The 72,089-nt window shown below is 45.5% G+C and overlaps 1 protein-coding gene across 1 annotated transcript; it reads right to left on the bottom strand.

Moving 5' to 3' along the window:
* Positions 1-29,384: 29,384 nt before the first annotated feature.
* LOC142767795 (putative 4-coumarate--CoA ligase 2) lies at positions 29,385-49,204 on the bottom strand. The gene is made up of 5 exons (XM_075870039.1): positions 49,048-49,204; positions 39,404-39,555; positions 37,398-37,673; positions 34,538-34,682; positions 29,385-29,488 (listed from the first exon to the last, which is right to left on the bottom strand). The coding sequence occupies exons 1-5, from the start codon at positions 49,202-49,204 to the stop codon at positions 29,385-29,387; spliced, it is 834 nt and encodes a 277-aa protein (XP_075726154.1).
* Between the last annotated feature and the right edge of the window lie 22,885 nt (positions 49,205-72,089).

The following is a 72,089-nucleotide window of genomic DNA, read 5'->3' as shown; positions in this document are numbered from 1 at the left end:
CGTCTTGCTGGCGCTTGCGGCAAAAGCGTGCAATGTGACCACGATAGCCGCAATAATAGCACGTAGGCCGAGTCGATCGATGATGAGGGTAGTAGCTTGCGCTTACTGCACCAGGAGAGAGAGAAGTCAGAGGGACAGGTGACGGCTCACGCGGTGGTGATGAAAAGCTCGTGGGAAAGCTTGTGGGAGGTGCGGCAGCAACCGACGCGTACGTTCGTGGCGGGGACGTTGAGCTGACGGTGCCTGGTGGTGCGGCGGCGGTGTGCGGGAACGATGGTAGAGTACGAGAGACAATGGGCTGCAGGTTGGTCATGTGGGTCATAGACGTGAGCTCTTCCTTGATGACATCCCGCAATGACGTTGAAGAGGACTGAACGGGACACACTGAAGGTAGTGTGAATCCCATTGATTCCAATTCTTCACGTATAATCGCCCTTATCGTATCCCGCAGGTTTGGATCAGTCGTAATACGGGCCGCGTCACTGTCTGATTGTAGGCGCATAGACTCAAGTTCTTCGAGGCGCTGACAGGTTGTCGCAACGTCAGCAACGGTAGCCGGAATCTGGATCGCTAGGGCATTGAATGCGATGGGTGCAATCCCCTTAAGAAGCTGGCGCACCTTGTCTGATTCTGTCATTGGTGTGTCAACCCGGCGGCAAAGTGAAAGAACATCCTCGATGTAGGATGTGTACGATTCCCCGATGTGCTGTTTCCGAGTCGCGAGAGCTTTCTTTACGAGAGCCGAACGAACAGCCGGTGTGCCAAAGACATGACAAAGCTGATCTTTGAAGGCTGACCAGTCGGGTATGTCGATGAAGTGGTTGAGGAACCACGTCTTCGCGACACCCGTGAGGTAGAATGACACGTGAGCGAGTTTGTAGGCGTTATCCCAACGGTTAGCATCGCCGACACGTTCGAAATCGTCCAGCCATTCTTCCACATCTTCCCCGCGCATACCAGCGAAGGGATGGGGCTCACGCTGGAGGCTGTTGATGACGTGAGAAGGCGCGGCACGCGGTGGTTGAGTGGGAACGGCTGCAGCACCGGCCTCATCTTGGTGCGACATATTTCCGGACACCTGGGCCAAGCGGCGACCTGAACGTAGCTCCAGGGGGTAGAGTGGTCGAGAGGATGACGAGGGATCTAACAGCACTCTCTACCACGTATGAAGTCTTGGTTTGGATTACCTTTTATTAGGCCCGAGGAACCGGCAGCCGACAGCTACGATGAATGAGCCAAGATGATGATGCTACGCGACAACGATGGGTATGCATGAGCCACACATGATAATGATGATAATGTACTGGTGAAGAGGATGCGTATACTAAATGCCCACAATATATATTAAACGGAAAAAGTGAAGCACTTCTTTTATGAACTTGACCGGAGTGCAAAAGGAGATGCTGTTGTCGCAGCAGAGCATTATAGCAAGTGGACGAAAAGAAGGACACTTGGATTGCTTTAGACGAAAACAGGCGATGCATAAAACACCAATGGCCGCTGTGTTACGCTTATTTACAACTACCTAAAGGGGATTATAGCATGACGATAGTTATAGCGCGAGAACAATACGACAACACAGTGGCAAGGACACGAAAGACACGAGTGCTCTCTGTGTCGTCGTATTGTTCTCGCGCTATAACTATCGTCATGCCATACTAACTAGCCCAAGCTGACACACTTCTAAGGAATTATAGCGGCACAGATGAAGAAGGCCTTCGCAAAATAGAACCGTCAAAGGAGCGCTCACTTTTTTGTGAGCTCACATTAGTTTTGTACAAAAAAATGTACTTAGTACCACCTTTCTCGTCGCTTACCGACACTGAAAAGTGAATGTGCGCTACAAAACTATCTTCATTTGTTTAACCATGGCTCTCGAGCGAAGAAGCCTCCCATCGTTGAGAAGTTGGTCATTCGCTACTTACAACAGAAAAGCTACACCATAAAAACAAGATTTATTACTGTTACGAGTAAAACGTAAGTACTTGTCTACACTGTCGCAGTTGTCGGCAAATAATGCAAGTAGCGTCGAAGATATATTACCGTCACGATGCAAGTTGTAGAATGAGAATTGTAACTACCTGTCGTTGTAGCTTAGCAGAGTCAGGTGTAGCGCTACCAAGCGTGATGCCATTCTCTTGATTTCAAACCACAGCGGCTGAATTTGAACCTGGGCAAAATTCAGCCTCCTCTACATCCACGGCGGATAAAAAGAACTCAGAAGAAGCCCAGGCGTGACTCTCTGTGAAGCCGTGGTGAATCTAGAAGGCGGTCAAGTTGAATGGCAAATTCTCCTCTCTTGGTTACATTCGAACAGGGCAGTAAAAAGCGCGTTGCTCTCTCCGGCTCGTGAACTACGTGAGAGCACGAGATAGCGCTGTCGACTGCAAAGAGTTTCCCAAAATTAACTAGTGGGCACTTTGGCTCTGCTATCGTTCAGCGACCATGGGAATGATGGGTAGTACACAATTTGCTTAGTCTTCGTACTTGTGGGCAGCGAATCGTACTTGCGGCTTCGTTAATTGCTGTGTTTCAGTTTTGTTTTGAAAGAAAAAACGAACCCTTTTGAACCTAGTGACTTGATTCGAAATGGTAAGCCTAAAATATTAAGGTTGTGAAGCGCAAACGGTGAAGATTTGCTAATTTATGTTTTTGTGAAAACACAGATCCAAGCCATACGAACACACACGGAGCCAGAAGCAGGCCAGAAGTACAAAAATGAGACAAATGTGTGTACTACCCATCATTCCCATGCTCGCTGAAGCGCCGTGTGTTGCAGCTCCCATAAACACTAGCGCCACAGTTCCCTCTAGTGTATATTAAGAAACTCTATGGTCCAGTGGACACACTGACTACGACATGCGCGGTGTCAGCGTTTTCAAGTGTGTACAGAAAACAAGATTGGCCGTGTGCCGCTTGTTACTGTCAGGCGGCGCCCGGTCGCCATGCTCTTGTTCCATGTGAAAGCACAGTGGCGTCACCTCTTTGGAACCGATGATCTTCTGCCTCGCCAGGTGTGCAAACGACGTTAAAATGCATGTGCTATCTGTAGACCCACGCCAAGCAGTGGAAATCTTAAGTAAAGCAGAAGTGTTTGAATAGGCACGAGCAAGTTTTTACACTATACTGAACACGAAGCTTTATATGGTGTCCTCATCTGGCCTCGCAAGACACGTGTGTTTCGTCCGCTTGTCACAAGCAAACCCTGCCCAACAGTCGCATTCTTGCAAGGAGTTGATTGTGCCCACTGGTCGCATTCTCTCGCGATGTCTCAGCATGATTTCGCTGGCTGAGCACATAGAATCTTTAATATGCTTTGTGCGCTGCACGATGCATGAGTGGGCGCTCGTTTCACGCACTGTTCACACTACATGGCTACCAGCAGGCATAGTTCGGCAAAAACTTTCGAGCTTACTTAAGCTCACTCGGGAATTATATTTTGCACTTATGACTCACTCGGACTCATGCTCACTAAAATTTTCTGCAACAGGACTCATTTGGACTAAAGATCAAAATATTGCTCACTCGGACTCATTCAGACTCAGACTCGATTCCGATTTGAGCGAGTCGGGGTGAGTCGAGTCATAGGTGCGTTTATCTAGAATGAGATCTTTCTGCCATGGTGTCAACGCTTTTTTACACGGATATCTAACATAATCGACACTGTTCTTGGCGCCTTTTATTATGGTTTACCTTCTAATATGAGTTATGAGTGGTTGCTCATTAGAGAGGACATTTGTTTTAAAGCTTACTTATTATGGTATATTTATCAAGAACTTCCCAGGAAGAGACAGCTGGCAGAGTGATGGGGCAGAGCTCAAAAGACTCCCCTTTTATTTCACATCTCTGATCAATATATAATCAAATGTTGTATGAAAGATACCGCTTTGCATTTTCTGCGAGTAGACGTGAGTGTACACGGGAATCCAGACAACGCTCAATGGAGTGCTGAAGATGTGTTGATAGGATCATCGGTCCGCAAAAAAAGTGGCACTTAGTAAAGCTCACTCAAAAAATATATCTTCCGCTTTCGACTCACTCAGACTCACACAAAAATTTTTTTCGAAGGGACACACTAGAACTCACACTCGCCAAGTCACTACTCATCTGGACTCACTAGCTTTCAGACTCACTGCTTGATCTGAATCTGAGTGAGTTGACTCATAGGTGAGTCCGCCGACCTATGCCTGCAGGTTTTAAAAATGTTACCTGTTACCGGGTGCAGTTACAGCCAGAAGAACACTGCGGGGCTAACAGCGATGCAGAATAATGAATGCTGTCCGCCGTTTCTCGGTACGAGACTGAGATGTAAGCGCACATGCCGCCGCTGCGGCCATCTTCACAAAACGGCGTGCGATGTATGCATAAAGACGAATTCCATCCAACATACTTCATGAAAGTGCGGTGGCGCTTTCGTCGACAGTTTAGCTTGGCGTGGTAGGCAAAAGCCACCATGCCTACCGCAGTTGATACTGTGTTTTTCATGCTGTGTGTGCTTTCTTTAGAGTGAAAAGAAGAATAAAATAAGGTACCGACAAGCTGTTACGATTATTTATGCGGGAAGGCACAAGGAAAATGCCCTAGTTTTTTTTTCAGTTTTCTGCTTAGAAGAACCTTCGCAAAACGAGCCGAGCGAGACCTTGCCTTGCTCGAACGGTTCTGTTTTGGAGCGACTTACCAAGCAAAAATGATTACTTCTGTCAAGCGGTTGTCTTTGTAATGCGACGCGCCACAATTTTTTATAAATAAGCTTTATTATGAGACATAGCGAGCATGTTTACCTCAAAGCACGTTAATGTTGTGAATAGGATTGACATATGTGAAGATATGCGAATATTTTTTTACAGTAGCTATTGTTATCAATATGGAGAAGCCTTACGTGTGTCAAAATGATTTCGTTATACTCGGGCATGTGTTTATTTCCGCGTAGAAATGGTTCAATAAAGCAGCAGCTAATGATGACTTACTAGGCTTTTCCTGAATGACATGCGACTGTGATGACACACCTGACACAAGTGTATCGGGCAAGACTGTTCTGACCGCGCTGCATTTTCACGCCTGTGAGAATTCACCGATACGCAGCACTCGAAAAACTTGTTCAGTATGTTTACGACCTGTATGTATTTAGCGGCCTAAGTTTGAGCGCACACACGAATTGATCCGCAGATATGACTGGTAGGTCATCGCGTTGTCCATAGAATCTCGCTGAAGCATTATCGCTAGCGTATTGAGGATGAGTGCCGTCGAGATTGTCCTGGTCGCTTGCATCAAAGAGTTCTACTGCACATTTCTTACTTGGGAAGATTCACCGCAAAAATTGGTGGCTATGTATTTTTACACCACACATTCCCATATCGCACCCTACACTCTAAGGTAAAAAGGTGTTAAATCGGTGTGTGGTTCGTCCTTTTGGGGACTATTGGGGCTACCACAACCTTTAATTCCTTTGGGAATAATGGCTTCGGGTCTAACAGTTAGTCCCCACAGACGAGCTCAAGGGACTAACATTTAGTCCTCACATATACACCTTAGTGAGTAACCGTTAGTCTCACAATTCACCTCGAAAGACTAACATTTAGTCCTCACGTTTGCACCTTATAGCGTGAATGTTGATTCCCACATATACACCTTACCGGGCAACCGTTAGTCCTCACAGTTGCACCTCGCCGGACGAACGATTGATTTACTCAAATAGTCCAATTGGATGAACTTTTTATCCCCAGTTCAAACATTGCTTTTGCTCATTTTCCGCCAGGTCTAGTACTTTTTTCGCCTGTTTTTCTGCGCAGTGAGCAACAAATAGCGCAGAAAAAAAACACGCGAAAAAGTAGTTAGCCACCTATGCGTAACCACTTTCGCAGTCACGGCAACAACAAAAGACAAAAGTGGGACATCAAAATTTTTATATTTTTAGATACACGCGAAGTTTCTCCATTCTTTTAAGTCAATTCATGGTGAAGTGTACAAGTCCAGTCTCGTTGTCACATCTTGTTCACTTCTTGGGGAGCTCCTCCGACAGAAGTGATAGATGACAGGCGTCGGAAGTGCACGCAGCCTGTCATCTGTGTGTTATAGTTAGACACAAAAATAGTTAGACACACTTGACAGAAGATGAATATGCACGCATATGAGAAGTACGTGCAAGATAAATTTTAAAAATGCGTTTAAATAATGACACATAAATAAAGTTAACTTCACATCTGGCACAGTTCTTCTGGAGCTGCTCTGACGAAAGAGATGGATGACATGCACCGCCGACGCCAGCGCACACAGCCTTCAGCACGGCGTGTGCCCCCGGCTGCACAATAAGTATGTAAAATAGTGAGTCACACGTGACAGAGGATTAATACGAATGCATATTAGAAATACGTTCAAGGTGAAATAAAAACATACGTGAGATATGTCATGCTAATAATTTCACCGTAATGCCACACAACGTCAAACTCATTTTGATCCCCGTAGCGCAACATATTACGAGCGGCGGCCGCCGCCACAACTCCGCGAACCACCGTGCCGCTAACTACTCGGTGAGTCCTAAGTGAGCTACGTCGTTCAGCTCGAGCAAGCAAACGCGAGACCAAACACGGCGCTGCACGCAGAGTGTCTGCCGCCAGCGAACATCGAACAGGAGAGCGAGCGTACGCTTGGCCGCCGCCACGAACAGCACCGAGCTAATTTGGAGCTAGCGCCAAAGAAACTGACGGTAACGTGGCCCTGTCCCATAAACTCGAGCGAGTGCAGCGCGCAAACGCATGTCCGCCGCCGCGGCCAACGGACGGCGCCGAGCTGCTAGCGACCAACTGACGGGGAAGCCAATTGTAATCGCGACCAATTTTCACTGAGTTCCGACGCTAAGAGCCCCGCCAGCCCGTGCTGGTGCACTTACAGCGCGCGACATACTACAACCAAGCTCGTAACGAGAACCCGCAACGTGTTTTCGACGACTCCCAACACAGCGACGAGGTCTCAGCCCAATATCGTCAGCCCGGAGCTCATCGCGGTGGCGAAGACAGGCGAGCACTCGATGGGCGAGCATACGGGAGGCCGGCGGCAGTGGCGGCCAATTTTCAGGGGGTCGCAAAGCACAGGCGAACTGCAGATGCCCAAGCTGATCTTCGCGGTGCATTACGTGCGTGCGATGTACAACACGACCGAGCCCATTGCCGGCAAGCGCGATCCGTATCGCACATGCGATAAGTAGAGTAGAATATAGAATGATAACCTACTTGCGAAAGAATCCAGCGCTGATTTTTGCCCCGAGTCAGACAGAAGCATAAATCCGATAGGCCTGCCGTCTTCTCGGCCGCCATGTTGGCCTTCCCAACTGTAGCTGTCGTGCGTTGGTCGTGACTGTCTCGGAGCCAGAGATATACAGTGCGGCGTGGTGACGTATCGAGACTTCCTCCAGACTTCACGGGTGCAGCGAAACGTAACAACAGTAGCCGACGCTGATCCAAGTGTACACACATGCACTACGTCATAATTTCTAGATCATCGAATCCAGGTGGCCGTGATCGAGCCCTCTGAGCGCGACGCAACGCGAACCGTCGCAAGCAAAATACGGGGAAAGACTGAGCCAGGAGAGGAGGAGGACGGCTAGTGACTTAGGCAACGCTTTGCGCGCTGCCTGCAATCCCCTGGCAGTTCATCCCTTTGGAGCGTGTTTTGAGACTAAGTCATTTGCACGTGGCACGCTTTTCTCTGTGGTTCCTCCTGAATGGTCTATCCGTTCATCGCTCGCGCCTATTGGGCTCCGTTACTCTTTTTTCGGGTAATTTTGCCTTAGAGTGTAAAGTTTCCTAATGAAATGGGTCTGTTGTTCTTCTATTGGCTAACAGATTAAATGTACACGTGGGTCATTCACTACTGATTTGGCGATGACATATTGCAAGCTTACGAAATTTATATGTAGGTACGCGTGTGACGTCGACTGCTGCAACAGCAATAATTTTTTCAAATGCCACCACCGTTAAAATACCTCACGTTTTTGTCAGGCTTAAAGCTAGAGCAACACGTCAACGAGGCTCATATGTTCGCTGCAACTCCTTCTGCTGCAGCCGCCGCTTGTAGAGATGCGGAAGGCGTCCAGACGCGCCATGCTCGAAGGCAGCTTTTAAAAACAGCTTTGGCCCCTGCTGCGCTTGTTCTCACATGATCATATCATGAAGGGTGGTAGCGTAGTTTTGGCTGACACGGGTGGGTGGAGCTTACGCGCCGGGCGTCGCTACAACAAACCAACATATATCGACGCCACCTACCATTGCTTACTAACATGGGATATGTTTACACGGTTACGTGGCACGCTGTGTTGCGATATGCAGTACAGGCACAATGGCGGCGTTACTATGGCAACGCCGCCATTGCACTCTTTGTATATGGCCGCTGAGACGTCATTTGGTCCATGCTTTCCTCGCAGTGTGCTGGCAGTGCAGGGCCTCTTTTTTATTTTCCTTCCTGCGCGTGTGCTCCGAATCAAATGATATATATCAAGTTGCGATATGGTAAAGATTCTTCGGTGATAATGCAGTACGGCGTGCTTCTACAAACAGTGGTTTTGGTGCATGAACTCCCTGAAATGCAATGAGGAATATTATATTGACATTTGAGTAGATTGGTGTTTTGCGTGTTTGAGTCATGTGGAGCAGACTGACACACAATGTCATGGAGAGCGTGAATGAAATTATTGCGTACCTGAAACGATGGACACAAAAAGGAAACCTGATGCTGTTTCGACGGCATTCAGGTGAGAAGGCTAGCGACAGTTACCAGTAAACGTTTTTAGAATCACTCTGTCCCTTAAATTACGACGCACGCCTGGACCTGGCCCCGCCGTGGTGGTCTAGTGGCTAAGGTACTCGGCTGCTGACCCGCAGGTCGTGGGATCGATTCCCGGCTGCGGCGGCTGCATTTCCGATGGAGGCGGAAATGTTGGAGGTCCTTGTGCTCAGATTTGGGTGCACGTTAAAGAACCCCAGGTGGTCGAAATTTCCGGAGCCCTCCACTATGGCGTCTCTCATAATGAAATGGTGGTTTTGGGACGTTAAATCCCACAAATAAATCAATCAATCAATCACGCATGGACCTGCCATATCGTTACAGCATGGTGACGACGTCCTAAAGACCATATAGTTACAGTCAGTACAATGGCCAATAGATGAAAATACAGCACCATACCTCAGTGTTATGTTTGCCCAAGGAGGAAGCAGTGCCTAATCACCCAAACACGAATCTCATGACTCAGACGAACGTAATGTGACATGCAGACAAACCTGATGATGAGGACAATGACGAGGATAACGACTACCAGGTTGCCGTGGAGCGACACATCTCCGGCCAGGATTCAACCGATTCTACTACCGACGGTCTTGCTGAAGACGCCGACTCTGGCATTGACACATACAGGTAACCATGTGACTTAATTTGTCCGAGAGTATTCGCAAGTTGTCACTGATATGCGGGAACAAATCTTGATGAGTTTCATATCGACGCTCCTTCCTTTCCATAACTCGTTAACTTTGGTGCCCCGAACAATATGTTTGCCCGCGTACATGTAGCACTGGTTAGCACTAACTGCTATCTGTCACTCACTACTGGCTAAGATTTACTTACTTGAACTTCGCGCAGACCAAGTGGGGCATAAAAAGCGGGATAATTGCACAAAAGTACAAAGTACAAAAGAGTACAAAAGTACTCTGTACAACGAATGAAACCACTTCAATAAAAAATATTCTGAACACTACTTAGCAATAATAATCCACGCAGCTTTATGAATTCGAGAATAAAGCAATAATGCTGTCATACTTAGTGCTAACAGTCGTCCTGTGAGCCAGTTTCTAACTTTAAACGCCAAGATCGACTTTGTATTAGACATGCACACACCGTACCTCTCCATCGCCGCTAAAAAGAATGCAAGAAAAAGACACTGCGAACCACTGCGTCATCAAGCGGTCGCAACAGCCAGAAGTTCGTTTTCGAGTTATGGCTAGTGTCGGCTACACATGGCTGATGGGCGGAAAGTACTGAATAACTCGAAAACAGGCTATCCGCTTTCATAAATGCAACGTCATTATTTATCATCAATGAAAAGATGCGCCTGAATATGGAATCTTGAAAGATATGTTTAGGCCAGACTTTTATGCAAAATATCTAGAATGTTTGTGTACAGACATATACGCCTTCAGTAGCACTTTTTCTAAATTGGCAGCAATTGTAACTTTTGTAGTTTATGTATGAGGCTGTGAATTCGCGCTATCAACAGGTGCAAACAGTAAAGAAAAAAAACTAAATCCATATAAGACAATCATAGCTTGTGACTGACACTGATTTCTTCAAATATATACAAAACAAAATAAAGCAAAAGAGGTGATTTTATTACTCACGGTTAAACGAAGCTATAGTGTATATATGTGGCGCCAACGGGCACGTAAAGGCCTAACCACAAGCAGCGTTCTTGGCGGTGTTTTCTGGCTTCGTGTCTATTAATGTGATGATACAAATGATAGAGTGTTTAGAAATATACTGGCTAGTGTGCTGAGCGCTGGCTAGGAGCTGGCCTCGCAGCTGATGACTGCCGGCGGCGTCCGCATGGTGCACTGCTGTGCGAGTGGGTGCATTTGCGTTCAAACCTTTCAATGCGCTCCGCAAGCACTGCGAAGCTTTCAGGAGGCCGAGCTGCGCGAGGTCAACTTTTATTAAAGACGATAGTCTTTCTTGGGGACCTCCAACGCAACAAAAAATTTTGGTCTGTCTGTCTGTACATTTGCCTGTTTGTCCGCCCTTAACGGCATTCTAAACGGCACCAAAGTGGCCAAACGATACTCCAAACGGCCGACCCGATCCGCAGCGTCCGTGAATATTGCTCAATATTCAGCGCTATTACTTGTGCAATTGTCAATTAAAAAGCAAAAATTGCGCATGTCTGAGGAACCATAACAACACGTCAATATTCTGTATGTGTGGCTCTTACTAGAAAAGTCACAGATCAGTAATTTTATGGACCGTAGCGTTTATTACGTTGCACTGACTATGTAACGCTTGCACGAAAAGGTGAGTGTTTCCAACGCTTTGCTAAGGCGACACGGTGGTGGCACCTACCCATCGCCTTGCGTTCTACACTTGGTCACCTCCGAGATGGGCGCGCACAGCACGCGCACTTCGTTTTTTTAAGATAACTGCCAGATAGCACTCATGTCTCACGTGGGACGTGACTTGATGCACTCGTTCACCTCGCCTGCACGTTCGAGGCACTCTAATACAGCGCGTTCAGAATACCGTTCACCAGTTTTCTTGCGCAGAACATCAAATAAACGTTTTGTTCATTTTCTAGAGACGTCTTTCGACGACATTTGCAGTGTAACATGCAGATACGGGGCCAATTCTTTTCTTTATTCTCGGAGTCATTCTGTTACAAAATGCTTTATTGTATTAGAACTACTCGATTGCTTTCACAGTAATGGCACTTTGCAATATCGAATGAAGATCATTTCGTGACATACATTTCACCATTCGCTACTGTCCACACACAAAAAAAAACAGATCCCACGTAACTTGGGAATCAACGCTGTGCAAAGCATGCGGGTGGAAGGTGACTGTTGTATTTTTTTATTTCGTGAAAAATTTGTAGAGCCGCTAAATATATGCAAGAAATTGGATAGCCAACACTTAAACCAGAATTGGCATTTCACGAACATTACGCTCTTCTTGCAAAGTATTTCGGAGACCTAGCGTGGCTCTGAGGTGGAATACTTGATTTCCACGCCGAATGCTTGGCTTCTATTCCTCTGCTGGGACACAAACGTTTTTTTATTTGCATTCGTAGGGACAACGTTGCCAATGTCAGTTTTTTCTTACCGCTCACGCATTAAAAAAATAAGGTGTGTTGAGAAGGGTTTCACTGTACACATGACGGGATTGTGACATTATTCATGTCAGGATTAGCGAGTCATATTCATCAAACCATCTTACCCCACCCACACTAATTTTGGTTTACCCTAGGTTAAGTGGGTGACCATGGGAGCACCCAGAAGTAGGTGATTTGATAGACATACATACATACATACATACATACATACATACATACATACATACATACATACATACATACATACAGATAGACAGACTGACAGACAGACAGACATACAAACAGATAGACAGACAGACAGGCAGACAGACAAATAGACAGATAGATAGATAGATAGTGTTACGAAAGACGGCGACGCCAACATGGTCCCGAAGGCGCCACTGCTCCGATCTCCGCCGACACGGTCACCAGCTGTTTGGTAGCGTAGGTTTCTCAGCTCGCGACCGCTTCTGCGCAGAGCTGATAGACGAGCGGACGAGACGACGGTGATTTAAACAAGGTTTATGTACAGCATATATATACAGAGGCGTTACAAATTCGGCACTGGAGTCGACAGCTTAGAGACCCGAAGAGCGGAGCTCTCCTCTCTAACACATAGGTCTGCTGCTCGCGACACGCCGCAGGGCTTTTTTTTATATGCACCGGGTGGATTCTTTGAACAACCAAATGTCCAATCAGAAGCGCCGCTGGTCGTGAGGTTAGAATCCTCTAATGGGGTCGCCGCTGGGCCGCGTCATTCTCATCGAATCTGGAGCCGCTGCGCTGCAGGTGGCTGCACCCAAGGACGAGCGACGTCGCCACGCAATGCGTCAGACTCGCCAGACAGGAAGGCGCCGGTTGCTTGCTGGACGGGCTCGCTGGCTGAGGTGACTCACTGTGCGTGCGCGGCAGAGAGGCACCGCCGCGTGTTGACGTCGTTGAGTTGTTCGCGTCAGGCGGGCTCACGGGCTGGCCTTGACACAGGTTGCTTTTTTCAGAGGCATGGACGTTCGCTGTGGACTCGCAGGCATACAATAGATAGATAGATAGATAGATAGATAGATAGATAGATAGAAAGATAGACCGACAGACAGACAGACAGACAGACAGATAGTTAGTTAGTTAGTTAGTTAGTTAGATAGTTAGTTAGTTAGTTAGTTAGTTAGTTAGATAGATAGATAGATAGATAGATAGATAGATAGATAGATAGATAGATAGATAGATAGATAGATAGATAGATAGGTGCTCAATGTGACTGCAGTACGCAAATAAATTATTTTAAAGACCATTGACAGTATAACCACCAGTTATTTTAAAAATGTGCTTTGTTCTTGAGAGCAAAAATTTTCACAGAAGACCGAAAAATCTTTACCTCTTAGCCTGCTTTCCAGTAGGATCGAGTGAAAATAAATGATAACATGCCAACGAACAATCTGACACCTGTCGCATATGACATTCAATACATTTTTGCAAAGGGAGTCCGACGTTGAAATAGGGACAAAAAGGGTGTGACTGAAATTCGAAGTGGTCTTTTCAATTTCTTTAAAGATTGATATTTGAAGTTTTGCCTAAACGTTGATTTCGTTCGCAACAACGTTCACCCCAATCAGAAAAGACAGTTCGATGTAGTCCTTCTGATAATGCCTTTCGCACACGACAGCCTCCAGCGTCAGCCTTCTGTCTGCCCTCTTGATCCTACTTTTTTATTCAGGAAACCATGCTAGATCAGTTGGTTCAGCGAGCTAGACACCTTTTTCTTGTTTGACCGATAACTGCTTCATCACAGTGACACAAAACACGTCCTTTCTTTGCAGTGCTGCTTAAATATTAACATCTCAGGATGTTTCAGCCTACGTCTGGCGTCGTCGAACTTCACAGAAAACAGATGATAGCTCTCATACATTAATTTTGCACCTGGCGAGGCTTCGGCACCAACAGAACGAGAGAAATTTCGCGCGTTCGTGCACCCACTCGACACGTAGCGTCGCTTGTGGCATCTGCGTGCACTCATCACATGCGGGGCCACCCTCTCTCGTACGGAATGCGCGCTTAGCACACTAGCCGGTAACATTTCTGGACACTATACAAATGGCGCCAAAGAAGGTGACCTACCACATAGAAACGCTGAGACCAGCGCCGGCCCAGCGTCACACAATATGACCAAAGGAAATGAACTTGAATCCTCACAAAGCCTGCAGTGTCAGCGTCCATCAACGGACCAACAAGAAATGTTTCTTTTATAGTTTTTACGTCTAATTTTTCATTCTTGAGTAAAGAAAACAAGTCAAAGTGCCATCGAAAGGTCATTTTTTCTATTTTTACTTTTAGCGCCACCTATCTCGAAAGGAATAACCACAAACTTTTACATGTAGCCTCTGAGCTCAGAAGTTGTCTCAAACTTTTGAGGCCATGTGGCCTACTAAGACTACTGATAAACTTAAGGATAACGCTCAGAAACAGTTCGAAGAAATTCCGATAGTTTGCTGTCCAATTTTCTGAGAAACAAGCTAAGTCAAATGCAAGCATATTTTGAGAACTTGTGGGTCACACAGACCACAGTGACGACGTACTAGATCTGGGACGGGCGGCCACATACAGCAGCGACGATGCTTTTGGGTAGCGGGAGTCGCTGCCGGCCACGCGCTGATTGGTGCTCCGTTCATCAAACCGCTTTTGGCGTCGTCTCCGACGCTGCATATAACTGAGTCGTCCTGAAATGCATGTTTTGGCTATCATTATCGGTAGCGCTGATGCCGACAGAGATCATCCTATACGAAACACCAAAAAAACACCAGCAGAAATGCCGCATAGTTTTGCCCTAATGCATGCCATGGCGGCGTCTCGTGCAGCAAACAGTGAGACGCTGTCAAAACTTTTCTTCTTATTTACGGCAAGGTTGTTTCGTGACATGAGCCCAGGTCTTGCTGACTGCAGAAGTAGTATCTTCAGAAAAACACAGACACTACGCATGTGCATTGCTATGACGGCGCACCTGTGAGCACAAGGAATAGAATTTAGGCGTCGGCTGAGCTTCGGCTTCAAATGCATAGGCGAATTCGCTTTCTACGTTTCTACCAGAAGAAAGAGAGCTGTCACTATAATAATTGCGTAAACGTCAATACATGCTACGTATGTATAGGCATATGCTAGGGTATGGGCTAAGCTTTTCCCTCCGGGTGTTAAACTTGCGGTACCTCTTGTTTCACAATCACACATACCACACGCACTATTCCAGTGCTCGGTTGTTCATTGTGAACTTCTACTAAGAACCACTGACATACCTTGTGACTGCTTCTGAGCTCAATGGACTTCGCAATGTGTCTTTCTAAATCAGGCAGCACTACACTTAGTTGCACTACACGATTAGAGAAAGCAGCTTAATAATGAAGACAAGAAAAAATAAGCTCTCGCACTGAACGCTGAACTCCCTACATCAAGGTAAAAGTCAAGGCTTTTGAAAATAAGTTCACACAATCTCCCTTAACAGAAAATATGTTTGCTAATCGAGGCTGATGCCATCAGACACTGTTGTTTATCTATGCTCTAAAATGATTCAGTTGTTACTGATTGCATTATATATATGAATAATAAATTACACGAACTGTATATGTATATTATCTGCCGAAGTAAAATGAAGGGCACTAAAACTGATAAGAAATGCAATACCTCCTCACCATACCTAGGCGCACTCACTTTTGAGTCCACTCTCTAAGGCTCAGATGAAACCTTGAGTTGGAATGCGAGTGTGTCCGGCTGAGTAACGTTTTGCTGAGTTTGATTCCGAATGAATTTGGTGGAAGATGAAACGAATGAGTCCAGTGGTGAAACATTTTCGTCAGAGTGAGTCCAAGTGAGCCCAGCTCAGAAAAAGTTTGCTGAATCTGATACTCATTGTGTCAAAAGTGCAGAGTATATCTCTTAATTGAGTCTGACTGAGTTCCACCCTTTTTAGTTCATCTATGATCCCATAAACTCACCTTGAGCATTATTATCTGCCTTACACATATTCACGTTTACAATCATGTATACGCTCATATGTTACAATTCAGTATCGTTTGTACATTATTTTATGTTCATTGATCAGAAGCGTAAATTACGTGAGGGAGTATACATTGACTTACCCGCCAACTGTTCCAAGGATGCTCTTGATAAATACAATTGTCATTGTTTTCAAAAAAATGACCTTACTCGTTTGCAATCACTCATCACTCGTATTCCCAGGTACTATAAAAATGAGCTTCAAGAAGATCGCCGACTACACAAGATATTTGTTCAAAAAAGCATTGACACCTAGATCGAACATTCGAATTCTGGACTGACCGGCTCTTGAGTCGACTCACTCGTACTCTTTCAGACGCCGATTGAGCCATGAGTATAAGCCTGAGTGAGTACGAATGAAACATACTTCCTATGAGTATGATTCCGGGTGAGTCCAGTCGAAGAACATTTTAGGAGTGAAGCTCCTAAAGGCGTGCGTTTGTCTATAAATTGTATGTATGTACGTAAACGCCTATACTTCCACCTTTACCGATTACTTACTACTTCGTCCTCGCCAAAATTTCACCACGCCCATTACCGATCCGCCACTTCACCAACCATGAAACACTGTTTAGAAGCAGCCAATATGCACGCAAAATTGTCGTGTAATTGTATGTAGGTGCGCGTTAAAGTACCATAAATTGTCTCACTGTGTCCATCCCTTGTTTGTACGTGACCACCTATAGTTCCACCTTTGGAAACTACACTACTTCCTCCTTGCAAACATCTCACTTCGCCCCATCACCATTTCACCTCTTGACCGACCATAAAGTCGTTTTAATGAAGGGGAAACTTAAGCGAAGTGTAGCTACCTCTTACCAATAATAATTGTTTTTATAAATAGATACAGTGTTTGTCACGTCTTTCATGGTGTAGTGGGCGATATTCGCGGGTAGTTACGGTTTAGCGATAAAACCCTCCTATGCTTCGCCTCAGTCATAATCATTCACTCCGTGAATATGCTGTAATTTTTTTGTGTGAGAGTAAGTCCTCGTGAGTCCGGCTCGCGAAAATGTTGGTGAGTGTGCGTGAGCTCCACTTCTTTTTGCCTATATACGCTCGTCACAAACTCGGTTAGAAATTAGTGAGGACACATTCCCTGCCCACGAGATATGCTGTGACTTAGTGGCTGTAGCATCAGCAGTCTTCTGAACAACTTCAAATTTCGGCTCAGCCGTAGAGGCGCCTTCGAGACTGAGAGGTGCGTGGTGACTTGGTGAGTTTTCCATTTTCGGAGGCAATTCGTCTTCCTAATAAAAGAACAGAAATCTTACAGTTTGTTCTCGAATCAAGTAGAAATGCAGCAATATATCTCAAGCGTACCATTTGAGTTAACCAGACATACTTTGGCATGCTTTCCCCTTTTAGAAAGCACGCTGTACACGTTGTGATGGTGTTTTTTCTATTTTCCTTCGCAGTACCGGAAAAACCATCGAGGGGGAAGAAGGCGCCGGGACGACCGATTACGAACCGTAGAATGGGTGTCAAGTTCACCACATTCGCAATCCCAAGATACGTTCACCTATCCACGATGCATACCATGACAACCATTACATGTCGACCATTTTCGGTTTCTTCTTAATGTGATTACATACATATTTCACTGAAGTATCCCTTCGCAACCATTTGCAGCGGTACTTCAGTCACAACATGAAGTGTGCTCATGCATTTACATGTGTCTCAAGGCTCAGAGGACGAACGAAAGCTCCTGACACATCTCATTTTGTTGAAAAGGAATAACAGATGACCTTAATCTCTACGGCGTGTCTGGACGCTGTGAACAAAACGCCACCAATAGCGTTCGTGTAAATCACATCAGGTGTTTTCTGTCACGCATGATTGGCTATCAAACAGCCTTGCTTATTGAAATCCGCAAACTGTTGTGTGAGTTTTATTGACGCAAAAAATTGTCAATTGTTCCCGAGTTTGTTCCGAAAAGCACAGATATTACTCAGTCATAACGCCGGCTTAGGGGGGGGGGCGCAAATTCATGAATCTCCTCGAAGTGACTTATAATGAGTGGGCGAAGCTAGGTCCTAAGGTCCATAATAGAGAATTTAGGTTTACTGTACGCAAGGTTGTACTTCTTCAATCTGCTTTGAGCTCTGTACGATATGTTTAAGTCTGCCTCCTACAGCATTAGTTTGCCGTGCGCAACACCCAAAACGTATACTACGCCTGTGCTTCAACAGGCTTGCCTTTTAGTGTTGCTTCGCGCAATCTCGTTAAAAAGGAAGAAACTAAATAAACACGATATAAGTCAACGCAACGCAAGAGTCGAGGCATATGAGACAAATCGATGTTTTCTGAAAATGAGTGGTGGTTTGGTGTGTTGAGGCCAGGTAAACTAACAGCGCACGAGTCATAAATGGCGAAGACGATCGCTTACTGCCAATATACATATATTAGATGCCTCAGAACTTTTCAAAACGGCGAGAGAAAAAAATAAAGTATCGAGCTGGTATAGCTAAACGCTAAATACAAGAATAGCCTCAGTGACAGCGACGTCTTCCCGCGCCAGCCTTCACGTGCCGTCAAAGCTGCTTTCATAATGTTGAGGGCACCATGTGCATTAAAAATCATCCAAGCTTCTTGAGACAAAAACGTGCATCCACACGCACGCTAAATGCACGACTAAAACTGACCTTTACTTTCTAACAGTTGGAACGCTTTTGCAGGCGATCATTATGACATCTTGTGATAAGGCACATGCAGCAACCACCACAGCCCCGCGGCGGTGGTCTAGTGGCTAAGACACTTGGCTGCTGATCCGCAGGTCGCGGGATCGAATCCCGGCTGCAGCGGCTGCATTTCCGATGGAGGCGGAAATGTTGTAGGCCCATGTGCTCAGATTTGGGTGCACGTTAAAGAATCCCAGGTGGTCGAACTTTTCGGAGCCCTCCACTCTGGCGTCTCTCATAATCATATGGTGGTTTTGGGACGTTAAACCCCACATATCAATAGATCAATCAGCAACCACCACAGTTCAAAGGGATGAAACACACGACACCCCGCACACAGCCCACAAATCCATCAGGGTGCTTCACGTCACCAACTGATTCAGTTGCTGCTTCGTTAGTAAGGTTGTCTGGTCGTCCAGCGTTGTTCTCCGGCATAGCGGTTATCACTATTCACTGAACCTGTTCATCTACTGGCTTCAGCTTACTTATTTGCGTTCCAAATCCACTGAAATGCACACTGACATTGTTGGCAATCGTATTGTTGTCAGAAGCAGCCATCTCGTCTGTTTCATTTCGGTAGTTCGAGATCTCACGAGAGCCGCCAGCAGGGTACGCAATGGCCGTAGCGGGCGCAACGTAGGTACACACGTAAGCGTCGCAATTTAGCCTGCGCGAACGCACGCATCTCTCTTAGGTTCAGCGCATGCGAACTCTTGCTCCCTCTCTCGCTTTGCGTGCGCTAGGCCGTTGCTTGCGCTAAACTAAAATTATCTAATGCTTACGTTGAAGTCGCCGACAATAGTATAAGTGGAACTGTGGTTTAGCTAAGATGAAATATATTCATCTTGAAGTATTTGAGCAGGTACAGTGTGACAAAAATAAAATACGTGAGCAAGTGCCATATAACGACTGTTCTTTTTTCTTTTTGAACGTACGTTCACTTAGAAAAATCCCTGAAAACGTGGCTGATTCCTCTTTGTACGCACTAATATAACGCGAGCATAGGTATAACAGTGCTTCATAATGAAATCTACAGAGTATCAATCAAGAAGGGTGTAAGGCAGGGGGTTCCAATCACCCCAATGTCATTTACCGCGTGCCTACAGGTGGTTTTCAGAGGCCTTGAATGGGAAGAGTAACTCAGCGGACGAATAATTATAGAGTTAGAGAAGGAGAGCAGAAAGGTAGGTCTTCAAAATAATCTGCAGAAAACGAAAATAATGTACACAACCTCGGAGGAAAATTGCGCTTCGATACAAGTAATTGTGCACTAGAAGTTGTAAAACACTATGTCTACTTAGGACAGGTAATAACCGTGTAGCCGAAACCTATAGTTGAAGTAACTAGAAGAAAAAGGAATCGGGCGAAGCACATCTGACAAGCACTCTCATATCACGACAGGCAGATTGCCACTATCCCTCAAAAGGTAGGAATATATTAAGACGATCGAGATCAGGGACTGCTTTGAACGAATACGGTTTATAAGAAGTGAAGTAGCACGTGCTTGCTTCAGGCTTGTGGCGTTTGATGATGATATTTTATTGTACATAACAGCTAAATCTTGCTGGTACTCAGCTACGGAGGAGAGACCTGGAGACTTACAAAGAGGATTACGCTTAAAATGAGGACGACACAGCAAGAAATCGAAAGAAAAGTGGTATGCGTAATCGTAAGAGACGAGAAGAAAGTGGGGTGGATCAAGGAACAAACCGGGGTTAAAGATATCATCGTTAAATGGAAGAACTGCAAATGGACATGGGCCGGGCTATAGCGCATCGACAGGATAACCGCTGGTTATGAAGGCAAGCGTATTAGAGAGAGACAGAAAGTTAGGTGGGCACATGAGATTAAGAAGTTTGTGGGTATAAAATGGCAGCAGTAAGCACAGAAGCGAGTTTACTGGCAGAACATGGTAGAAGCCTTTGTCCTGCAGTGGACGTAGTCAGGCTGATGATAATGATGATTGTGACGATGATAACATGAAAATGAAATATGTTTTCCCACAGGTAGTTGAGCGATTATTGTGCATAGTTTAGCCACAAGAGTGAAAGAATTAATGCTAGAGCAACAAATTGCGAAATCACGCGAAGGAAAGCATGCAGCTCGAAACATACAGAACGCACCTCAAGCAGAAAGCACGCACAAAATGGGCATACACAGGACGAACGCGGAATATCTACTGACACAGCTTGACCCTTAATGCGGGCGGTTTCAACCAGAAAGGCGCACGAAACGAACGCCCAAGATACACAGGACGAGCGTGAACAACTGCCACAATTCTCGCACATTCCTGTATAAGCAGGGTTTTCTTTCCGTAAACGCAGCTGCGGAAGCAAGAGAACTGACCTTAGTTCCTTTTCGAATAACGCGTCTGGTAAGCGTGCGCGCAGGAGAGACCATGCGCCTCGGAGACGGCGCTCAACGAAACGCAAAAAGTGACGACTTTAGCTCCCGCGACGCGAATACGTCACGCCATCTCGCTTCTGATGACTAAGATACACTGAAGAGGCTGAGCTCTGAAGACTGCCAAATGGTATATGGTGTATATGAATGGCTTGTCGTTAGCAGCCATGACAACGTACGCTTTTAGTTCACCATTACTGGTGATGATTTCATGGATTAAAGAAAAAAAAATTACGCTTCGTGGTCCAGTGTTTAGCGCGCGCGCTGGTGATCGTGAGGTGAACGCATTTTGTTAGGAAGGTGTCATGACGAAAACAAGCTCAATCGGCAATTTGTAGGCGCCTTTGGGAGGCCTCAAATTATGTAGAAAAAGGCCGAGATAGTGGAGCCATCACCGCTAAAAACACACAGGAACTTTCAAACCGCTCTAAATATAGAAACTATGTCAATCTAGAGCAAAACCTATCATAACTTTCCAGAGGCGTTTATCAAGCAAATGGCAAACGCTAGATAATGTGCCGCCATGTTTGAAGCATTGTGAGACTCTTTAAGGCCTCTAAGATGGCGAGCGCGTGGTATGTATCTTGGAGGTCTTGCGACTCTTGCTTTAGATAAAAAAATTGTATGTTACATTCGCGCGCGCACTCTGGTACAATCTACTGTGTGCGTGTGTGTGTACGTAACAAAACAATATAAGGTACGCCCTTTGCAGTTGAAGGGCCAATTAAGGGCCAGATTCATCATCGCGTTTAACTTTGAAAGGTGAAGCTAAGGGTGTTCAATTTTTTTTGTTTCGCTATACCATATTTAGCATTAATAAAATATTTGTTGTGGGGTCGTGGACCAGAGTGCCGCTCTTAAAACGCACGCACAGAAAGATGCACTAGAATCAATCCATACATCGTGTACATTTATTCAACAACCTTTACAAACAACAACATTGCCAGCCGATCAAACACCTCACTGGTGACACGCTAGAAACAACCTTATACAATAACCCCAATAAGACACTCAAACAGAATAACTAACTGAAGGTTAAGCGAAGATGCCATCCCCAATGACCGAATCACCACAAGGCACCTACCGGACACGGCCCACCATTTTCGTATTTCGCGAATCCCCGTGAAAAGGCGACCAATCGCGTCAGCCGTCCCACGCCAAAGAGAGCCCCGAATCTTCTCTGTGCGGCCACCTAGCCTAGCCGCTGGGTGGCACTACCAGCGCTACTGCTCTAACCATAATAATGATGATTATGATTCAACGCAAGCACAACGCAACATCTCGCTTTGCGGCTGAATCTGTATGCCACCTCTCCGAGAGGCACGTTAGGGCCACGACGAGTCGGAAAATACTTGACTAGTGTTGATTGCCCCCACATATTGGGCGGCACCTTGGACTTTAGAGAAATAATCACATGACCATATATCAGATATTCTATATATCCTTGCTCTGTCTTCACCAGTTCGATAAATTTGTAAGAATGTGCTCGGAGTTTGAGCAACGACTATGCACCCGACACTATGAGCCAGCATTATGGTCTCCTTAGTAAAGGAAACACCAAGAAAATTTGAACAAGTGTGTTTGAACGACTGCAACTTCTTTATTTATTACAATCTTACTTTATGAGCACACTGTTCCACTATTGCTGTTCGGTTTACTTTTGCCGTTTCTGTCTTCGGCAAGGAGTCGAACAGAAAGACGCCTCCATAAATGTGCTTGTGGATAGCCAGTTTTTATGCGAAGAGATAGGACAGAATTGATTTGCTGTAGCAAATATAGCTCAGCCGCAGCAAATATAAACTAATAAAACGCTGCAACATTTTCTAGCTACCACGACTTTCCCTCCAATCACTCGCTCTCGTAACTGTAACCTCCATTGCTCCTGCACGCCTTTCTCTCTGGCCGGGAAACACACACAGGTTTTATGTTCAATAAATGCGGAGGGCACAAGATTCACGTGCTTTTATAATAGAACGAAATCTTCCGAAGCATAACTTCCTGAAACTAACTAGAGGACTCTGGCGCTGTTATCGTTCCACCACCGAGAGAATGACGGGTAGTAAACTAATTTGCCTAGTCGTCGTGCCTGCGAGCTTCGAGCGCACTGGCGGCTATGTTTATTGTTCTGGTTTGTTTTTGTTCGAAGTAAAAGAGCAAATGACTGTGAACTTCATGAACTTCATGATGTGAACATCAGTGAACTACCACTGCTGCACATTTACCGATGGTCGCCCAGTTACAAATTGGCTCTAGGCCACACGAAGTCAAATGGAGCCGATAGAACAAAGGTTATACAAATTTCTGTAATACTCATCATTCTCTTGCTGGCTTAAGTACCATGCCTTGCAGCTAACATATACACTAGCGTCCGAGTTCCCTCTAGCGTACATTTAGGAAATCATATATTACGCAGTATGTCCACTAATATAGCAGCTATTGAGGACGTCCAGACTTAGTGCTTTCCGGAAAGGGAGAACGACACTCTAATCATGGTGAAATAGTATTACAAGATAAGGGATCCTCGAAAGAACTTGGCTGTAATTTATTTACAGCCGAACACAATTTATTTACGCTGCAAATTACTTACAGTGACAACTCATCTGAGGCAAATCGCCTTTGCACACCTCTCGACCTGCCATTATGGATGTTTTTTTGGTACTTTTTGTAAGCGGGTGCACCCGTAGGTTTCTACATCTTCAGACGAAACTTGTCTTAAGTGCTGCCTTGTGCTAGCAATACAAGTAACTCAACAGAGACATCGGAAATACTTACCCGGAACTGAACTGCGTTAGAAATTGACATTGTTAAACAAAACCTAGAATGGTACGCACAACACCACCTGCCGCAATGTCGCTAGTGTAAAAGAGCTGATGATATCTAAGATACACCAGCCCCCTACCAAGCCGAAAGCTAGGAATGAAATCACGAGGCAGATCAAGGTTTTGTAAGGACCCTCTTGGTAAACAACTCTATGTACACGTACATAGTTTTGGTCTCTGCGTTATAGCCGGAACCATTCTTTGAAGAACCTAGATCAGCCTACAGACTGATGTGAAGCCAGTGTTAATGATTGGTCAGCGCAACACTCTCATCCCGCAGCTCATTCCCAAAGAATGACGCTTGATAAGAATGCACAGGTATACACAGAACACGCGCACATTTACAGCTGGCGCAGTTATTACTTATTCCTGTTTGATCAGCGGACGTCGACTACGCCAGCGCCTCCTCACTGGACATTGCGACACGTGGAGTGTCCCTCAGCGCCTCCTTCGGCTTATGCCGTTCGAAGCATTGCTTGTCCAGCGTCGCACATTGTGAATTGGAAGAAAAATGGGCCTCTCTTCCATGCGCCTCTCAAAAACAGCTGAAACAAAATCTAGTAGCGTTTTTTTAAAGCACACCCTTAGCACCACCTGGAGGGTGGTACTGAACATGCTGAAGCGCTTCCGAGATCTGCGTACCAGCAGCGGTAAATGCTCACCGCTACCATTCCAAGTAACCAGTGGCACGTGGCAGAGCTTTCTAAAGCGGTAGGCTGCGGAGTCAGGAGTCACGGATTGAAATCTGAGCAGCGCAGGTTACAAACTTATTCTACCGATTTATTTTTGTTTGTGGCTTTACTTACCTACATATCTTAGCTACCTACCTATATACCTTCCTACCTACGTATGTAGATACGCACATGCGCACATACATACATACAGGTGTTTTGCAGACTCCTGGTAGCGGGACAATAGGTTTAGAAAAGAAAGACGAAGATGGTCTTCGGCGTACAGTTGATTCTGAAACAATGACCATCATTATCATCATCATCATCGTCATCAAACACGCTGTTTCACGTTCGCAAGTTGTTTCTAATTTTTGTTCTTGCTATACCACAACCCTTGTGAAGGTTCTGGCCCGTAACCCCGCATAATGCTCTACACTCCCACGGGAAGCCGTTCATCCAGCCCGGACGCACTTGTAGAAACTCCCGTGCGTCGCTTCAGACGTCGCTTGCGAGGCCTTCCTCCAGAGTTCACCCCCACAAACGAGCCCTCCCCCCCCCCCCAAGGCACCACTCACCTCTACCAATGGCCACCGCCAGTCCACAACAGGTACTACGAGACATTAGTCCGCCTACCCCATCTCTGTTAACCCTTTTTTCGCCAGTCGTGCCAGATCGCTTTGGCGGTGGCGCACATGAAGACGTCGAAGGCTGGCTTGATCGCTATGAACGTGTCGCCAACATCAATCTGCGGTCTCTTGAACAAAGGCTCCCCCGTCCTATTTATATCTCGACGACAGTGCTCGTACTTAGTATGAGAACAGAAAAGGCAGTTTATCAACATGGAGTCACTTTAAACGGCAGATGATTGACACACTTGCCAATGTCGACCGGCGCTACCGTGCGCAGCAATTACTCGAGCTACGGGTTCAGAAACTCAATAACACGATCAAAATATTCACTGCGTACATGGCCCGTCTCTTCCGTAGAGCTTACCCGCACATGACCTGCGACAAGAAGTCGCGCTACCCCATGCGAGGCGTTAAGGAGCGCTTGTTTGCCGGACTTTTACGCAACCCACCAAGCACCGTGACAGACTTCATCAAAGAGGCTACGGCTATCGAGCGGGCGCTTCACCTACGATGCCGACAGTACGATCGCTTGTCCAACAGCGCCCACATTTAAGTCACCACTACGACGTCTGACAATCAAAGCTCATTACGCGATTTATAAGAGAGTTTGTTCGCGAAGATCTGCTGAAGTTGCGGACTCTGTTTGCGGACACACCCACGGGGTCTGTCACTGAAGTCGTTCGTGAAGAAATACGCCAAGCGTTTTTAACAACTGATCTTGCTCACGATAAGCGACCCATGAGCTACGCAGCCGCGCTTCGCCACCCGCCACCAGTTGCGCAATTGTGACATCAGCAGCCGTTCTTTGGTCACCACTGCATGAACAGACCGCGACGCCTTGCCATCGTGCCGCCGTACGAAGAGCCGTCTCCCGACTTGACGTGGCATTCGCCACATTACGAGCCGTTGCGGCGTCCACAGCTTCGCAAAACAGGCGCCTGGTGCACTGTAGACAGGCATCCGCTTTGTTTCAACTGCGGAGGTGTGGGCCACATTTCCCATCATTTCTGGCACCACGTCAATACGTTTCATAGTTTCGGCCATCGTAGGACAATCGACGCCCCAGCGACGACTACGCACCACGCCTGGAGGACGCCGATTCTCCAGGACCCTCTTTGTCTCAGTCCTATCTTGACAACAATGACGACAGTGTGCCTGATTACCAGCCAGGTTTGGGACGTCAACCACGCTCTCCGTCTCCGGCCTATTCACCTTCGTCGCACCACCAAACTACTGCTGACGTCAGTCGAAGGAGGTCACTCATACCACGCCGGGGAAACTGAAGGCGGTGACCTCCGAGGATGGAGTTGCAGGCCGTCAAGGCGAAGACAAAAGGCCCCCTTTACTCTTAACACAGGACGCTGTAAAGCCGACTAGTCGTAACACCGACGAAACTGACGACAGATCTTACCGTTTTTGTAGATGGACAGCAAGTAACAGCCCCTGCTGACACCGGTGCCGACTTTTCTATTATTAGCGATAACCTCGCCGTATGCCTCAGGAAAGTAAAGACTATGTGGATGGGACCCCACTTCAGGATGGCAGGCGGCGAGCTGTTGATGCCTGTCGGAAGGTGCGCAGAAAGACTCGACATCGGTGGTTCTTTTTTCGCGGCGATGTTCATCATCCTCACCTCAAGCTGCAAGGACGTGATCATAGATATTGACTTCTTAACAAAATATGGCGCCGTCATCAACAACCCGAACTGTTCAATTACGTTCCGCAAGAGCCCTAGATTAGTCGACTGTTCAGACGCGATACGTAACACTTTACGTCTTCCATTTCAATCCCGAAATATGGTGTCCATGAGCCTATGAAAAGTTGTAACTGATGATGATGTGGTCGCCGGCCACGGTCATGCACTCTTGGTTCGGTGGAAGGGCACAAATAGTTTGACGGGGAAGGTATTGTCGACCAAATTGGCTCGCTACTATTTAACCATGGCATTTCGATTGCACGGGGTATAGTACTTTTCACTGGCGGATGCACGAACTTGCTGTTGACCAACTTTAATGTTTAGCGACGGCGCCTTCCGAAGGACACAGCTATCACTTCGTTCGACAATATCGTAAATTTGCAAGGCAGTTTATGTTTGTCAGTATTGGACGAAGCGCGTAATCAAGAACCAAAACACGTACTTGACGTTGGCCCCTCTCTGTCAAAGGACGACCGCAACTTCTTCAGCTGCCAGCCGAATTCAGTGACCGCTTTCTTCGACATCATGAGTCGGTCGAGCACCATTGACAAAGCCTGGAATAATCACTAAAGACATGGCGAGACCTACTCACCAGAATCCTTATCGTGTAGCTCTAAGTCATAGAGCAACAAGTCGCGAAAATGCTCGAAGATGACGTTATTCAACCGTCACAGAGCGCTCGGGCATCCCCTGTAGTACTAGTAAAGAAAAAAGACAGCACCCGGCGTTTTTGAGTTGATTACAAGAAGATTAATCAGGTGACCAAGAAAGATGTGTATTCACTCCCACGTATCGATCACTTCCTTGGCAGACTTCGTCACGCTTGCTACTTTTCTTCCATGGACTTGAGGAGTGGATACTGGTAGATCGAGGTAGACCCAAGAGACCAGGAGAAAACCGCTTTTGTGATGCCACATGGTTTATATGAGTTTAACGTCTTGCCTTTCGGTTTGTGTTCCGAGCCCACAACTTTTCATAGGCTCATGGACACCATACTTTCGGAATTGAAATGGAAGACGTGCCAAGTCTATCTGGACAATGTCAGTGTTGTCAGACACTTTTGACGAGAATCTAGAAAGGCTGGAAGTTGTTTTACGTGTCATACGGTCCGCAGGCCTGACATTCAAACCAGAGAAGTGCCATTTCTGTTTCCACGAACTTCAGTTTCTCAGTCGCGTTGTCAATAACGCAGGCGTTCGGCCCAATCCTGGAAAAACTGCCGCTGTCACGCAGTTCCCAGTACCGTCCCAATACGTCATACATACATACACACGTACACACGCACGTACACACGTACGTATACACGTACGTGCACACGTACGTACACGCGTGCACACGTACGTACGTACATACACGCATACACACACACGTACGTACGTACATACACGCATACACACACACGTACGTACGTACATGCACACATACACACACACGTACGTACGTACGTACACACATACACACACACGTACGTACGTACATACACACATACACACACACATACATACATACATACATACATACATACATACATACATACATACATACATACATACATACATACATACATACATACATACATACATATATACATACATACATACATACATACATGCATGCATACATACATGCATAAATGCATACATGCATACATGCATACATGCATGCATACATACATACATACATACAAACATAAATACATAATAAATGGAAGACGTGCCAAGTCCATCTGGACGATGTCAGTGTTGTCAGACACTTTTTACGAGAATCTCGAAAGGCTGGAAGTTGTTTTACGTGTCATACGGTCCGCAGGCCTGACATTCAAACCAGAGAAGTACCATTTCTGTTTCCACGAACTTCAGTTTCTCAGTCGCGTTGTCAATAACGCAGGCGTTCGGCCCAATCCTGGAAAAACTTCCGCTGTCACGCAATTCCCAGTACCATCCCAATACGTACATACATACATACACACGTACACACGTACGTACGTACGTACATACATACACACGTACGTACGTACACACGTACGTACGTACATACACACATACACACACACGTACGTACGTACATAAACACATACACACATACATACACACATACATACATACATACATACATACATACATGCAAGCATACATACATGCACGCGTGCATGCATACATACATACATACATACATACATACATACATACATACATACATACATACATACATACATACATACATACATACATACATACATGCTTACATACATACATACATACATACATACATACATACATACATACATACGAGACATGCCCACGACGACAGAAATTCGTCGAGTCTCGATATAATTTTTGTAGCTGTATGTCAAACTTGTATGCCAGTCTACTATGGTGTCGGAAAGAGACGAGCAGCATTCATATATATAAACACTATTGGCATAAAACCGGAACCGCACCTGCAATGGTAGCCTTAATCTTATCCGCCAAGGGCCCCACGGCCTTGTGACACATGTACTGGTCCCGAGGCACTACCGCAGCCACTGGTGTTCTCCGTTTAAAGTGTGCGGTAGCCCCACCACTGTCACTTCGGCAATGTCTTCGGAGCGCTCCTGAAGCAGCAATTGCTAAAGCTCAGCAGGAACAACTTGGTCGTCCATGCATTTTATCATCTCTTTCAGCCTCTGGACGAAATAGAAACGCCCGTCCTCGTCGTAATAACCAATGTCACCTGAAAAAAAAAAGCGGAGGAAGAGCACTATGAGTTTTTAAAGAGACATGTTAAGCACCTCTCGCGCATTTTGGATAACTGTTTAATGACCCATCTTTGTGGCACTGGTTTTCAGTCATAAATAAACACGAATGGCCTAATCTTTCTTTAGAGATCACATGATTGCTCCTTCACGAAACAGTGTTTAAGGTATTTTGACGAACCTTTAATTCTTAATGCGCGTGGTTGCGTTATTCGAGGAAAAGTACTAACGGTTCAAGTAAAAAATCCAACCAGTACGGCTGTCATTTGCAAATGACAGTCAGACGCGCCGCGATTTTGTGGATGGAGCTAACTGATTAGAAATGGGCTGCTGAGTTAAAAAAACTGATTTATCCTCCTTTGGAGCAGTATAAAAAAGCTCAGGATTACATGATCGAATGACTGTTCCGCTACACAGCGATGCTTTTTGTGCATTAGACAGTATTTGTATGCTTTTTGTGCATTAGACAGTATTTGTATCCGGGATGACTCACTGCTCTATGATAGTTGAGTACGATGTACTTGAAATCATTAAACGCTTTTCATAAACACACGGCATTCTCTTACTATGCAGAAATCGGCGAACGCTCCAACGTGTGTATAACATAGTATAGTGACGTGCGGACTGATTGTCGAGGTACCGCTTTGCAAAGAAAATATACATCGACATAACGGGCCACTAAACAGATAAATTAATTTTCGCGCAATAATAACGTACATTTCGAAAATCCCGCAAACACCACTATTACTGCGACGTGGCACTTGTTAAGCTAAATAACTAGGGAGCCTTCATATGCGCGCGTCTCCGAGTTCTAGGGTGGTGTCAGCCTTTGACCCACCACTTGCCGCCGTCCGCTAAAACACAATGTTGCAAGTCCCGGTGTCCATGGCAACTAGCGCCTTGTTGGTTCTTGCGGCCAGCCGTTCCTGCTGCGTTGCACTTCGCCAGCTGCATTACGGAGTGGGTGTGCAACTTGCAGTATAAGCTACGTTTGACTACACCGTAGACGTAGCTTCCACTACGACACTAGCTCCGCGCTAACCACACCTACAAGGACATTGAAGTGTAAATGCAAGGGTGCTGCGTGCGCAATGCTAAACCATCTGGAGACTTTCCCGCTTTCCGACTTGCTCTATCTAACGGAAACACTGGATTACACAAGTGAAGTGAGACTGCTTGCAGCCGACTACTTCTCCCTGTGTTTGCTTGGTGGGTACCCGTTGCATAGCTAGTGGGTTGAATATATTGCAGCACATTTCATGAAAGGGTTGACTTAGCCATGCGACGAAAAGCAGTTTGAGGAAAGTAAACACGACAACGTGCACAGTATAAAAATGAATCAGGCTTCGTTCAACTACGTCGGGCTATGCGAGCAAAAGCTGGTTGAGTATGCTTGTTTATCTTCGTAGTCGAAGCACAGTTCACCAATCGAACGATACAACTAGTCGAACGTGTGGTCCCGCATGCATTCACTATCTGCGCTTTATCGATTCCCGAAACCGTCCCGCATTCGTTGTGGAAAACACCAAGCCCGTGAACCATCTAGAGACGCTCACGTTCACATCAGCCTTTGCTTGCAGATCTTCATGTTCCTGCAATTGCAGCTCGGTCGCTGTGGAAGGACATTAGGACCGGTAGACAGATGAGCCGACGAACGCGTTCAGTGTAGACTCTCGTAGTCTTGCACAGTTTCAACACAACAAAAATTTGTGCGGCTTGCCGTGGAATATTCGTTATGCCCTTCAATGACACGCGGAACCACACTGAAACTCGCTCAATAATTACAAAAAGGATTTCTCTTTAACATAGATTGCGGTAGATTTACTGTTCGTGTCCGTCTGTTTTTCTGTCTGTCTGTCGGTCCTGAAGGTGCAGTACATGTGCACAAAGCAAGTCGGTTGTTGGCCCATAATTGAAATATGCCCTATGTGCTGCATTTGTTTCATAACCAGCCACACGGATGATTTGATATCGTAAACTCAGTCTTTATTCAGTGCTAGTAGAGAAAATGAGTATGGACTCCGTTACGTGGTCGGCGCCGTGTATGACTTTTCGTCTTCTTGCTTTATTGTAGGCGCACTGTGAGGACACGAGCTTTTAGCAATGGAGGCAGGACGGTTTGAAGAAATTAAGGCCACGTGCCAGTTTCATGCTGTTTGCAATAAAACATGACCTGGAAAAACTTGCCTTGCCCCTTGTTGCTCCCCTTTGTTTTCTTCTAGCCTAATATGCAGGCTTTTGTGGGGTTAGGGTTGGTGTTATATGATTGAGTGCCTTACTGTTTTCGGGAAATACTGACAGCTTGTAAGGTTTTTAAGCAGTTCAATGCACAAACTCGTTCGAAGGAAGCAAACTTACTGCAGGAAATTACATTATGGATTAAAGCAACATTTCAGGTACGAGAAACAAGCAAGCGGAGTTATTCGGTTTACAGAGAACATCACGAGCTGCCCAGTTGTTTGATCTGCCTTCTTTGTCATTATGGGTACCACCATATAAACAGCATGGTTTTGAGCTTTGCACTAGAAGGCATTTGAGGTGTCTGCAGTGCTGAGGTGAACTTGCTTTAGCAATGCCGCGCAGGCATTGAAGTCCATTCACAGCGACATCGAGGCTCTTCTCTTCGCATATAAAGGCTCCCTAAATATCCTCACTCCACCATTGCGGTGGGTCTAACAGGTGGGAGAAACGAACTGGTTTAACAGTATTTTAAACAAACTCGAGCCACGAACATGTCTTTTCTCTTTTAGAAAACCGCGGCTAACATCAGAATACAACCCTTCCCTATCGGAAAAATCGCCATGGTGGATATTGGAAAACGTGGTGGGCGTAGCGGAAATAATAGTGGACATGGTGGAAATTATGATGGCTATGGTGGGACGTAGTGGAAAATATGGTGGTTATGCCGGGACATACTGGGTGGTATGGTGTACAGATGATGGGTAAAGTGGAAATGATGGTGGAAAGCAGAGGCTAGATAGTGGGCAATAATGGGACACTCTGCTCACCATTGCGGTAATGCTGGGAAGCCCTAAGCATATGGTGGGCTACATGGTGTACCAAGCTGAAAAAGTCTTCCCACCATTGCGATAATGCTGGGAAGCACTAAGCAGATGATGGGTGCTGCTTGTTATGGTGAGCCACATGGTGTACCAAGCTGAGAAGCTCTGCCCACCATCGAGATAATGCTGGGAAGCAGCAAGCAGATGATGGGTGGGCTTATAATGGCGGGCCATTTATATAGTGTACCAAGCTGGGATCTGTACACTACATGTTCTACCACCATAATTTCCACCAAAGGTTAGGCCTACTGACCGAGCCCGTACAATTGTGTTATCCGTGCTTCCAGGTTTCAGAATACACGATTACAACGATTAAGTATGACAATACAGCGCAGCCATATGGCATCAATTACCTAAATGAAGCATTTTTCATTGTGTATGGTGTCCGCTCAAGAAGCAACAAACATCGATGCGACGCGATTAAAGCACTCCCAGAGAACGTGATTAAGTGTCTTCTCACCGACAGCCGCCGGTCGCACTCGCCGGCACTTCTCTAGCTCTTGTACGAGAACTCAGACGTGGCAATTCGTATGATGTGTCAACCAATATGATAGCGTAATGTTTCCGGCACACTGCATTCGTTTTGGCCAAGCCGTTTTGTAGTTGTTGCTTTAGCGAAAGAGCTACAGCATTGCGCTGGCGCAACTGCCCTCTACATTGCGCGAAAAGCATCCCAATACTCAATCAAATAAATTAGGTGGGCGTATCTGTGGAATGAGCCTAGAAGCGTCATAAAGCGTGAGCAGATGTCGCCCTTTAGAACGAGCGCGAAACGGATATAAAACTTGGCAGACCCCGCCGGTAAACTGTTGCTGCTCCCCAGTTCACTTGGTTTTTTTTTTTCTTGAAGTTGTGAATTGTAAAAAAAAAATAGCACTGGTGCCATTAACATAGTGGCGATCGTTACAGGCCGCAGTTGCTTGTGTTTAATAAATGTGCAGTTTTTAGTAGCAGGTGTAGATCTTGTCTATGTTGTGTACACGACAAACATAACTTAAGTAAAACCTTAAGTTTGTATGCGAACTAAGTATTTAACACACTATCAACGTCATGTTGGTGTGGCGGAGTGGTTAGCGTCTTCGAATGGGAATCCGCAGGTTGCACGTTCGATCCTTCATGGCGCCTGTTTTTTTTTTTTACGAGACGGGTGTTTTTTATACCGTTTTTATAGAATTCTTTTTTATTTTTTTGTGGAAGCTCGTCACGGTGATTCTGACGTCATTTCGCGCTCAAGTGTTGCCGGCACTGCAGCACCCACCATACCCACCATGCGCCATGGTGGGCGTTTCCCACCATTCACCCACTACATTAATCCACTATAATGGTGGGTGGTGGTTTCCACCATGCCGACCACTCGTTTTTTTCTGATAGGGTTCAGTCTTAAGAACTTGCTATATAGGAAAAAAAAAAGCCTACCCCCGTCTTGTTGAAACCCACGCTACCTTTAACGTATATGAGCGACCACTCAGAACCAACATGGCGGCCCGCGAAGTATGGCAGCCGGTTTAGCCAGGGTAAGCAACCATGTTCGAAGTTGTCACGACCATAAAACACGGAGTCGCGCGCACATGAAGGCTCCCTACAGAAAACGCGCGAAAAAAATGTGGGTGGAGTCTCGACTTTTGGCCTCGCACCGAACACCACGACGTCATAAATTTTGAAGGAGTTTACTAGTTCCTACGCAGCTTCCAATCATTAAAAATGAAATACGTAGCTATCTGCGAGTGCCAATCACCTGGCACAAGAAATTTCAGCAAATTTTGACCTACCAGTGTCGAGAAAAGGCGAAAAGTGCACTCTTGAATTTCTGACATCACATACGGAGCTTTTCTCCCCTGATAACGAACTTTTAATAGTGACATTTATTGATCAATTGCAGTTTATCACTATTCACAATTCATAAATATACACCAAGTCATTGCTTCTGTTTACTGTCTCTTTGATGTGCCAGAAACTGCCACTCACCTGATCGGCACGAGCCATTTCCTTCAAAGAATTCCGTTGTCTCTTTTGGTCGCTTGTAATAGCCACGCATCAGTGTCGGCTTAAGAAAGCAGATTTCGCCTGGCTCATTCGGACCCAGCTTGACTCTACTCACAGGGTGCACCACCTGCGTGTGCCGGAGGTTTTCTTCTAATCTGGGCTCTATAATTTATGAATATTTCCTGCTCATGGACATGCCTGCAAGTTAGTTAGCAGGGTCACTTTCAACAAATATACGTCAACTAGAAATTGATGGCACTACCCTGTCGAAAAAACACTTTTCTTTGTCAAAATGTATCCATCAAAAAAGATGTATCCGTTACTAACCACACACAATCAGGCATAAGCAACGGCAGATAACTATTAAAATGCGGCGGCTGCATTTCCGATGGAGGCGGAAATGTTGTAGGCCGGTGTGCTCAGATTCGGATGCACGTTAAAGAACCCCAGGTGGTCCAAATTTCCGGAGCCCTCCACAACGGCGTATCTCATAATCATATGGTAGTTTTGGAACGTTAAACCCCCCAAATCAAATAACTACTAAAAGGAAGCTCAAAAATGAAACGTTATATTGTCGGAGTCCTCATCTGGAAAACATTGGTGTTTCTCATATTCGAAAGACATAATTCCGAAATACTTACAACTAAGGTGATGTAAAAAAAACATTTTATTGTAGGCTACGCTAATAATCATACCATAATATACTGAATTGAACTATACGAAAAATCATCGTTTTAGATATCACATAGTTGTTCATTGTGCATATCCGTTACCTAGAAGTATCTCATCCGAAATATCCACTAATTTGTCGTCTGACAAGACTTATTCGACGGTGTTCACGGCTCGGTGAGCAGTGAGGGTTATTGGCTTCTCCTCAAACGCTACAAGGTCAGGAAACTTCTCATACAGAGTCTCGCTCTTGACCTCCACCAGAAAGTACCCAATGGCCATATTCGTGACCTTGTATCTATTTTCGATTGTCTCAGTGAGGTGCCTGAGTGCAAGGAGTAGTGATACGTGTCGAGCATTCTTGTCAGGATACGCACAATGACTAACGTGGTACTTGGAGAACGAGTTATGTTTATTTTTTTGTGGGGGGATGTGTACTTGCATCTGTGCGCCACTTCTTTGCGGCGCGATTAATGGGTAAATAGTTCAATTCCATGGAAAAGATTGTTCGTTGGGCAACAGCGCCTACAACGTGGCAGAACTTGTGAGCAGGTCTGCACAAAGCCAGCAGCACGCCAATACTACAACCAAATCTGACTTAAAACCTCAAAATATATCCTTTGCCGCCATGAAACAAGGAAATAAGTGAAACAGACGACACTACAAAAAAAGTTTTAATTTAAAGCAGAAAGAACAATCGATTATCAGAGAAAGATCGGAAAAGACGCCAAGCCGATGCTAAAAGGGTGCGTTGCATTTACCAAGAGGCCTTAGAAGTCCAATCACCCAGAGTAAGTCACCCCTCCCCCCCATCTCCTTTCCCCAGACATTGCAATGCCATGCACGGCTAAGAGAAAAAAGTTGATTACCCCCCTCCCCCCCCACCCATAGGCTGAGGTCGGTGGTGGTAACACCACTCACAAAACACATGCTTGCGCAGACACCCCTGCGGGCGCCTTGCACAACGAGTGCAAGGAAGAAAGCAGGAAAAAAACTTTTCTTTTGGTCCAGTGGAAAGACTAGTGTAATCCTACTTTTTTTTCTTCAGACGCGATGCAGTAGAAAGACTTGGTCTTTCTGTTTGGACATGAAAACGGCCCGCTACGAGATGAAGCGCGTTCCGAAAGTCTCAATAAAGTTTATTCATCTATCCAACCATCCACGTAGCAGTACCTTGTTTTGCTCAAGCAAGAAAAAGTCCCAGTTTCACCGCAAGGGTGAAGAAGTGAATTCGACATCAAAAACTTGGCATGGAACACTGAGAACGCCAAGCACATCTAAACGTGCAGCGTGCTGTTCACGCACAAAAAAAGCATGAAAACAACACACACAAGATTACAGCTAACTAACAATGTTTACAGATTGACACTCAACGCGCCGTTTAAACAAAAAAAATTCACGAAACGTAATCATCGGTACAGATATGAGTACGAACTGATAACTGTCCCAGTTGTTACTTCGTTGTGTTTGGAAAGCACGCTCTTTTCGCTAACATGGCCTGTCCAGCAGGGCAAGTGATCTTTGTCCTTCCGGCAACTAAACGCAATAATTCCGATCAAAGCAAAGGCGCGAGATTCTCCCCCACCACAGGATGCGCGGATAAAGCCCCCCTCCCTCCGCATGAAAGTTACTATCACTGCATTTCTAATGAGAGACAGTTATTTTCATCGTATTCGCAAGCACACGTGTGGCTGTGTGATAGAACACCCGCTGGACACGCAAACGACCCGAGTGTGATTTCTAACTCAGACCCTGGATCACTTGATAGCATTTATTTCATTTGTATCTTTATCAATTTTCGGTCACGCAAAAGATATTTTTCACTCACAACCAACAATTCCGACGCTGGAATTTTCGCAAAAGGAGCTCTTTACGCAAGAGCGTTAAAAATCATCTAACTGGTGTGCGCCACAATTCTTTTGACATACACAAACTCTACGACAAACAAAATGCAGCTGGGCTAGGTACGTTTCCAACAAGATGAATCTATTTTGAGTGTTTTATCGAGATATTCTTTGTTTTAGAGTTGGTGGTGGTTCCTTTCATAAATATACAAAAATTTGAAAATAGTTCTCATGAACCAAGTATGAAAACTGCAAAATTCTTATTCGTTCCAGCTTACATGGTCAGTACTGCAAAAAAAAAAACTCGTTGTGAACAGTTATACAAATACCTTGATATCAACCTTGGCTCCTGGAAATCCCATGCCAATTCCTACCGCCTCGTACAGAGAAGTTGAACAGACGATGCCACCGCTCTCCGTCATAGTGTACATGATGACCAAGCTGTCGAGATTCTCGAATGCCTTGAAGGCCGCATCATACGTTGCTTGTGAAAGTACACCACCGGCCACGCCGATGCGACGATTGCTCCTGCTCTGCTTTCCGTCACGGAGCATCTCTTCTGCTAAAGTCTGAAGTCGCGTCGGAAATGAGAACATAGACGTAATCTGCATGGAAGAGTGAGCAGTGACGGTAAGGCGACACGAAGACTTTCTTCAAAGGGTGATGAAATGTATACCACTAACACCACCGTAGAGGTGATGACCATTGAGGTGATCAGTGAGGTTCTTACTGATGAGCGATATACAAAAGCAAGCAAAGCCATATCGACTCATGGCATTTTTCATCATCTATTGCGTGATTGCGTATTTCATATTAGTGTAGAGACATCGTAATATCGTCTCCTTTATCTAGCGAACGTTTTCTTTCGACAACGGCCTAATACATTATACAAGATAGTATAATAGAAAATGTACAAAGCATTAGTTAAAATGATAATATTTGTTGGACTTTAATGTCCCAAAATTGCGATATGATTATGAGAGACACCGGAAATGCCTGCCACTTCTGCTTAGTGATGTGCAAAGAGTGCAATTTAGAACTGAATTAAATAGTCATTAAGCTGAATCGATTACAAATTCTTATCGAATACTACTTGAAATAATTTTGAATAGTACGGCAAATTGTTTCAAGATATATGCCTGAAATACTACACCACCTCATTTCGAATGAATATTCAGAAATTTTAACATAATAATAGCGCTGTTACATCTAACCTACCAAAAATACCGCATTCATGTAAATCGATGCAAGTTTATACACAAGGTATACGGACTACAGCCTTCAAAAAATAGTTTAATCATAGTATATGTCTTAGTTCTCGGAATTGGTTGTCAATTATGCCGCAATGTTCGTAAAACGTTAACTATGGTTGCAGTCCTGGCTATGCAATCTTATAAACAGTACATATGTATTATTATCAAACACCCGTCACGTTGAGATAACAGCAATCGTATTCACTGATTGATAAGTAGGATTTATATGTTCGAAAACCACCTCATGCCTATGAGAGACGCCGTAGTCAAAGGCTCCGGAAATTTCTTCCACCTGGGGCTCTTTAACGGGCACCCAGAAAAGCACACGGGCCCACAACAATTTCGCCTCCATCGAAAATGTAGTCGCCGCAGTCAAGATTCGATCCCTCGACTTGTAACGGCAATTGCAGTAAAGCGCCATCCACTAAAGCTTTTTTATAGCAGTATCCAGGGCCGCCATACTTGCTTGCACAAGCAAGGCATATAAGCGTACCACTTCTAATTGTCGCTGACATCGTTATTGTGGATATTTTAAACCACAACCTGACCTGATTCACACAATTAATGAAAGACGTTGTCTATGTAGACATAGCCTTTGAAAATTTCGTGACCACTACAAGGAACGCAGATGTCATTGACCACTTCTTTATAAGAAGTGTCAATTTAAATTACCTAGTTCTTTAGTGTACAGGGACCCCTCATCACTCCATTAACGGACGGTCGCAGAAACAACTATACTTCTGCTCCTGGTGCTCACACTTCACAGTGACCCATCGACACATGGACGCCACAGATACGTCAGAGTTGCATACGTATTCGTTATGTGTGCAACGTAACCACCAACACGTGCTAATGAAACATTTCAGTCTACTTTACTTCATGCTGGTAGTGCGCGTATCTAACGTCCTCATATCGGCAGGCATCGCATAACGTCGATTTGCAAGGTGCGTGAGATGTGCGATTTTCTTTCTTGCAATCATCAAGCCATAATTGAGCGGCTTTTTTTTCTCATCTGAGCCATGTATATGCCTGCGCATGTCGGGAATGAAGAATCATGCTTAAATGCTTAACGAATAACTTACATTGTGTTCATCAGCAAGTTCAGTGATTTCTTGAAGGTTGAGGCCTGGCTGCGCAAGGACGCAGACCGATCCATCGAGAACAGCCATCAATCCGAGCAGCAGTCCAGACAGGTGGCCGATAGGAGCCGAAGCGAGCACAGTATCCGTTTCATCTGATGACATACAAGGCCTGAGAAGGAAGGTTTGTTATGTTTGGCCGTCGCGGTTGTTTATCCTAGCCGAACATATACGAGAGAAAATCATTCGAGCTTGACTCTATCAGAAGACGCGATGCGCAGCCACATGTCAGTTAGTGTTCCTCAATGCGCATATGTTGTTTAACTAGATTTCAAAGAAATGTAGTACACATATCTTGTAACAATCGCTTATGCGGAACAGGCTCACACGGTCTGCTGATCGTGCTGCCTCTGTCGCTGTTAACGTGCTTGCTGGAATAATTCTTCAGTTAACCCCTTAACTGCTCGTTTTTTTATTATTTTTCTTCAAAAGGTGGCCATTTTATTGCCTATTTAGAATCTTACTGCACTAAAAAAGTAGCTAGTCAATGTTAAAAAATATTTTCACCACATGCTGAGTGAAATCTAATGAATAAAGTTTATTTCTGGACAATACTGGAAAAACCAGCAACCTGCTGCTAATGAAATTATAAAACTTTATGAAACAAACAGTTACAGACGCCATGTCTTTTTTTTCACTTGTGTAGGCTAAGTACCCTACAGAAACCGGTAGTAACGTAAGGCGGCTTCACTGGCGGTTCCTTGCAGTGTTTGTGTCCTAGCCGTTCTGATGATCACCGGAGCAACTTCTCTATTCACTGTAGCCGCTGTCTTTATTTGTGGGCACACGATAAATATCTGTGTTCTAATCATCATCACTAAAAGAAGATGACGAAAATGAATAGCATTTCTATCGTGTTCACGGGCCTGCTATGCATGGTTCGCCGAACGCCGTTTTTCTATACGAAAACTGCGCTTATGCCGCAGGGTAAAAACAAATCCTCGCTAAAATGCTGCCATCTGGAAGATTACACGCAATGCGAGTCGTAAGTGCGCGCTCTCCGCCTGAACGCTAGAAGGGACTACTTATTCCGCTTGGACAAGTTCTATTCGTCCAAAGAGGTTTGGTGACTGTTGAGGCAGGACGAGCTCTGTTCGTCCGAAGCAGTTAAGGGGTTAAGTGCCCTAGAGAAGAAATGATGGATATAGCTTAAACTCTGCACAAAATGCTCTCGTCGAACATAGGAAAAAGATGGACCATCGCATAATTTATCACCACCCGGGTCATCGACACATAAGGTGGCCGCACGAAAAGGCAATACTTATTGTTGATATTCACGTTCCTATAACATCCATATTTCGATGTGGGTTTGTGGTTTCTATCCTTATTGCAGCTCAGGTTAATCCATATGTGGATAAAGAAATGCAAATATAACATTATTGCCGCGACACGTCTGAATGTTTGAAATGTAACAGGAACGCGTTCATTTTCCAATAGAAAAACCTGCTGAGTGAGTTGAGTTCAACATTACGAAAAAATTAGGAACGAGCTGCCGTTCCTATTTCGGAAGAACGTGAACATCGCTGTAGAGCCCACGGAATTTTCCGGCCGTTTCAAAGAGAAGAGTAATCTTGAACGTGTTTCCCTTAGAAGAAACTATTTGAAGGTCTACGTACCTACTGACGAAAGTATGGAAAAGTGCAGTAATAGCTTTTGCTGGAATGTCGTAAGTCTAGGTGACGACATGTCAAACTTGGTCCCAGCTTGTGTGATTTTTTTTTTCACAAAGGTGCAAACCAACCATTCGCAGCGACGAAAAGAGATGGCCAAGAAAAACAATATCCTGAAGCTTCGAAGGCATTTCTAATGACTGTATTCTTTCTTGCAACATACACTGCAGTGTTGTTGTCCTGCATACGCTAGCTCATGTGCGCCAAGCGTCTCACAAAAAAAAAGCGCCAAGCGCAGGCACATCAAGTGCACCATATTGGCGTTAAACGATGAAGCTTGCTCATTCGCCCTCCTTAGTGTCGTCAGTTTACGTGTCTAAGGTAACTAAGCTCATCCGCCATGCGCGCTGTACTGTTCACGCCATGTTTGACGTTATTCTCTCTATCCAACTGCATTCTTCAAGATTGTACTAGCATGGCTTCTCGCCTCTTTACCATCTGCGATGCTTTCTACGGTGACACAAATGTAACGGCAATACAAGCTTATCGTTAGACATTCACTCATAGTACTACGTACTTTGATATAGAGTAGTTGGCAACGAAGCTATGGTGAGTGAGCTCGACGCCCTTCGGAAGTCCCGTGGTTCCCGACGTGTAGACAACAATGAAGACGGCTTCTCTCGGATCTCCCAAAGGGCACTCTCTGAAGGCGGACTGGTCCAGGTACTTGAATGATGCGGCATCCACGAAACCAGAGACAGGACCTATTGCTAATTGACCCTGGACAAGATTTTGTTCTTGTATAGCATACAAACAGTACTAAGTAATGGGGTGTGGCGCTTTAGGCGGGCATTTTCGACTGAAGATTTGCAGTTAAATACTATCCCTCAAGGGAATTAGCTGAATTTTGCCGCTGCATCTTACGGATTTTTACATACGGAGCAAAAACGTGACGGAAATTTAGATAGATCTTCGAGGATTAACGTCCCAAAACCACTATATGAATATAAGAGACGCCGTAGGGGTGGCCTTTAGAAAGATCAACCAACTGGGGTTCTTTACCGTGCACCCAAACATGAGCCCATGGCCCCGCAGCATTTTCGCCTCCATCAAGAATGCAGCCGCCGCAGCCGGGATTCAATCCTGCTTCCGCAGCCGGTCTGCCGCTGAAAACCTTAGCCACTACTTCACCGTATAAGGGCGGGCGAAAATGGGAAGTCATTGAAAGGAAAATTTAAAGTGTAACGTTATATGCGAAAGGAGATAACAAACTGGGCCAGGGAACAAAAACTGTTAGGATATAACAGTCAAAATTTAGACAAAGACATTGCAATGACACGGCATGTAATTTAAGATGAGATAACCACTAGCCATTAATAGTAACTGAGTGAGGGGAGCCAGGCCGCAGAGTCAGTCGGTATCGCTGTAAACATGCGCAATTCTTTTGCCTCACAGCCACGCATTTATAGCTATGAGCTGTCTAATTATAGGCCCTGCTTTACAGAAACGCTAGCTACATTTACACCTGCAGGCAATTTTGTCGTGCTGCTGTGAGCGTCGATGCAGAGAAATAAATGCCTTAGTGGAACGTTTTCTAGAAAAGTTGGAGGGGCAAAGAATTTTCACTGATGCTTCAGAGACTTCACGCTTCTGCCAAGGTGGGAATGGACCTGGCGGCACTGTTGCATCACCTTATTTAGTCACTTGGCGGCATCCGCTGGCATGTACAGCTTTATGCGACTTTTTTTGCGGCGTGCTCTTGAGCGGGAATACAGAGAACGAATGCTGCATTCGTCATTGATGTGTCCTACATCATCAATAGTGCTCTGTGCCTTCGCATAAATACAAACAAATTATTCGATAAACTTGCATGTGTATAGATTTTGAATATTTGATTTATCCCACGTTCTTCAATTTAACGACCCTTTTGAACTTGGTCGGTCTTTATCGAACCAGCAGGATCTAAGCAGTCATTACACGTGGGCCGGTTCAGCTGATGTAAACTACAGCTTTTCATCACCTCTAGCTCCTTCTCCTTTTTCCGTTATGAACAGCGTTGTCGTGCGATCAGTCATGCTGCGATTCACGACAACATGTTGATGAAGCTCTTGGACTCTTTTGAATCGAGTGTCCGCTGGCACCTTCTACACCAAGTACCGAAGAGATATACGAGAAAAAAATTCACGGTATATTCACGGAATGAATTATGATGAGTGGGGCCAAGCATCCGTCAGCCCATCAATGCTTCCGTCCGTCCATTTGTTCTTGGTTCCGTACGACCGCGTGACCATCCATGCGTCCGTCGATCTGTCCATGCGTGCATATGTTTGTCCATCCATCCTCTGGTCTCTCTGTCCGGCCATCCGTGCGTCCATCTAGTTAACACTCCAAGTACCGGCATCTCGCATATTATGTGACACATACCCGCTCCACGCGTTTGTCCATCCGTCTGTCCATCTGCTAGTCTGTCTTTTCATGTGTCCATGCGTTCATTCATTGCGTTCATCTAGCGAACACACCAAGTACCGCCATCTACCATCTCGCATCCCGATGGCTACATAGGGCAGTGACGGAGGATTGACAGACCTACGCCTTAAAGAGCTTAGCCCCTAATAACTGCATGAGGTGAATGCGAAAGGCTGTGTGATAAGCTTTTCTGTGGCAGAACGACCCACCAACCCATTTTAATAACTGTCGACGAGTGGTGGTGGTGAAAAGCATTTATTATTATATTTACAGTGAGAGGTACGAATAAGGCGAGTCAAAAGGGCCCGCCTTTGATAAACACTAGAAGGATCCCTAGTGCGGTATCCTTGCAGCTGCCGTGGCGCCTTGGACTTTAGCACCTAAGGCCTGTTGGGCATGGAAGTCAGAGAAGCTGAGCAGCACAGCTTCTCAGTTCTCTCGCGTGGGGTGAAGTGGGGGGTAGATGAAATTTGAAGGGCATGCTCAAAACACTTGATATGTGTCACAAGACTTCGCACATTGCAGCATGTGCCCGAAAAGGCCGAATTGAAATGCTTCTGTACTGCCGGGCACAGTACAATATTGGTGAATAAGTGGAGAAGCCAGCGCTCCTCCACCCTGGTAAATCCTTTACAGAGGAGGATATCAAGTGGTGCTCAGTGGCATTCTTGTTGGGCATGTGAAATATCATGTACATACTTGCATATATGTGCACACTTGGCTTCTAAAATATTGCGTTCAAACTGGCATGTACAACTTGCCCTATCATACCTGCTTAATGTGCTTCGACATGCACCTTCAGTAGAAGTTACGAGTCATGCACTTTCAATTGAAGTTACGTGGCATATGAAATGAGTCAAAAAAGGTGGCCGAAATTCAAGCATAGTTTAGTGATCTCTTGATCAGCTTCGTATTAGGTGTCCTATTATTAGGTAATAGAAAATCGACATTTAGTAAAACGACAGTTTTTAAGGCTGCTATGCGCTGGAAATTGCTCATCATAAGAGTATTTTAGACTGAATAAAATAAATAAACCACTAAAATATAACCTTTTACATTGAAAACTAGGGGACGCATTTTATACTAATCTATCACTACGGGTCGTGATGCACCCAAAAAGCCATAGCGAGAAGCACCTACACTCATCTATTAACCATTTTATGCCAATCTTTTTAGTCTCAAATATGTTCGCTCAAAGTGAATAATTTATCTGGGAGCGAAGACTTATTCAATTCAAATGAGCGCTCATATTTTCTCAAAAAATATATGCCTGTTCAAATCACGTACCTTGAGATCAAGAGACAAAATTGTTTTCGTCACTTTTTCGGCCAGTTCAACGTCTGTAAGAATTCACATAAAAAACAGCGCCAATAACGAGAGACAGTCTGTAAGAACATGTGTGCTGTCACTGTCGACGATCTGCCCACGCAGCTCTCCTGCGAAATGATTGACCACAAAAGTAACACATATAAAAGAACTGGTTTTTCTATGAGTGCCTAAAAGAGCAACAATAAAATCGACGTAGCATCACTGATGTTTTTCAGTTTATTTGACAAAAACAGCCATCCTCAAAGGGCACAGTACCGTCTTGAAACACACATAAGAACGGTAGGATATATTACATTAACACGCATAGTTGCAAAGTTCCTACGTTTAACCACTTTGCCATGCCACGGTGGTCAAGTGGCTAAGGTACTTGGTAGATGTCCCGCAGGCCGTGGGATTGAATCCCAATTGTGGTGCCTGCATTTTCGAAGAAGGCGCAAATGCTGCAGGCCCGTGTGCTCAGATTTAGGTGCATGTTAATGAACCTCATGTGGTCGAAAATTGCAGGGCCTTTCACTACGGGGTCTCCCATAATAATATGGTCGTTTTGGGACGTTAAACCCAGCATATCAATCAAGATATTTTCTTAAAAGTAAACACAGTGGCAGATTTGTCTGGCCAAGTAAAATTATACGAATAAGCGGACTGCAGTGGGTACATGCATTTAGCGCATAATATAATAAAAACAGAACCTCCGTTTCGAGACCCCTTCGGTCTCTTTCAGCCGGCGCTTCTCCGGCCAGCTCCGAAGCTAGCAACTTTTCTTATTGATTTTCCCCGTAACATTTCTATATTAAAGCTTGTATATGTATATATATACCATGCCGTGGGAAGGACCTGGTTCTTGCCCACGGCAAGTTATCTTTTTCGCACTTTTCTTTCTTCCAATTTACCTCACAATTCAGTCTGAAAACCTCCCCTTTATTTCCTTTCCGTGGCATTAGGTATTATTGTCTGTTAGATTTCATCAATATTCTGTTAGAACACGAAACAAAACGAGCCCATAAGTATACAAGTCTTTCCCATATATATATATATATATATATATATATATATATATATATATATATATATATATGTATATATATATATATATATATATATATATATATATATATATATATATATATGGTATGACAGTGCCGCTTGGGCTCTGGCACAGGCGCATACTCGGCTAGAGTAACCGAAGAACAAAGTAAAAAAACAGCCGGCCTGCAGCATGGGCGTTGCTTCCTTGTCTCATTCCTTTAAAATGGCGCAGTCATGAAAATGCTTTGGCACCCTCCTACTGCTTGCTTGAGGTAACGCGCTTCTCTAATGAGCTTGGCCAGGCTTCCTCGTGGATGGAACCCGCAAGTCGGCCTCCGCCAAAGTATCCATCCCACCACCAACGGATGGCGTGCGTCCAGGCCTCCACAATAGTCCCAGGGAATTACTTGACCGGTGGCGTAATACTTCACACCTACAATGCGCACGGGCTCCTTCCTGGAAACGCGGTTTGCATTTCCCAATGCGTCGATCGCAACATTCACTCTACTTTCATCTGAGCCTCAATAGGACGCCGTCCACGCTCCTTTGGCCATGGGCCTTTTTTCTGTAATGGCATAAATACGAGGTGATTAAGCAATGGAGCTCGCTGTAATAAAGTGCAAAGGCTCATTGCTGTTTTCGGCCGGATTCATCATGGCCCATGTGCGCTCAGCCAGAATACTACCGAGGATGAAGCTAGAAGGGGCTCATCCTCGAGGCTGCAGCTGAACAGCACAGCTCACCGAGAGGACGTTCGGAATCCATCGCTCACACGAACCCTGAACTCGTCTTGTTTTTACAGCCAGTCCAGAAAGAGCAGCTCCGGCCGAGTTTCAATGACAGTATCGGCGACGTGAATTCACCCCATGTACCACATTGAATTACTGTATCCCCGATGCGACCACTTCCTACAGTACAAGGCCACGTCGACGGAATCGGCGACCTTACGGATGTTGTACAAACTGGAGCTGCCCGTACTGCGCTACACTGACGCCATGCCCCCGTTACCCTCCCATTTTGGTCCGAGGAACCCTTTAGAGGCGTCCGTGTAAGCGCCTTGTCTTTTGGCGCATTAGATTTGCAGCTGTGAACCGACGCCGGGGGCAAGTTCTTTGCCGCCGTTCCCATTCTCGACGAATTGCGCGCGGACATGGTTTTGGGTGCAGACAAATTCTTGTCTGGTGAGGTTCAGCTTATCTTGGATTAAGGTGTAGTAAATCGCTGCGCTCTGACCCCGAACGTTTACTACCCAAAACACAATTTTGAAGCATCTCAACTACAGATCTCCCGTATTAACGACATCCTTATTCACCAGCAGGAGATACATCTTCAGACTCCACGGCAGTCTTTGGCCGAGTGTTCTCGTACTGCACGCAAGTTCATGGCTGCCGAAAACAGATCTGTCTAACACTTCCCTGTGGTGTCGGGTTCTGCCAGCCTGGCATTCGCCGCTGGTGACGATGACGGGCAGCCATTGTCATCCCCCAGAATGTTTGGCAGCAAGACAAGGAAAGCACCTGCGCAAGGGAGACTTGCGGCTGCCACCCCGTCAAAGCCATTGCTGGTCCCCCAAAGTTCTGCATCTCGGAAAGACAGCCCGCACCGTAGGCAAGATAGACCACCCCGGTGGGCTCGGTGACGCCCACCAGCGACAGTTTGGACAGTTGGTCATGCTACGTCGTAATCATGGCCAAATTTAAGGATCACAGAGCCACTGTGCTCTGAAATGGGCACATACTCGACTAGAGGAAGGAAATAGTGAAGTCAGACAAATCAGCAAGGACGGTGTTTTTTGTGTCATTCTTCTACTATATATATATACATACATATATATATATATATATAATTATGCAAAGTTCATTACACACGGTCAAAAAGACATAGAACATTGAAGTAATTATGATGAGACCGATAATATATTTCCTACCGTTTTTAAAGTGTGTAGCCAATTGATGAACGCTATACAACGTGTTCTAAAGAGACTGTTGCGAAGAGTGACAGAGAGAAACGAAGGAAAACAAATTCAAAAAGAGAAAGACTTAAAATCGAAAAGAAAGAGTATCAAAAAAGAAAAAATAAAGTGCAAAATTGCGAGAAAAAGAACGCAAAACTAAAAAGAAAGAAAGAAAATTAGCTCCCCATTAGCTCCACTGCATCTTTACCGTTGCGCCTCAAGTGCAACTCACGCTAATTCTTTTCTGGGTTTTTTTTATTATTCTCCAAGTAGGCACTACCTCAGTGAAAAAATAACTGTTCAGTGCAAATATGCCAGGCGCTGACTGGGATACCACCTACAGGTTTGCCCCTTGTACGGTTCGGATGTCCGTCGAAAACGCTTCTTTTTCTTACTTTCTGTTGCTTCTCTACGTTTGCGAGCTCCCTCTTCCCACACCTGTGGCATGCTGTTCATTGTTTCTTAAGCGACGCAAGCAATCTCCTTCATTGAACTGATGCCACCGCGTCCTTGCAGACCTTCTGGCGGCTGCACAAACATCTTCCCAGATCTTTTTATCTACAGTTGCTCAAACATTGGTGCATGCACCTACACTCAAATTAGGCCAGTTTCGTGCACCAAAAAGAGGGCTTTGCTCCCCCCCCCCTCACCAAAAACGAAAACATGTTTACAATTGTTTGCGCAAGGCAGGCCAAGAAGGGCGCTTTCCTCTTAAAGAGAAAAAAGCGACCCCTCCCCCCCTTTTTTTAGTAACTGCAGGAGTACTCGCGCCATGTGCAAACCACCCCCCAGTGCCTACATATACGAGTTTGTTCCCACGAGGCGCCGTAACGTGGTGTGGGACACGCTTGCTGACTGAGTAGTCGCGAAGTCAAATCCCGTGTTTCCTGTCAATATTCTGAAATTCATTTCTTAACGCAATGCTTGCATGCAGATTGTACATCTAATCACATGCATGCGCACACTGAAAATATTCTAGCTAAGTCAACCAAAATCTAATTTTCCTATTGTGCCAAAATCAACTGATGCTCCCTTTAGGAGTAACCATGGGGAGGAAGGAGTACTAGAGGTCCCTCCACAGTTGCTCCGAAAACGGACGAATGGGTGCGGCAGGTTAGCTACTCCTCTAAAAGAGAAACCTCAAACCCCTCTTCTCCCTTTACTTCTAAGAGTGTATTAGCAGCCGCCCATTGGCTACGCACTTTTGGTGAGGGAAGTCTTCGCCAGCACCAGTGTTGCTCCAGTGAAAATGCAGCCGTACATTGCCGCAAGGTTCTCCAGGCTGTTCCTCAGGTGGGCGCACAAACGATCCGCCGGACCAATGCCTTGCTGTTGGAAACCCACGGCATAGCGCTTCATGAGCGCTAATAACTTCGCTCTAGTTGTTTTGATTGAACCTTCAATCGAATCGAATTTCAGGCCCATAATATTCATTGCAGAAGGCGTTCATTATCACTAAAAATACGGTCAAAATAGGCATTCAGAACAACGTTTTATGCCTTTAACGTCGTAACTGCTGGCAGGATGGGCATCTGACATAAATCCGAGCCCCTTCTAACCGAAGATGTGCCAGACTTACGTACAAGCAACGGCATATATATAAATTTTTGTTAAAGGTAAACATATATACAGATCTGTCTGGCTGGGTAAAATTATACGAATAATCAGACTCTCCAGGTACACTTAGTTTACAGTTTTTACCGATAAAAACTGACCCTACGTTTGAGACCCCTTCAGTCTCTTCCTCAGAGAATGCTTGTCCAGCCAGTTCCGAAGCTGGCAAGTTTTCTTAGTGGTTGTCCCTCTCTAGTCTTGCTTTCAGTCTATGGCGAGTTTTTTCAATGCGTACATGACCACAGAGAAGACCAATTCAGTGTAAAAGTCACTTTGTTCGCGCTAGAAACAGTGTAGTGTGCTTTACGGTAGAGATTTTTTGGTAGTATATCTAAAGAGCCTCTCTTTAGATATACTACCAAAGCTATTCATTTTTAGGAGCAGGGAAAACGACATAACACTTGATTTAGAGCTGAAAACAAGCTGGGGAAAAAATCACGTGCGACGAAAAAAAACAAGGCTGCACAGCATACGTCATCGTTTGTACAAGGCATAACTTTAGTGTACAGGTTTTTGTTGTTCCTGTGGTTATTTTTACATTGAAAAAAAAGGCTGTTGTTTCATTGTAAGGTCAGAACACCAGCGTTCGCTATAAAGCAACGCGTACTCACATGTTGCATGCCAGCGTGCATAACGCAGATGCGCTCCTAAATTTTGTGACAACGTTTGTTTCTTCAGGCATAAAAATCATAGTACAAGAGTTATTGTTTAGTCTCATCATTATAAGGGGCCCTGAAACACTTTTTCGAACAACCACGGAATAAATTCATTGGAAGAGCTCATTGCCCAACGAATTCCACGGCACAAACATTTTAAGAATCCGTTCAGAGCGAGTGAACTTACAAAGATTTGTCGCATACTGCAATTGCATTCTCTCTTCTCTCGTCACGACAAAATTACTAGAAGCTAAGCAGGGAGTGATGGAAAGGGAAAAAAACCACGTTAATCGCACCTCCTGGCTTTGAACACTTTTTTCTTCTTTTTTTGTTGAAGGCGTGGCTGTTTCAGGGTGATCGCGCACGCACGTGGACAAGTCGTGGCCTCCCGTGGCGACCTCTGTAATGACCGAGTGCACCGTGTTCAAATCAGCCAATGGTTCATAGATGAGCTTACTGGGCTTAATGCCGTGATTTGTCGAGAGAAGAGAGAGCTATTTTTAGCTGACTCTGATCAGTTATTGTGGATTCCAGGTCGCGTGGTGTGCTATATTATTCAGCTCTCGTGTTGTCGGGAGCCTCTACTACCGATCGGCAGCGTTTTCTGAGCACGCTCAAAAAATGTTGCAAAGCTCCTTTAACAAAAAGGCAATCGATGCGTAAGCATGCTCTCAGTAGCAATGAATGACAAAAAATTTCTTGTTCAATCATTTCAGCCCTTAGTACGTTGCGCGCATGTTAGCAATTTTATGCGAGCTGTTTCTTATCATTGTTGGAACCCGTCTTTGTGTTTTTTTTGGCTATCAAACATGTAGGAGCATGTGGCACTTGTTCGTGGTTTAAATTTTGTGTTTTCTTTCTAATAAAGTTATTTGTGAGATGGTATTGCGTGATAATTGTTGTGCCCTCCTTTTTTTGCGCTACGCATTTAAAAAAAGCATAACCACTTCCAACTTGCCCCAAGCATCAACTGGAAGAATGCATTCTTGTGAATCTGCATCTACCGCCACCATATCAACGTAATCACCGATGACTCGTATCTTTTTTTACAGACAAACGACACTGTGGATGAGCTACTTAACTCAAGGTATTTCTCGTTGAATAACATCATGACAGGCTACTGGCAAGCTCAAAGTCAGACATACAGGTTGTGAACAAACCGCGATGGCGACGCTAGATGTCCTGTTTGAGTTCAAGGTCATGTCATTTGCTAATTGTTTGGCGCCTGCGATTTTTGTACGCACTGCATCAGTACAACGCACTAATCGACGCCGTACAGGTAGGCCTGAACAACCATTTTTGTCTGGTCTACTCAAGACGTCATCGTTTTTTTCTGAAACTAATGACTACGGATACGTAAAGCATTTTGAGATGACGTTACAGGCCATAAATCTACGGGTCTCACCCTGAAAACAAGAAAGCGTCATTTCACGTACGAAAGCTGCTCTCCCTGGGATATGTCCTCAGTCAATCTAAAATTTGGCCGAATCCAGAGACCACATTCATCGCGATCTTCCCTACACCAAGCAAAACTAGATGCTAAAAGCCATGGGAACGGCTTAATAAAGGCCCCGGTGATATGGAAATCAAGTCATTGGGGCCATATTGGGTATACAATATATTTCGATATACAAAATACTTCTTGTGAGAAGTTTCACAGATAGAAGAAAAATGAGGAGCTAGAACAACACCTGCAGTAACCACATGTTATTCCTCGCTGCAACAAAGCCGGAAACGAGACTTCCGCCCATGCAAGCAATGTGAAACTCAGGCAATCAAAACAAGCCGTGTTAGTTTTATATTGTATCTTACTACAAATTATCATGACATTCATGTACAGCAAATAAATAAATAGACAGCCTATAGCGATTGACGTACGAAATCCCGCTTGTCTGAAGCGCCTAGCTGGCCGTTTCAGCTGCCGTTTTCTGCTTATTTTCCAAACAATGCCACTGTATATTATACATAACATAGTTGTGCTGAATACTGGGTCCTTGTGCGTCATTTCAAGTGTGAACGGAAGCTTGTAGCTAACGTGAGAAAGCAGCTGTCGAGAAAAACAGCGTCCTTAGGCATGCGCTACACGGATCTAGACAAGTGCGATTCCGTCCGTACGCAGCTTTGCTACTCATCAACATCTTTCTTCAAGGCTGTGGCGAAACTTCGGTCCAATGTTCTTGAAAATTCACAGCGGGAAGCATTGAAGGCTACCGATCACCAGGCCTTGCAATGCAGCGTGAAAACATATGATAAATTAACTCACAAATGCCACCTGCTCCGAATTTCCGGATAGAGCTTCGTCGATGACCGTGTAGGCTGAACAAGAAGGAATATCCGTGCTGGGAAAAGGAGAGTACACCTCCGTCTTGTATGCGTGCTTTCATTGTGAGTTAGCGCTTGCACGAATTCTGCAATGCTAACCCTCGTATTCTGGAACCTACTTTTACACAATGCTTCACCTTCACTTGAGAAAGTCGATGGGAGCGCCTTCACTAGGCAGAGCAAGCCGCTGTATATCAGCGATAGTCTGCAGCGATTCTTGAGAAGCGAAGCGTCATTTTCAGTCGAACAACGACGCAGAGCTTAGCTCTGGCACGCCAAGGACGAAATTTGACTCGAGGAGCGTTCGTGAACACGCGGGAGAGTGAGTCGACAGACACTGAAGGCGAAAGAACGAAGCCCGGTGGCGAGAAGAAATACAAACAGCAGTTATTTGGGTTCGCGACGCCCTCACGGCGGAACTAAACTTCAGACTCAGCTTTCATGTCTAGCTTGTGTAGGCTACAGAAATAACACGCCACCCCAACAAAACTGAGTCCCTTATCGTGGTTTGGACATGTATTGCTCTCCTTCAGTCAGCCTTATCTAAGGCCCTTCGCAACGCCATTTTCCTGAAATAAAAAAAAGTTTCTGTCTGCCAACAATTGCTTGGTATACTGCCAAAGGACCGCTTTATTGCTCGTCAATCTGAATTTTTTCGCTGCTAATGCTTCAACTTTGTTAGAAATGGAACTGCTAAAATGTTAAATTCGTATCGAAACGTACATCTAGCAGAGGCGACTTATTGCTTCATTCATGCAGGGGCGTGAACGTAAGCGTTTTGCTTAGAAGAAATACCAATTACGAGATTGAAATAAAAGTAATTTTTTACAGTGGGGCCCTCGTATAGGGGCACCACCCTGCCGCACAGATTGTGCTCTTTACCCTGTATATTCCTAGGGGCACTGGAGTTCTAGCCTCTCTGGATTATGTACATAATAAAGTCTTTTACTACTACAACTACTTACAGAACAAGCAGTTCATATCCACGCACAGATAAATAAATACGTCTAAAAATGTGAGCGGAGTGGTTGCGTGACGTGGACGTGGAAGGGTGCACATTACTTAAACTCCAGTAAACTACACCGACGTCAGCACGTAGTCTGACAAGCCTATTTTGTCATCTCGGTCTTTTTTAACACTTGCAAGACCTGGTCATATCACTTTACGTTGGAACAATTACTGGTGACAGAGGCAACCTAGGGTGAGCTTAAGCAGACTTTAAAAATATCTGCACTATTCGTACTAAAGAAAATTTTAATGGCGGCCTACATGCCAGGGTTGTCTATAAGTTATGGCACTCGACTGCTGACCCGATTGGGGTGGGATCTAATCCTGGCCACGGCGGCTGCATTTTAGATAGAGGAGAAAATGTTTTTCGCCCGTGTACTTAGCTGTAGGTGCACGTTAAAGAACCCCAAGTTGTCGAAATTTCCTGAGCCCTTCACTATACGGTATGCCTAATAATAATGTCGAGGTTTTGGGACATTAAACAGTAAATAGTAATATATTATTATTATTATTATTATTATTATTATAAATCTAGTGGCTATAACTGCTGACACGAATCTCACGTGATCGAACCCCGGCAGCGACGGCTACATTTTCCATTAAGCAGAAACACAGGATACCCTTTCACTTACAGACGTTTGAGAACAAACACCAGGCGGTCGAAAATCCCAAAACCCGCTACTAGAGCCTCCTCCATATTTATGTCGTCGTTTTGGGCCCTTAAACTACAACAGTGAATTTATGATAAACAGTGGGAACTTTTGTAGCTCGATTCACGAGAGACCTAAGTTACACGCACGCATATGCATTTGCTTGAGATAGCTGAGCGGCCAGATTCACCAGCACCTTTTTTTTTCTTGTCGGTCGATTGTTTCGATCCAACTTCACAATGTGTGACCAACTTTCCCGACGCAGACATCTGCTTTGATGCTTTGCGTTACAACAATATTGAGGGATTGTACGGGACTGCAACAACTGTTCTAGCATAGGACAAGTCCAATCTCGACGCATAGCGTTAGCGCGCGCTCCGTGTCTCTCGCGTACTCACATGTGCGCGAGGTAGGCCGCCGTAAAATTTTTTTTATCTTTTTATTTTTTATTTTCATTTGGGTATTTGAATACTCGCTTACGTTCGTAAATCGCGTGGTCAGTACCCGCTCACGGCGTGCCCCTGACGGCCGGAAGATGTGCCTCGGTATCAGAATATGCCGGCGAACGCCAGGCATGTTCTGAAAGCCACTTTTGAAGTGATTTTTCTGAAGAGAAGTGCTTTCAGTCGTGCATCACTATAACCTCTTGCGAAACGAGCTTCTCGCGTTCTTTTACGGGAAAATTTGCTTTCTTGCATAGTTATTTAAAACGAAACACTCGTCTCAGGTATGATGAACAGCGGTAACAATTTGTTGAACAAGCGGTGGTTTTAAACACAAATAATCAGGTTATATGAGTCAGTTATTCCCACAACACTGGGTGGCTTTTCGCACCTCTTTACTTCACTTGACATCTGTCCTCATGAAAATGAAGGTGTCGCTGGTTTCTGATGTCTCACTGCTCGTGGTGGAAAGATCGAGAGCAGTGTTCGCCCTGTCAACGATGCCGTCGGGGATAGATATTCTGTTTCGTTGGGCAACACGACTTAGAAAAGGAGCAGAATGGCATCCACCCAAAAGAGTCTGAACCGACTGCGGTCGTTCTTTCGAGGAGGTTCACATCATTTCTTGCTGCAAGTTTGTCGCCATGGGAGATATTACAAAAGCCACTGTTTGCAACCTCTGTTTTACACGATAGAGGAAAAAAAACATGGTTACTTACCATGCTTGTTTTTATTGGTTGGTTTTTCGTGAGCCCTCGTCATGTCTCTGTAAATTACTTACACTGTAGCTTTTGTAAACTTTTGATACGAGTCTGTCTTCTTATATTATTATCACGTAATTTTCAGGTATCACTCTTCAGGGGTGCTCACACTGAAGAAGAGTAACTATAACAAAATTACCGGTGCGATGCCTTCATTGGTCGCAAATGTTTTATTGAAATTATTACGAATACATATGAACATGATGTAAATCATGTAGGCACGTCGACTGGTCATCTTGTAGCACCATGTTCAAGCCACTTCTTTTCTACGTGCAGATATTCCTGTGCAGTGCAACAGCAACGGCCAGCGCACATCAAGATGCGACCAACTTTGTCATCGAATAACGTAATGCTACTTCTGCGCAAGCGTCTGCCATAATCGACGAGGGTTGAGCTACACTGCTTCCAACGCCATCAACGTCAATTCAAGTGGATAAAAGACGCCCCCCATCCCCGGATTTCTGCAGTGGGCACGTCGGCTGGTCATCTTGTTGCACCATGTTCAAGCCGCTTCTTTTCTACGTGCATATATTCTTGTGCGGTGCAACAGCAACGGCCAGCGCACATCAAGATGCTACCAACTTTGTCATCGAAGAACGTAATGCTACTTCTGCGCAAGCGTCAGCCATAAACGACGAGGGTTGAGCTACACTGCTTCCAACGCCATCAACGTCAATTCAAGTGGATAAAAGACGCCCCCCATCCCCGGATTTCTGCAGTGGGCACGTCGGCTGGTCATCTTGTAGCACCATGTTCAAGCCGCTTTTTTTCTACGTGCATATATTCTTGTGCGGTGCAACAGCAACGGCCAGCGCACATCAAGATGCTACCAACTTTGTCATCGAAGAACGTAATACTACTTCTGCGCAAGCGTCAGCCATAATCGACGAGGGTTGAGCTACACTGCTTCCAACGCCATCTTCGTCAATTCAAGTGGATAAAAGACGCCCCCCCCCCATCCCCGGATTTCTGCAGTGGACACGTCGGCTGGTCATCTTGTAGCACCATGTTTAAGCCTCTTCTTTTCTACGTGCATATATTCTTGCGCGGTGCAACAGCAATGGCCAGCGCACATCAAGATGCGACCAACTTTGTCATCGAATAACGTAATGCTACTTCTGCGCAAGCGTCAGCCATAATCGACGAGGGTTGAGCTACACTGCTTCCAATGCCACCAACGTCAATTTAAGGGGATAAAAGACGCCCCCCATCCCCGGATTTCTGCAGTGGGCACGTCGGCTGGTCATCTTGTAGCACCATGTTCAAGCCGCTTCTTTTCTACGTGCATATATTCTTGTGCGGTGCAACAGCAATGGCCAGCGCACATCAAGATGTGACCAACTTTGTAATCGAATAACGTAATGCTACTTCTGCGCAAGCGTCAGCCATAAACGACGAGCGTTGAGCTACACTGCTTCCAACGCCATCAACGTCAATTCAAGTGGATAAAAGACGCCCTCCATGCCCGGATTTCTGCAGTGGGCACGTCGGCTGGTCATCTTGTATCACCATGTTCAAGCCGCTTCTTTTCTACGTGCATATATTCTTGTGCGGTGCAACAGCAATGGCCAGCGCACATCAAGATGCGACCAACTTTGTAATCGAATAACGTAATGCTACTTCTGCGCAAGCGTCAGCCATAATCGACGAGGGTTGAGCTACACTGCTTCCAACGCCATCAACGTCAATTCAAGTGGATAAAAGACGCCCCCCATCCCCGGATTTCTGCAGTGGGCACGTCGGCTGGTCATCTTGTAGCACCATGTTCAAGCCGCTTCTTTTCTACGTGCATATATTCTTGTGCGGTGCAACAGCAATGGCCAGCGCACATCAAGATGCGACCAACTTTGTAATCGAATAACGTAATGCTACTTCTGCGCAAGCGTCAGCCATAATCGACGAGGGTTGAGCTACACTGCTTCCAACGCCATCAACGTCAATTCAAGTGGATAAAAGACGCCCCCCATCCCCGGATTTCTGCAGTGGGCACGTCGGCTGGTCATCTTGTAGCACCATGTTCAAGCCGCTTCTTTTCTACGTGCATATATTCTTGTGCGGTGCAACAGCAATGGCCAGCGCACATCAAGATGCGACCAACTTTGTAATCGAATAACGTAATGCTACTTCTGCGCAAGCGTCAGCCATAATCGAAGAGGGTTGAGCTACACTGCTTCCAACGCCATCAACGTCAATTCAAGTGGGTAAAAGACGCCCCCCATCCCCGGATTTCTGCAGTGGGCACGTCGGCTGGTCATCTTGTAACACCATGTTCAAGCCGCTTCTTTTCTACGTGCATATATTCTTGTGCGGTGCAACAGCAATGGCCAGCGCACATCAAGATGCGACCAACTTTGTAATCGAATAACGTAATGCTACTTCTGCGCAAGCGTCAGCCATAATCGACGAGGGTTGAGCTACACTGCTTCCAACGCCATCAACATCAATTCAAGTGGATAAAAGACGCCCCCCATCCCCGGATTTCTGCAGTGGGCACGTCGGCTGGTCATCTTGTAGCACCATGTTCAAGCCGCTTTTTTTCTACGTGCATATATTCTTGTGCGGTGCAACAGCAACGGCCAGCGCACATCAAGATGCTACCAACTTTGTCATCGAAGAACGTAATGCTACTTCTGCGCAAGCGTCAGCCATAATCGACGAGGGTTGAGCTACACTGCTTCCAAAGCCATCTTCGTCAATTCAAGTGGGCAAAAGACGCCCCCCCATCCCCGGATTTCTGCAGTGGGCACGTCGGCTGGTCATCTTGTAGCACCATGTTCAAGCCGCTTCTTTTCTACGTGCATATATTCTTGTGCGGTGCAACAGCAATGGCCAGCGCACATCAAGATGCGACCAACTTTGTCATCGAATAACGTAATGCTACTTCTGCGCAAGCGTCAGCCATAATCGACGACGGTTGAGCTACACTGCTTCCAACGCCATCAACGTCAATTCAAGGGGATAAAAGACGCCCCCCATCCCCGGATTTCTGCAGTGGGCACGTCGGCTGGTCATCTTGTAGCACCATGTTCAAGCCGCTTCTTTTCTACGTGCATATATTCTTGTGCGGTGCAACAGCAATGGCCAGCGCACATCAAGATGTGACCAACTTTGTAATCGAATAACGTAATGCTACTTCTGCGCAAGCGTCAGCCATAACCGACGAGGGTTGAGCTACACTGCTTCCAACGCCATCAACGTCAATTCAAGTGGATAAAAGACGCCCCCCCCATCCCCGGATTTCTGCAGTGGACACGTCGGCTGGTCATCTTGTAGCACCATGTTTAAGCCTCTTCTTTTCTACGTGCATATATTCTTGCGCGGTGCAACAGCAATGGCCAGCGCACATCAAGATGCGACCAACTTTGTCATCGAATAACGTAATGCTACTTCTGCGCAAGCGTCAGCCATAATCGACGAGGGTTGAGCTACACTGCTTCCAATGCCACCAACGTCAATTTAAGGGGATAAAAGACGCCCCCCATCCCCGGATTTCTGCAGTGGGCACGTCGGCTGGTCATCTTGTAGCACCATGTTCAAGCCGCTTCTTTTCTACGTGCATATATTCTTGTGCGGTGCAACAGCAATGGCCAGCGCACATCAAGATGCGACCAACTTTGTAATCGAATAACGTAATGCTACTTCTGCGCAAGCGTCAGCCATAATCGAAGAGGGTTGAGCTACACTGCTTCCAACGCCATCAACGTCAATTCAAGTGGGTAAAAGACGCCCCCCATCCCCGGATTTCTGCAGTGGGCACGTCGGCTGGTCATCCTGTAGCACCATGTTCAAGCCGCTTCTTTTCTACGTGCATATATTCTTGTGCGGTGCAACAGCAATGGCCAGCGCACATCAAGATGCGACCAACTTTGTCATCGAATAACGTAATGCTACTTCTGCGCAAGCGTCAGCCATAATCGACGACGGTTGAGCTACACTGCTTCCAACGCCATCAACGTCAATTCAAGGGGATAAAAGACGCCCCCCATCCCCGGATTTCTGCAGTGGGCACGTCGGCTGGTCATCTTGTAGCACCATGTTCAAGCCGCTTCTTTTCTACGTGCATATATTCTTGTGCGGTGCAACAGCAATGGCCAGCGCACATCAAGATGTGACCAACTTTGTAATCGAATAACGTAATGCTACTTCTGCGCAAGCGTCAGCCATAATCGACGAGGGTTGAGCTACACTGCTTCCAACGCCATCAACGTCAATTCAAGTGGATAAAAGACGCCCCCCATCCCCGGATTTCTGCAGTGGGCACGTCGGCTGGTCATCTTGTAGCACCATGTTCAAGCCGCTTCTTTTCTACGTGCATATATTCTTGTGCGGTGCAACAGCAATGGCCAGCGCACATCAAGATGCGACCAACTTTGTAATCGAATAACGTAATGCTACTTCTGCGCAAGCGTCAGCCATAATTGACGAGGGTTGAGCTACACTGCTTCCAACGCCATCAACGTCAATTCAAGTGGATAAAAGATGCCCCCCATCCCCGGATTTCTGCAGTGGGCACGTCGGCTGGTCATCTTGTAGCACCATGTTCAAGCCGCTTCTTTTCTACGTGCATATATTCTTGTGCGGTGCAACAGCAATGGCCAGCGCACATCAAGATGCGACCAACTTTGTAATCGAATAACGTAATGATACTTCTGCGCAAGCGTCAGCCATAATCGAAGAGGGTTGAGCTACACTGCTTCCAACGCCATCAACGTCACTTCAAGTGGATAAAAGACGCCCCCCATCCCCGGATTTCTGCAGTGGGCACGTCGGCTGGTCATCTTGTAGCACCATGTTCAAGCCGCTTTTTTTCTACGTGCATATATTCTTGTGCGGTGCAACAGCAACGGCCAGCGCACATCAAGATGCGACCAACTTTGTCATCGAATAACGTAATGCTACTTCTGCGCAAGCGTCTGCCATAATCGACGAGGGTTGAGCTACACTGCTTCCAACGCCATCAACGTCAATTCAAGTGGATAAAAGACGCCCCCCATCCCCGGATTTCTGCAGTGGGCACGTCGGCTGGTCATCTTGTTGCACCATGTTCAAGCCGCTTCTTTTCTACGTGCATATATTCTTGTGCGGTGCAACAGCAACGGCCAGCGCACATCAAGATGCTACCAACTTTGTCATCGAAGAACGTAATGCTACTTCTGCGCAAGCGTCAGCCATAAACGACGAGGGTTGAGCTACACTGCTTCCAACGCCATCAACGTCAATTCAAGTGGATAAAAGACGCCCCCCATCCCCGGATTTCTGCAGTGGGCACGTCGGCTGGTCATCTTGTAGCACCATGTTCAAGCCGCTTTTTTTCTACGTGCATATATTCTTGTGCGGTGCAACAGCAACGGCCAGCGCACATCAAGATGCTACCAACTTTGTCATCGAAGAACGTAATACTACTTCTGCGCAAGCGTCAGCCATAATCGACGAGGGTTGAGCTACACTGCTTCCAACGCCATCTTCGTCAATTCAAGTGGATAAAAGACGCCCCCCCCATCCCCGGATTTCTGCAGTGGACACGTCGGCTGGTCATCTTGTAGCACCATGTTTAAGCCTCTTCTTTTCTACGTGCATATATTCTTGCGCGGTGCAACAGCAATGGCCAGCGCACATCAAGATGCGACCAACTTTGTCTTCGAATAACGTAATGCTACTTCTGCGCAAGCGTCAGCCATAATCGACGAGGGTTGAGCTACACTGCTTCCAATGCCACCAACGTCAATTTAAGGGGATAAAAGACGCCCCCCATCCCCGGATTTCTGCAGTGGGCACGTCGGCTGGTCATCTTGTATCACCATGTTCAAGCCGCTTCTTTTCTACGTGCATATATTCTTGTGCGGTGCAACAGCAATGGCCAGCGCACATCAAGATGCGACCAACTTTGTAATCGAATAACGTAATGCTACTTCTGCGCAAGCGTCAGCCATAATCGACGAGGGTTGAGCTACACTGCTTCCAACGCCATCAACGTCAATTCAAGTGGATAAAAGACGCCCCCCATCCCCGGATTTCTGCAGTGGGCACGTCGGCTGGTCATCTTGTAGCACCATGTTCAAGCCGCTTCTTTTCTACGTGCATATATTCTTGTGCGGTGCAACAGCAATGGCCAGCGCACATCAAGATGCGACCAACTTTGTAATCGAATAACGTAATGCTACTTCTGCGCAAGCGTCAGCCATAATCGACGAGGGTTGAGCTACACTGCTTCCAACGCCATCAACGTCAATTCAAGTGGATAAAAGACGCCCCCCATCCCCGGATTTCTGCAGTGGGCACGTCGGCTGGTCATCTTGTAGCACCATGTTCAAGCCGCTTCTTTTCTACGTGCATATATTCTTGTGCGGTGCAACAGCAATGGCCAGCGCACATCAAGATGCGACCAACTTTGTAATCGAATAACGTAATGCTACTTCTGCGCAAGCGTCAGCCATAATCGAAGAGGGTTGAGCTACACTGCTTCCAACGCCATCAACGTCAATTCAAGTGGGTAAAAGACGCCCCCCATCCCCGGATTTCTGCAGTGGGCACGTCGGCTGGTCATCTTGTAACACCATGTTCAAGCCGCTTCTTTTCTACGTGCATATATTCTTGTGCGGTGCAACAGCAATGGCCAGCGCACATCAAGATGCGACCAACTTTGTAATCGAATAACGTAATGCTACTTCTGCGCAAGCGTCAGCCATAATCGACGAGGGTTGAGCTACACTGCTTCCAACGCCATCAACATCAATTCAAGTGGATAAAAGACGCCCCCCATCCCCGGATTTCTGCAGTGGGCACGTCGGCTGGTCATCTTGTAGCACCATGTTCAAGCCGCTTTTTTTCTACGTGCATATATTCTTGTGCGGTGCAACAGCAACGGCCAGCGCACATCAAGATGCTACCAACTTTGTCATCGAAGAACGTAATGCTACTTCTGCGCAAGCGTCAGCCATAATCGACGAGGGTTGAGCTACACTGCTTCCAAAGCCATCTTCGTCAATTCAAGTGGGCAAAAGACGCCCCCCCATCCCCGGATTTCTGCAGTGGGCACGTCGGCTGGTCATCTTGTAGCACCATGTTCAAGCCGCTTCTTTTCTACGTGCATATATTCTTGTGCGGTGCAACAGCAATGGCCAGCGCACATCAAGATGCGACCAACTTTGTCATCGAATAACGTAATGCTACTTCTGCGCAAGCGTCAGCCATAATCGACGACGGTTGAGCTACACTGCTTCCAACGCCATCAACGTCAATTCAAGGGGATAAAAGACGCCCCCCATCCCCGGATTTCTGCAGTGGGCACGTCGGCTGGTCATCTTGTAGCACCATGTTCAAGCCGCTTCTTTTCTACGTGCATATATTCTTGTGCGGTGCAACAGCAATGGCCAGCGCACATCAAGATGTGACCAACTTTGTAATCGAATAACGTAATGCTACTTCTGCGCAAGCGTCAGCCATAACCGACGAGGGTTGAGCTACACTGCTTCCAACGCCATCAACGTCAATTCAAGTGGATAAAAAACGCCCCCCATCCCCGGATTTCTGCAGTGGGCACGTCGGCTGGTCATCTTGTAGCACCATGTTCAAGCCGCTTCTTTTCTACGTGCATATATTCTTGTGCGGTGCAACAGCAATGGCCAGCGCACATCAAGATGCGACCAACTTTGTAATCGAATAACGTAATGCTACTTCTGCGCAAGCGTCAGCCATAATCGACGAGGGTTGAGCTACACTGCTTCCAACGCCATCAACGTCAATTCAAGTGGATAAAAGACGCCCCCCATCCCCGGATTTCTGCAGTGGGCACGTCGGCTGGTCATCTTGTAGCACCATGTTCAAGCCGCTTCTTTTCTACGTGCATATATTCTTGTGCGGTGCAACAGCAATGGCCAGCGCACATCAAGATGCGACCAACTTTATAATCGAATAACGTAATGCTACTTCTGCGCAAGCGTCAGCCATAATCGAAGAGGGTTGAGCTACACTGCTTCCAACGCCATCAACGTCAATTCAAGTGGGTAAAAGACGCCCCCCATCCCCGGATTTCTGCAGTGGGCACGTCGGCTGGTCATCCTGTAGCACCATGTTCAAGCCGCTTCTTTTCTACGTGCATATATTCTTGTGCGGTGCAACAGCAATGGCCAGCGCACATCAAGATGCGACCAACTTTGTCATCGAATAACGTAATGCTACTTCTGCGCAAGCGTCAGCCATAATCGACGACGGTTGAGCTACACTGCTTCCAACGCCATCAACGTCAATTCAAGGGGATAAAAGACGCCCCCCATCCCCGGATTTCTGCAGTGGGCACGTCGGCTGGTCATCTTGTAGCACCATGTTCAAGCCGCTTCTTTTCTACGTGCATATATTCTTGTGCGGTGCAACAGCAATGGCCAGCGCACATCAAGATGTGACCAACTTTGTAATCGAATAACGTAATGCTACTTCTGCGCAAGCGTCAGCCATAATCGACGAGGGTTGAGCTACACTGCTTCCAACGCCATCAACGTCAATTCAAGTGGATAAAAGACGCCCCCCATCCCCGGATTTCTGCAGTGGGCACGTCGGCTGGTCATCTTGTAGCACCATGTTCAAGCCGCTTCTTTTCTACGTGCATATATTCTTGTGCGGTGCAACAGCAATGGCCAGCGCACATCAAGATGCGACCAACTTTGTAATCGAATAACGTAATGCTACTTCTGCGCAAGCGTCAGCCATAATTGACGAGGGTTGAGCTACACTGCTTCCAACGCCATCAACGTCAATTCAAGTGGATAAAAGATGCCCCCCATCCCCGGATTTCTGCAGTGGGCACGTCGGCTGGTCATCTTGTAGCACCATGTTCAAGCCGCTTCTTTTCTACGTGCATATATTCTTGTGCGGTGCAACAGCAATGGCCAGCGCACATCAAGATGCGACCAACTTTGTAATCGAATAACGTAATGATACTTCTGCGCAAGCGTCAGCCATAATCGAAGAGGGTTGAGCTACACTGCTTCCAACGCCATCAACGTCACTTCAAGTGGATAAAAGACGCCCCCCATCCCCGGATTTCTGCAGTGGGCACGTCGGCTGGTCATCTTGTAATGTTCAAGCCGCTTCTTTTCTACGTGCATATATTCTTGTGCGGTGCAACAGCAATGGCCAGCGCACATCAAGATGCGACCAACTTTGTAATCGAATAACGTAATGCTACTTCTGCGCAAGCGTCAGCCATAATCGACGAGGGTTGAGCTACACTGCTTCCAACGCCATCAACATCAATTCAAGTGGATAAAAGACGCCCCCCATCCCCGGATTTCTGCAGTGGGCACGTCGGCTGGTCATCTTGTAGCACCATTTTCAAGCCGCTTCTTTTCTACGTGCATATATTCTTGTGCGGTGCAACAGCAATGGCCAGCGCACATCAAGATGCGACCAACTTTGTAATCGAATAACGTAATGCTACTTCTGCGCAAGCGTCAGCCATAATCGACGAGGGTTGAGCTACACTGCTTCCAACGCCATCAACGTCAATTCAAGTGGATAAAAGACGCCCCCCATCCCCGGATTTCTGCAGTGGGCACGTTGGCTGGTCATCTTGTAGCACCATGTTCAAGCCGCTTCTTTTCTACGTGCAGATATTCCTGTGCGGTGCAACAGCAATGGCCAGCTCACATCAACATGCGACTAACTTTGTCATCGAAGAACGTAATGCTACTTCTGCGCAATCGTCAGCCACAATCGACGAGGGTTGGGCTACACTGCTTCCAGCGCCATCCACGTCAATTAAAGTGGATAAAAGGTGGCCCCCATCCCCGGATGTTTTTAGTGGACACTTCGGCTGGTCATCTTGTAGCACCATGTTCAAGCCGCTTCTTTTTTCCGTGCAGGTTAATAAAGAAGTATCATCTGTTAAAACTAGCAATCGTTATTTCGTCCAGGTGACGTGCCCACGTAGCTTGTATACCTTGTTTTGTGACATTAAGCAAGTGTTTTCGTCCCTACTGATGCTATGCGGGGACGTTGAATCCAATCCAGGACCCTCCACTGCGGAATTGTTGTCAGAGTTGATTGAAGGTCAAAACAACATTCAAAAAAGGCTTGATGATATCGAGCTGAAATTGAAAACTGTGGAGGAAACTTCTGAGATAATTAAAGGATTCAGCGATAAACTTCGCAGCCTGGGAATTACGGTTCAGGACCTAGAACGTAAGCTTGTTGATTTAGAGGACAGAAGCAGGCGTAACAACCTTGTTGTGTTCGGCATACCGGAAAAGAACGATGACGCCTCTGACGACCTCATGAATAGCGTAGTCATCAATGTGTTCAGGCATGCTTTAGACGTGAACGTAAACTCAGTCGAGTGAATTCATAGGCTAGGGCGAAGGCAGCATGGTAAAAACCGTCCAGTTATCGTGAAGTTTTTCGACCACAGGGAAAAAGTTAACGTTCCCAAAAGTTGTTTCAAATTAAAGGGGAAGGGAATCTCAGTCTCAGAGGATTTCTCTGCAAGCACTCGGCACGTCAGAAAGTTACTATGGAACAGCACTTCAGATATTAGGAAATCTGGCAGAAAGGTTAAACTTGTACATGACAGAATTAGGATCGACAATCGATTGCCAAGATTAGATGAAGTTCAGCATGGAATGGTAACTGCGAGCAGACCGCTTACCAGAGCAACTCGCAAGAAATGAAATGACAAGAACGGGAGACTTTTCCGATACCTAAATATTAACGCCCGTAGTATTCTAGCAAAAGGCGATGATCTAGACAGTGTTGTGTTAACGTATCACCCTCACCTCTTGATAATAACTGAAAGCTGGCTTCGCACCGACGTTAGTGACGATGAGATCACGCCCCGGGTTTATTGCATCTATCGCAAAGATAGGAGTAGTCGAGGCGGCGGAGTTGCAATCATATTTAAGGAAACCTTACAAGTTGAATGATTAGTCGATATACCAGATCTTGAATGCGTAATTGTGAAAGTAGACACAGGTGATCTTAAGTTCATAGTCGGCGCTTTTTACCGCCCCCCAAGCACAGACGAAGCATTCTTTGACAAGCTTAATTATTTCTTTGCATGGTCCACAGTTGCTCTAGTAATATAATGGTTGGCGGTGATTTCAACGTTCCTTCAGGTATATGGGATACTGATTTTTCTGTACCGTCTTCAAATGCAGTTAAACGTTTAGTCATTATAGTCCTTTTTCATGATTTACCTCAACTAGTTAAGCAACCAACCCGCGTATAGAATGCTACTGCTACAACTCTGGATCTTTTTTTCGTTAGCAACAGCATGCTGCGTCATGTGGCAGACACCAATGTGCTTGATGGAATATCCGATCACAAATTGGTTTACATGTGCATTATTCTTAATGACGTTCCAAAAGGCAAGAGGGAAGAACGCGTGGTGTCTGTCTTCTCGCGCGCCAATGACGTAGAAATACTAGACACATTAGACTTACATTTTTCTCGATTCACTTTATTTTCTGAATGTAGTACTTGTACTGTTAGCAACCTTTGGTGTTTCTTCAAAGACCTTGTGCTGCAGTGCGTTCATGACTTTGTGCCAGAAAAAGTGAAAATAAAAAATGTTAGCCCATGGATTACTATGCCAGTTGTTCGTTTGGGGCGAAAGGAAAACAGGATAAGAAAACAGCATCGTCGGAACCCCACTCCGTCGACCATGCTTAAACTCAGTAACGTGCGTAAAGACTTAAAAAACAGTATCGAGGAAGCAAAATATCAGTACTATAGCGTAACTTTAGAAAACTTCTTGCTGACATCCCCAGCGCAATTCTGGCAGCAATACGCCCAAAACAAGTAGCGTTTTTATAATATATGTGTTAATGGGACTATTGTAACTAATAAAGAAACTATTGCAGAATCTTTCAACACGTTTTTTTTGTTCAGTGTTAACTGATGACGATGGAAGTAAGCCATGTTCAAAAACGCTTCATGATATCCCACCAATAAGTGACCTTACAATATCTGAGGAAGGAATCTTGTCTCTGCCTCTTAACATTGATCCCAAAAAGACGCCTGGTATTGATAGCATACCTAACGCGTTCCTTGTGAGGTATGCTGAATGGTGCTCGAAGTTTTTGTGCATCATTCTTCAGAAGCCACTGTCACAGCACGCACTTCAAGATGACTGGAAATTCGGAAAAATTATCCCTATACCCAAATCACCTAACACTTCTCTCGTATCCACCTATAGATCGATTTCTCTGCTTTGTTTCATGTGCGAAGTTATTAGAACATATTATATTCAAGCATCTCTCCGTTTTTCTCGAGGAAAATAATTTATTCAATGACCGACAACACGGTTTTCGAAAAGGATTCTCAACCGTCACACAACTGTTGGAAACCGTTCTTGACATTGCAGCTATTCTAGATTGGCAAGGCCAGGTTGACATGATTTTCCTAGACTTCGAAAAAGCCTTTGATCGCGTGTCGCATCCAAAACTTCTCGCGAAACACAAACCTATACTAAAAAACAGTACAATAACTTCATAGATTGAGGCCTACATTTCTTATCGAAATCAAATAGTTTCTATAGATAACGTCCAGTCTAATTCACGACCGGTGAAATCGGGAATTCCTTAGGGCTCCGTGCTTGGGCCACTTCTTTTTTTTATATTTAGAGACGACATTTTCAATGATATCTCGGTTTCTATTAAGTTATTTGCAGATGATTGCATTCTTTATTAGGAAATACGTAGTGCAGCCGACCAGGTTCTTTTAAACGCAGTGTTAACAAAAATGTCTTCTTGGTGTGCACTGTGGCAAATGAAGATTAATGAAAAGAAAACGGTAGCTATGACTGTTACGCGCAAGCTGCTTTCTTTAAAACACTCATATTCCATCAATGGTCCAAAACTATCTTTTGTTAAAAGTTATAAATATTTGGGTGTTGTATTAAGTGCAGATTTTAGGTGGAATGAGCATGTTGCCTACATTGAAAAGAAAGCTTTACAGAAACTAGCATTTCTAAGACGTTCTTTGCGCAAATCTACCCCAAAATTAAAATTAATTCCGTATAAAACTTTTATTCGTCCGATCCTCCAGTATTCATCTGTGGTTTGGGACCCTCATAGCCAAGTAAATAGTAAAACACTTGAAATGATTCAAATAAAAGCAATCCGATTTGTATATAATCGCTACAGCGCTCTGACGTCACCCAGTGAGCTGTTAAAAAAAGCTCACTTGGATACCTTGCAGGCAAGATGGAGACACGATCAATTGAAGTACATGTTTCTACTTCACCACGACAAGTTACGCATAGACAAGCACGCGTACATAAAAACAGTTCACCGACGATCAACTCGTTCCTAGCATCCAAAAAAACTGAAAGAATATTCCTTTCAAACAAAAGCCTTTAAAAACACTTTTTTCCGCGCACTGTCACTAATTGGAATGCTCTTTCTGCCGATCTGGTGAACTGCGAAACCGTTCAGTTGTTCATGGAAAAACTTAAACACCAGCAACCCACTTGACTCTGATCTGTCTTTGCGCTCCGCCCTCTATTTTTCCGCAGCGCATCCTGAACAGGCTTCCATTTATGTTTCGCTTTTATCACTTTCTTCATTTCAATGCGTTGCATTTTTGAAATGCTGCGATTTTTGAACCGTTATATGATATTTGTTTCTTAGTTCTGTATGAGCAGATCTTTGTCGTCATAGTTTTTTTTTGTATGTGTACGCGTAAACTACTACTGGCGTTTTACTTTGATGCACTAGCTCTTTATGGTGTAGCTCTACGTGACGTGTTTCCTTTCATGTTGTATCTTCATATTTGTTTCCTTTTTTGTATCACCCACCCCTGCCTAAGGCCTCATTTGTGAGGCTGGCAGTACTTCTGAAACAAAGTAAATAAAAATAAATATCAATATCTGCAGTGTCTTTTGCATAAAATCACATAATGCGCATGATAAACACACATATTGGTTATTTATGCTCATACAAGAACATATAGTGTGAAAACCTCAACTGGTTGATCGGAAATTACACACCATTTTTTTTGCTTTCTATTATATTCTGTGGAAAAAGGTGTACTCGTCTGAGTAGTTTCATTAAAGTAATGCTAAAATTGAACTATTAAACTATTATCACTTGCCGTCCCTCGGCGCAATGGTAAGTAATGTTGCATTTGCTTAGAATGAATACTTCACTGTTTCCATCACTAGTCGCGAAAAGAAGAGCTTGGTTCAAATAAGTACCCCAAAATTGTGGTGGTCACTTGATGCTTTGATTGGTGTGACCTGACCCGCGTAGGAGTGTTGCAGGCCAAAACCTTCTGACTGCTCTCAGGGGCGATGATGTGATACTTCGTAAAGAGTCATTTCGTTCTTCGTAAGAGGATCATGACACTCTGCTAAAGCCGACCATCTCTGACCCACAAAAATTAACTGTGGGTCTTTATAATCGTGCTCGGGGCAAGACAGAACTCTTCAAAAAGAGTCACACGCTATTTATTATGCTGTACTTCGCTGCGCACAACCCGTTCAGAGTTTTGCGTTCTGTCCTTAGGAGGCAGCACTTTTGCTTCTTCTTGATTTCGTTCAAAAGACCACAATCGACGCCAATGAACGATAGTTGATTTTCCTCCATCTAAATGAATACGGCAACGCTCCACGTAGGAACGTTTTTCCCATGGGTGGCAATAGATTAACTGATAAATAAGTAGTCAGCTTGGGTGTCTACCAAAGCAATGGCTGCGTGGCTGTCAACAATTATGTTGAGGTGAGAAACTGCTCTTCCCAGCTACTATGCGTCATTTGGACGCTGCGTGTTATCCACAAGGCTTCCGACACTATGGGACAGTCATGACTCACTGTCGCTGCAAATCAGGACAACAAATGCGCATGGTCACTGCCGTCGGACCCAACGTCAGGCGCATGCTCACTACTACACTTCACTTTTACAAATACGTGACAATGCTGTATAGTGCAGCGCTTGAACAGGCCTTTTGATAGAGCATACGTTATTGATCTCGTTCTGTGCAGTCGTTCCAAGCAACGAACACAGTGTATTTAGGTAATGCGATGATGTATGCACACCATCGGCCGCCAAATTGATGTTGAGCTCGCCTGGCGCAACTCGCTGCTGGTGATCGATGGAGGGCTGCTCACCACTCTGAGTGATTGAAAAACGCTCACGACTGTGGAGCGCTTATGGTATGACTCTATCGTGCCAGTATTTTTCATCAGCCATATCGTAAGGGCGTTCTGGTTATTCATCAGTTTAATCTTGTTGCATTCAGGCTAGCGCATAACCATTACGCGGGCCTTTTCTCCAATTTCTGTCGTCCACATGTCCTGTGAAGATAGAGCAGGAGTGACGTTCACTGTTGTCGCTCGGCAGGAAGGATCTTTAGAAGCCTGGGACCTGCTCGAAGTGGCCTACAGGTGCTGGACGCGTTGAGCCAGTCGTCGCCATCCTCATGTAAAACCATAGCAGGGGATGAACAATCGTTCCACAAAGAAGTCAAAGAAGCATCAGTTATACAGTGGACGCTAGAGGACTTAGATAACAAATTTCCGATTTTCGTCAGTACGGGATCTTGAACCGTTTCTAAATCATCGTGATTTAAAACAAAACTTAACAAACCCAATCAGACTATCAGGATACGTATCAATTTCGTCCCAAACCTGCAACGCAAGCAGGAAGGTCGTTGTGTACATTCGTCGCGAGCTTACTTACATTCTTCATCCTGTGCCACCACATGACAAAAACCAGTGTTTGCCCGACTGATAAGCAAAGAAACCCTTCCTCTCACATTAGTGTGTGTTTACCTATCCTCTTCAGTTTATTTTGATCGAAAAAGACTGGCTGACATACTGGCGAGCATAGCGGGTCTATGTACAAATACAGGATACTTCAACGCCCACCACCCTATTTAGGAAGCTCAAAAGTCTTTGCCAAAGGTGGGAAGCTGGCTTCATTTGTGTCAGCCCATAAACATCTATACTTAACGATGGGAGCTCTACATTTCAATGAGGGTCTACGTACAGCAGCTGCTTGGACTTGACATTTGTGTCCCGTCGCTTCGCCACAAGCGTCAAATGGTTTTTCGACATTGAGACGCATGGAAGTGACCACATCCCCAGTTATCTCAATATCAAAGGCTTCGACAGTGGTCCACCACCAAAAACTATCTGGAAGATGAATTTGTCTGCATTCACAGCCAACATGAAATTGTATTGCGAGTGCTATTTACTGGTGAATAATTTCCTGTTATGAATGCGTGCTTTTGGGAGCACCAACAGGCATCCTCTATCTCGTGTGTCAGCTGATAACAGTAGGTGAGCAAGGGCAAGGATATATAATTCTCTTAACTTGTCATCCATGACAACCTTCACAAGAATGTTGACTTGCTGAAATGCTTGACTCAGGCTTTCATTATTCGCCAACTGTTACTCAAATAAAGTACCTGTCACTGCAGCCCTTTTACCAATTTTGAAACGTAAACCAAGTTTCCGCTTCAACATGATCCCGTGAATGATGTTTTCCTAGGATGCACTTGCTTCCCACAAATGGAAGATCATTTAGTCAGTCGTTAAAAGATCGGACGCACAGGTAATAACACAGATACTAAACACAATATTGAGAACAATGTTATATGCAGGGATACCTAGCACAAAAGCAATGGGTCATTTCTTTTTATTCAACGCAATGTGCTTCTCGCCAATGCGTTGTCAAATATCATATTGCGGCTGAGGCTGATCGTACTAACAATTCACTGTTCGAGAGCATGTGTGGCGAAAAACACAATGGGCAGCACAGTACCAAGTACTGTGCAAGGGGTGTCCAGATTAAATA

Source organism: Rhipicephalus microplus, chromosome 7, assembly GCF_043290135.1.
Source record: "Rhipicephalus microplus isolate Deutch F79 chromosome 7, USDA_Rmic, whole genome shotgun sequence".
In the NCBI taxonomy this organism is placed as follows: Eukaryota; Metazoa; Arthropoda; class Arachnida; order Ixodida; family Ixodidae; genus Rhipicephalus; species Rhipicephalus microplus.
This window is presented reverse-complemented; position numbering and strand designations above follow the sequence as displayed.

What these genes read in the sequence shown, in the direction of transcription:
- LOC142767795 (XM_075870039.1), bottom strand. Translation starts at nt 49,204, where the DNA reads ATGAAGCGCTATGCCGTGGGTTTCCAACAGCAAGGCATTGGTCCGGCG. An exon ending in AACTTGCTGATGAACACAAT is followed by an intron (nt 37,674 to 39,403) that starts GTAAGTTATTCG and finishes TCTTCCATGCAG; the next exon opens with ATTACGTCTATGTTCTCATT. An exon ending in GAGCCAAGGTTGATATCAAG is followed by an intron (nt 34,683 to 37,397) that starts GTATTTGTATAA and finishes CGGCACACGCAG; the next exon opens with GTGGTGCACCCTGTGAGTAG.